We start from the raw sequence: 53,457 nt of genomic DNA, 5'->3' as shown, positions 1-53,457 counted from the left end.
CTTTGTGCGCTCTCTGTAAATCGCTGATTTGACCTTGTGACTGCAGAACTTTGCGATCATTACCTTGCCGTAGTTGAGCTTGTGAGATATCTCAATATCTTTAGGTTTTACGGAGATGTTGAGAGCGTTAGCTACTTTGATTACCACCTCTTCTGTGTTGGAGTAAGCGTCTTGTGGTATACCATGAAATTCTAATGAATTTTTGCGAGTATACTGCTCTAGATTGTCAAGTTCTTCGCTGAGTCTTTCAGATTCCTCGTTCTGTTTTACTAACTCCTGTCTAGCGTTCTTTAGCTGCTTATCTGTGGAAGCTAGGGAATCTTTTAAAGCTTTGTTTTCGTCCTTTGCCTTCTGGATCGAGTCTTTTAAGTCTTTAAGCTCCCTCTCGTTGAAATTAGCACTTGCTTTCAGCTCTTCGATTTCCTTCTTTAACGCTTTATTTTCCTGACTGATGGAAAAAATTGTTCCTTGAATGTCGATAAGAATTTTCTTTATCTCCAGAAGGCTCGGCTCGTCTTCATCTGCGTCAAGGGTTACAGTGGTTCCCTTGCAGGCTTCTTCGAAGTCCTCGTCCGCCATGTTTGGTTTCCTCGAAGTGTTCGGGCTTTTTTCGGTTGAGCCGCGTTCTCCACGTTTGTGCTTCCTGGTGTCGGGCATTTGACTCGAATTAGTCAAAGAAAAAGTGCTTACAATTCAAAATGATTTACTTGGATCGGTTCTTACTGCATGGAGGGCGTCTGTTTATGGCGTTCTACGTTAGCACATGAAAAGTACGTCTTGACGCCATGATTTCCCAGTCCCAGTCCAGGAGTCCGTTTGTCGGTTTCTTTTCCGTCGTGGATAAGTCGTTTGTAAGGTGCCGGCAGTTGTTTGCATCTGTTAAGAGGCGTTAGTTCTAGGTTAGTGTACCAGCTTTCCAGAGTCAGTCGTTGAAAATAGTTTGTACTGTAGGTTAAGCACTGAGCAGAGTCCCAGTCAATGTTGTGGTTTGTCAGTGATGATGTACAGCAATGTGATTGTTGGCATCACCATTTCTCGTGGCTCGTTTGTGTTCAATCAGTCTCGTGTTAAGGCTTCTGCCAGTCTCACCAATGTAAGAAGCCTCGCAGTCGGAGCATTTGATCTTGTAAACTGCTTCCTGTCTGTTTTTGGGTTCGTCCCTGTCTTTAAAGTTGGTCAGTAAGTGTCGTAACGTAATTGTAGGTTTGTAGGCTACAGCGATGTTGTAGGGCTGTAGGATCCGTGAGATGGTCTCGGAGGTTCCAAGTAATCTGTCGGTATGCGACGGATTTCACTGCGAACGACAGTGTACGGAAAACCGACGCATTACTTGACGAATCATCCTACAACCCGACTTCGTAGAGAGCCACGACTGTAAAGACTTTGACGAGACGAGCGCAACTAGTTTGTGAAACACCGGACAGCTTACGTGACGAAAACAGATACCTTGAACGTGTTTTTTACAAAAACGAATACAACGCTGACTTTTTTAGAGGAAACATTTACCAACCTACCGAAGCCGACGTAACGAACAGGAACCCAACACCTGTCCACTACAATGATATACCTTACATTAAAGTGCACCTAACCCCCAAATTTTTTTTTCGCTAAAACAAATCTAGACTTTATTTGAAGCATTTGGGCGAAGAAATTTTTGAATTTGGTTGAATCCTCGATTTTCTATGCCCTTTCAAAGTCGCGATTAAGTGTTTCACGACCGCGTTTTAGGGAGTCTGGGGCGGCGGTACCTGATGACGTCTACCCAGGAACCAAACACAATAGCGCCTCAGTCAACTCACTGTATTTGCTCGAGAAAATAGAATGCAAAACTAGTCGTTCCGATGTATTTTGGGACTAAAACGTCCAAGTTTTGTCTCAGAATCATTTCTTTTTCGTCACTGGAGTCAGAGTTAAGTTTCGATTCGGAAGGCTCCGAAATAAACTTCGATCGAGCACGTTCGACAACTCTGAACTCACTGCCTAGAGCTTTGAGAGCAATTTACAATATTTCAAGCGACGACGGGGAAGACGTCTTTGCGGAAGAGTTGCTTGTATATTAGGAATGGAAAGCTAGATACGAAGTGGAGGAGCAGGCAAACGAACAGCAGGAAAGAAAACTCAAGGACTGCTTTGGATGGTAATTTCGTCAACTAAACATAAGATTCCCACGCGTGTCAAGGTTCTGTTAAATCCAGTTTGTGTTTTACTTTCAGTTGAATGCTTCATGTTTATAAGAGCGACGTACGTGTTGCAGTTTTCGAGACTTGATGACCTCCAAAACATTGGCTTCGATCGATTGAAAATCGTATTGTTTGGACCTGTATTTTTGAAGCTGCGGGAAGCAAGGCGGAAGGAAACATTTCATACAATTACCGATTTCACATTGTCACACGTTTTAAGTCGTAACTCCAAATAACCAATGTAAATTGTTCTCAAAGTTTGCAGTGAAATTCATCGGATAAGCGAAAAGGATGTGTTCCCTGAGCGGTCCGCAGATAATGTTACGCGGTCATATTTTTGACGCTATTGCACAGAATCTTTGTCACACTGCTGATTTCCAAACCTTCGAAAAACTCTGCGAGTCTAACAATTTTGTTATCATGTAATTCTAGAGGATTAATCTTCGACTTTCATCTAAATCGAAAGAGAAATAAGTGTTGGTTAGCGGCGTACAGTTGCGATCTATTTACATATCAGTATAACGCTTCTTGATCATGACCGGATCACACAACTTTGCCGGTTATGTTATAAATACTGCGGGATTGGAAGATATAGGTTGTCGGTGGTATTTCTACAAATTGCTGGTTAGCTTTAAGCAGAAAATTTATGAAAATAGCGTTCGAAAGTCTGCGGAACAAATTCCAGTGAGAGTTCTTCAATGGTTCTCACAGATTCAGTTCGCTTGTTTCGGTTCGACAAAATCAACCATCGTTTACGTCTTTATTGCACCATTAGCCGATCATCGTCAGTAAATTGTACAGTATATCTTTCTTTAAATCTGGAATATTACTGCAACAGCCGATAGCACCTCTGGAAGGCGTTTCTGCGCACTTTTCGAATGTGTATTGCACCATCCTGAAGGAAATGAGAGGAAATGAGATATCCAACCTTCCTGGGTAGACGTCACAAGAGCCGCTGGACCCATTCTCCTCAAACTCGGTCGTGAAACAAAATGGCGGTGTTTTGGAGCTATTTTCGAGATTTCGTCGTGGCACAGAAAATCGAGGATTTAACGGAATCCAAAAATTTTTTCGCAGAACTATTTCAAATAATAAGTAGATTCGTTCTAGCGAAAAAAAATTTTTGGGGTTAGGTGCACTTTAAGGGTACTTCTGAGACCATCTGGCAGTAAGTTTCCTCCTCTTCCTCAAAAAAGCTCAGCTTTCTGCGCTTGTAAAATCTACACTTTTTATCGCAGGCATACAATTAACTATGCTTATAACTTTATTTTCACGTGATAGTTTTTCTCTTGAAGGGAATGTATGTCTGTTGCATTTCTCTAAACATCGCTCTCTTACAGATATGCTGCCTAGGACGTCTCTCGACTAAACCATATGGGTATGCAAAGTGCTGCGGATCACAGGCATACCACCCAGCCTATAAGGTAATGTTTTCGAAGAAAAGCGACTTGTAAGTGAAGGTCAGTTTCTTCATGTTTTCTCCAGACATAGACATAGACATAGACATAGACATAGACATAGACATAGACATAGACATAGACATAGACATAGACATAGACATAGACATAGACATAGACATAGACATAGACATAGACATAGACATAGACATAGACATAGACATAGACATAGACATAGACATAGACATAGACATGGACATGGACATGGACATGGACATAGACATAGACAGACCGCAAGCAAGGAAATTCGATCCTGTCCCAGGCCTATCACAGTTGGAGTGCCCCAAGGCAGCATACTAGGGCTCTGTTGTTTCTGATATACGTTAATGACCTACCACGTTGGCTCAAGTATTGCAAGACTAGCTTATATGCCGATGACCCATTAATACACCTTTCTGCCAAGTCAGCAAAGGATCAAAAAGTTTCTGAAATAGACCTCGGTCCCAATACAGACCTCCCGGCCAGCAAATAAGATATATATATATATAGGTAAGCTCAATATCTTGCCAATTATTTTCTGATTGAAATTCTTGCATGTCTCTTGCAAACAAGACTGTTTTATAGATATGCTGCCAAGGATATCTCTCGCCTAGAGCGTCCAATGTTCAGTGCTGTGGAACATACGCATACAACCCAACCCAGAAGGTAATATTTTCGAAGAAAAACAATTTATCACTGAAGGTCTCCGCGATCGTTGTCCACAGCGATTATAGTTCACCACTAAATTTTCTCCCCATTCTTATTGGTTTAAATTAAAAGTGGCGCACGAGCCGTAGGTGAATGTGTCACTAATGTTTTTACCACATTATGACGTCTTCTGTGATCTATTTCTGGACAGACGCACGGCAACATAGAATCTACTTGTTTTATATAATAATTAATAACCAATCAACGTGTGAGAGTAATTCAAAATATTATATAACGTGTTTAAACATTATTCAGCCTTATATTCAACGAAAATGGTAACGTGTTGAATACAACTTTTATAACCTCGATTTAAGATCATTGCACCTTCTTTTTTACACAAAGTATTGTTTTAAAAATTGTCTTTTTGGTATTGCTGACCAGAAATGTTGCCGCTCTGGAACCCATGGAGTCCTCAGGCTAAAGTTTGGCACCTGTTCCATATACGGCTGAGAGAGGCGCCCTACAGGCTACAGACGCAAAGCAATGAAGCAATGCCAAGAACAAGTTCTTTCTTGTCAATTTTGAATACTGGGAGTTTTAACTTTTTTATAGCTAGCCACTGAGTGTGTTGGGTGGGGTCGGCTGACAAACTGCAAAATACCACAGGGGACCCGGACACTGTATCAGCAATAACATAATCATTAATAATTCACCGTTATTTACCTGTGTTCCTTTGTCTGTTTGAGTCGTTTAGAAGGGATTTGAATTAAGAGAAGGCAGTTTACATTTCAAACATTATCTTGTCTTCCGCTTTGTAAATGTGATGCTCTGAACTCGAGTTTCCATTATGGCCGTTATGAAACCTGAGAGTCTCTCCCACGATGAGAGTTAATAGTTAATGACGATAATGAAAACTCAAGAAGTCATCTGAGCGTCATAATTACAAAGCGGCAGACAAGATAATGTTAGAAATGTAAACTACCTTCACTTCATTCAAATCCCTTCTAAACGACTCTAAAAGACAAAGGAACACAGGTAAATAACGGTGCATTTATTAATGATTATGTTATTGCTGACACAGTGTTCGGATCCCCTGCGAAAATACTATAAGCTGAGAAGCGTCGTTAGCCTAATCATTGTTTGTATTTGGGGGTTAAGTAAAAATTGCTTAGCAGAAAATGAACAGATGTGGTATGTGTATTGTTTTAAGGTGCAGTTTCCATATCGGTCAGTGTACATTGCAGAATACAGACTGGGGACAGCAGACTGACCCTAACCTAGACGAAATACTTACTAAAAAGTAACTGTAACTCTGAAGATTAGTTCTAACCTGAAATCCTAACTGCTAAGCTGGTCATTAAGCTAAAGACCTTTCTCAGCCACTGCACACTGCAGACTGAAATTAGGTTTTAACTTAGCAGTTAGCTTAAGAGCAAACAGAGTTTGTTTTAGAGTTAATATTACACATGGTTAGAGCTAATTTATAGCTTAAAGTTTACTTTTTAATGAGTACTGGGTCAATATTAGGGTAAGCCCGCAGTTCGTAGTCTGCAGTCTGTATTTTATATGTACATCGATCGGTGTCCGTTTGCCAGAGGAAAGCTATTATCGCTACAGGACCTTACGACTATCAGTTTCCATGTGGTCGCCAGGATCACTACGGAATAAATAAAATACTAGAGAGAACTCGGATTAAGCAATAACGCGGTTAATTCTTATATATTTGCCGTTGTAATGATGGCTGAAATCTCTGGAGTATTTTTCCTATGAAACAAGGTCTATTCTCAGCAGTCGTAAAAACGTGTGCTAGATCGCTGGAGAGTTGTTTTCATATGATCAAAGAGATCGCTTAACATTTTTATGAACTACTTTACACGAAGAGGATCGAGAAAGTAATTGCATACAACGTTTTGTGAATGTTAGGGACTAATAACAAGACAGAGTTGAAAGTCGTTAGGAACAGATTGAATAAACAAGTGCACGAACTAACGGACGAATGAACGAACAAACGAAGGACGAACAAACGAACTGACGGACCAAGGAACGAACAAATAAATGGATAAATGAAAGAGTGAATGTATATAATATATAAATATAAATCGGCGTGGAATCAGCAAGGAGTTAGTTAGTGACAGTACCCTAAGTTAGAAAGACTTAACGGCTCCCACTGGTTCTACTTCGAACACAGAAGAGAATATCAGAGCAAGTTTTGCACTGACCACTCGTCGGTTTACTTCGCTGAGATGACCGGAGAACGAGCGTTACTACACGGCATGTAAGTGTTGTTTGAGCAAATGAGCATTTTTAATTGTAAATTTACAAAAATAAAGCTTCTCATCATAAACAGAGACAGTTCAATTGTTTTCTGTCGTTGTTTTACTTCTTAGTATAATTTCTGCCTTCGTAACAAAATTAATGTCTTTATTGAAGCACTGTTTAGGTTTAGAATTTGTGAATTTCGCTACAGCTTTACATGTTTTGTCGGCGGGAATCTAGTAAAACTTCTTATTTTAGTACAGTTTTAACACTACTGTTGCTAACAATGGTCTCTGTGAGCCATATTTACTGCAGAAAAATAGCTCGCTTCCAGTGCGTTTGTCTGAGTCACAGGGGATGTTTAATTTGGGTCAAATTTGTCAAAATTCCGAAGCAAAAATTTGGAAGCCAACTTACCGTCATCAACCCGTGCTCTGTTCTCTGATAAAGCACGCTGTTTCAGCCAATCAGAGCGCGCGTTATATGGAAACTTTATTATAAATTTCACATATGTTGAAGATTAACAGCTTTTCCATTACACAGCAAAAAACTAGCTGGATATATTTAGATATAGCATAGCTTCAGGACTTCACAGCTTCCTAGCTCCTCTTGCCACACGCTTGCGAGGAATTTGTCAGTCTATCGCGACCGAAAAGTAAAACAAAAATAATTGCTAGTTTGAGTTTCGCTTGAATTGTGAGCAACGCTTGATGTTTCATCAAGGCCCAATAACTTTACGTCTGTAGATACTGCTCAGTTTTATTCGTGTAAAAATCCAGTAAATTCTCTGTTGTCGATGAATGAGAGAGCCCGCCGATGCGTGTTTTTGTACAGTCAGTAAACATGACAAATTGTACTTCCGCCGCACTTTCGTGTGAAAGCGTACATCGAACTCAAACAATAACTCTATAGTTTTTAAATATGTTTAAGATTGATAAATGTTTGAGAGCATATTTAAAGCTAAGCTGAAAATATGTGAATAAAGCAGAAATAATCAGCAAATTTACTATGACGCTCTCTTTAATCGACTTGGAATAACGATTTCGATTTTCTTGATCGAGTTATCAAAACTCCTTGTCTATTTTCATTTTCGCAGTGTAAAACTTCACTATGCTTATGTTGAAGAAACACTCATGATGTTAGTAGCCTTTTTCGCGTTCGCGAAATTTGTTGCAGCATCTCAGCACAAAAGATAACGAAAGAAATCTTTGTCAAGATTTGTTGACAATTGAAAACACCGACTCGGACTGAAAGTGCGCGAGCTGCACTATGCAAATGAGCGAATTGTACGCGTCAGACTTTCCTTTCAAAAACTTTTGCAAACTCACCAAACAAGCAGAAACAATGAGAAACCGTCAAAACAGGTTTTGGTTATGATGAACCATTGTCTGAGAAACTCACAAATTAACTCGATACCAGAGTAGAGAGTTTTTCTTGCTATATTGTTAAGTCAGAACAAACGCAAAAACATTCGCGTAAGCTTACAACTAGCGTGAGCAGATCTTATTATTCATTCCCAGCGCGAGATTGAAGTCTTGTTTTCGACCCTGAAAAAGCCACCTCTTCCGTTAGCTCAGAGCATAAAACTACATATAAGCGCCCAGGTTCGTATTCCCTGCCTTATTCCCTACCATCGCTGTGAAAAATACGCAAGAGAATCTCTTAACTCTCACCATTTGATCACGCAACGTGACAACATCCACGCGAGAGCCCCTGACATGTGCGTGAATCTGCGCGGATAAATGACGTCAGGATGGCGCAATTTGTTCTAAAAATAGAAAAATTGTCCCATATCATAGGTGCGCGCGAATCCCGAGACTTACGGTCTCCGTCCCCGATTATGGTTCCTGATATAATATATAAATATAAATCGGCGTGGAATCAGCAAGGAGTTAGTGACAGTACGTTATTTGTTCCTACCGTGTGACACTAAATTTTGCTGGAGTTTACTTTTGCGAATCGGCGATTTTTTTGTAGTTTGCGGAAACTAATTTTTGCAATTGCAAAGGATTGTTTATTTTATTTTATTTTTTGCTGGGCACTAATTTTTTAGCATTTTCGGGAGGTCGCGTTCAATTGAAATTACAACATTTTCGCATTTTGTGATTAAACTAGATGCAATTGACAAGTGAAACAACATGCAGAGAAATAAAACCTCGGGGTACTCCCTTATATGGGCTATATAGGTATGAGCGGCCCCCAAAGTGTAGGGTTTTTCAGCCGTTTTGGTCATAAATAGGGTAACGATTTTGGCCATTTTGGTCATAAATAGGGTATGGTTTTAGCAGTCTAGTCTTGAATTGGGTATATTTCTTTGAAGAAGCTACTTTTTTATCATTATCAATAAGACCGTCAAGAAAAGCCCTTCATAAATTATGATTAGCGCAACTGTGCCAGCCGCAACGGTCATAAATAGGGTATTGAATTTTTGGCCAGGTGATAACTAGGGTGGGGAAAATCGCAGATTTGGGTCATAAATAGGGTAAGAGTTTTGGGAGGTGGGCGCACACCCCCACCCAACTTTTCTGGGAGTACCCCCACCCGGGAGTAAAACACAGCAATCCAGTAATCAGAGTCACTCTAACACGTTTACATGGTGCTCTTATACAGAATTGTAGATGCTCTTCTCGTTGGAGCACCTTCTAACGATCCTTTCCTGTAAACCTTTTTTTTTTATTTCTGATCGTCGTGTTTCTCATTTCATCGTCTTGTTTGTATAGGTAATCAAATGATTTCGAGTGCATTAAAGTACAAGTAAATTTTTCAAAGACCACAAAAAATTGCACGAGTCCTGCTCGATCGTGCAATTTGTAGTCTTGAAAAATTTTGGAGTGCTTATTTATTCCAAACTACACGAGAAAAATCATTTGATTACTTGTTAATAATATACAAGTGACAGTTTCTGTCACGCTTCAGTCTTTACGTGACAAATGGAGGCGTCAAGCTACTTCAACTTTACGGGATAAAAATTTGACATGTTGACTTCATTCATTCTCTCCAAGTCATGTATGAAAACTGAGCAGTTTCTTTTAACCGTGAAAAGTAGTCTTTAATCACAGTTGACTATTGAAGAACGTAACAGGAAAGCAACGAAAAAAAAAAATCCTGCGGTTTTGCTGCGGCTTGCTTGCCAGCTGTTTTTTAAGCGGTTGAAAACAGGCTCTGTGCCGTGTTTTAAGTTATATCTTCGCCGAGAAGAAACTCTTCAACCCAGTAAAAGTTGCCCTAACCAAAGTCGAGAAACGAAGCTTAATGAGACCCTGCTGGTGTGCAATTTAGCATAAATTATTAAAGCCACACCCACACAGGGGGAGGGGCAGATCTAACAGTACCAGCGAGGATATTTATATGGGTAACAACATTGCAACCCGCCCCCCCCCCCCCCTCCTCCCCTTTTGCTGGGAAACAGGAAACAGAAACAAACCATTGATTATGGTGGCAAAACATGGGTGGCAGGGAAGACAGAGCCTATCTCCCCTAGAGTAGCGGCGTCTCTAGGGGAACGTATGTTGCCACCAACCTGGAGAGATCCGGACCTACTTCCTTGGAAGTAACATAGGATTGACCAGAAGAGGGGGTGCCCCTCTGGGAGGACAGTAGGTCAGATGCTACGATGACACCATCCTGGAGAGATCCGGACCTATTTCCAAGGGTGGCCATAGCACTTACTGTGGGGTAAAGTGCAGCCTAGATTGCACTTCCCAGCACCAAAAAAACCTTTATTGACTAAGCAGCTATGGTTTACACACAATATAACAAATAGAACGTGGCAGTGAAGAAACCGAGAAGGTTCAGCAGGCGAAAGCCACCTTCTCACGAAAGGTAATTACAACCACATGGAGGAAAAAGATGGGAAAGGACAAAGCTACCAATACAGGGAGGGAGGGAGGGGAAAGCGGAGAACGGTCTAGCTTAAATACTAGCTCACAACTGGGACAGTATCAGAAAACAATGGGATTTTACTAACTGGGGATTGAGGGTGTTGGGAGGGGTATAGCACGCTGGAATCACATGAGAGCATGGTGGAAAATCACTGGGAACTTTGTCGTATGATTTCCCATATGGTAAGACTATTGGGTTGCAGTGGACATTGACCTAAGGTTATTGCACAACGGCTAATAGGGGGAAGATAACAGAACTGGTGACAACCTTAGATGACAGCTATGATATAGACTACAGCTCATTAACCACAGTTTAAATGCTTAAACTTCTAATAAAATCTACCAATAAAAGGATTTTTTTTAGCCCTGAAGGACATTTATTAACTTCTCCCGGTTGCTGCCTGACTTAAATGTAAGCTTCTCCATTGGACGTTGTACGGGTTAGATTTGCCTCTTTAAGGTTTTGCCGCGTTTTGCTGGTGAACAAAATTACCTAATCATTGCTCTTTCCTTCTTCGCGTTTGCGTTCGCAGTACTGAAGAATTTTAACATATCTTTTCAACTGGGATTTTGTAATGCCGTCGTGATCGGCTCCGACATATTTCACTTCAAGTTCAAGTTCATGTTTCGTCCTGCTTTTGTGTATATTTTTTGTCTGACACACTTCGCGACAACTGGTTTAGTAATTTTTGCTGGGCTTTGTACTTTGCTTCGTTATGAAGTCTTTGTATTAAGATTTAGTTAAAGAATTTCAATCTTCGTCTAATTTTTGTCTGCCATTTTGTCTGTCCGAGGCCAATTTTATCAATCATTTTCAGTTTCACCATTTTGCAATCGATTTCACTTTTCTGCACTGAGGAAATTACACTGATTTGGGATTAATTGATCTGTTCTTAGCCAATCAGAACAGAGTATTGTTGCGTGTATATAGGGGGCGGACCATTAAAAAAGTGATGGGTGGGGGGGGGGGGTGGGTTGGTGAGGGAAAAAAAAATCGAGCAAGGGAAAATGGCAGCGAAAACAAAATTCGTGCATAGGGAAACCCTAAGAAAAATAAAAGTTCATGCATAGGAAGGGTCGCATTTTGGTATTAAATGAGCCTAATTATAACTCAGCAAAATTAACAATTGCTCAAAACGGTGGTGTTTAAAATATTGACAAATTTTCAAGTGTTTGTTTTGGTCTCATACTTGTGTCAACTCTTCGATCTTAACTATTCACAACTTTAATATTTTGATTATTCCTCAAATTTAAAATATGTCGTCAATGACTTGTCAAAGAAGATAAAAGCAACATAATTCACTCAAATTCACTTTCTTTGATTGCCCGGTTTTTATCGTAAAACATTTACAAAAACTGTGCAATAAATAAGTGTGCAAAACCAAGGGATTATTCTCTTGATAAAACTTAATAGTATGTATCAAATACCAAAGTGATTTATCCAATAGGAATTTTTTCTTCAGGTTTTCTAAATTTTACCTACAGTATAACGAATTTTCTTTTATTATCAATTTTAATAATCTCAATGTCAGTTTATAATCTTGGTATTTAAACCTCAACAGCCACATTTTATTGAAAAGTGTGATAAATATTCCAACAATATACTGAGTGTTTGAGTAACACATGGAAAAATAAAGCTACCAAAAAGTAATTACAGCAAGATAACGTTTTGAATACAGTTAAGAATGAGTCATTTTACTTTAGCTCCCAAACTGAGAAAATTGAATTTGGAGATGCTACATGTCAATTATTCAAAACAAAATGGCACCCAATTTTATCCATTTTTAACTTGGAAAATAATATTTTCCAAGCTAAAAGAAAGTAATATTTTCCAAGTTGTAGGTGTGGATGAGACTTACTCCTTCGCACCTTCGCTCCCTCCTTCGCTCCTTCCTACGCTCCTTCCTTCACTTCCTGTTAGACATTTCGAACATCAATCGTGTCAAGTTTAATATTCGAGAGATAGAAGGTGAAACGATTTTTCGATTGTAATGAGGGAAATACTTTATGGTTCTTTCATCGCGATTCGATTGTAAAGGAAAATTCCTTTACGTACCTAAGTAAAACCGTTTGGAAACTTAGTGCGCGACGAAGGCTAGCATTATTTCAGTTCGAAAGCGATCAAAAAATTCGACGAATTATCGAATGATTAAAGGCTCCAGATGATTTTTAAACACAAGAAACGGAAAGCAAAACGCTGCCTTTCGGTAAATGGTTTCCTGACGTAAAAAAATGAATGCCAGACAGTTAACTGCATAAACGGCTGCTGCATAGAGAACTGTGTCAGAGCAAGCGTTCAGTTGCAAGAATCCCTCAAAGACCTAGGCGCAGGCATCAACGTCAACACTTTGGAGTCTCTTTCTCTGGACCGTCCCAACATACGAAGGAAGATCAACGCGCCACTCGCTGGCAAATATTGTAGGAAGCAGATTAAAAAAAGACAAACATCATGCAAAGGGTTGCAGTAGAAAGACAAGACGAATGTCTGCGTGAACTCGGGCTTTTTTAGAACACAACACTTTTTGTTCATGTCGTCACGGCCTCAAGTCCTAATGAACTAGCAAAGTTGTGACCTGGATGCACGAGTTAGTTGTAAGTCCAGGAAGCTGCCTTAAATCCGCCTATTCAAAACTTACTTGAAAACGCTCCGATCGTCATGTTTTCGCGGCGGTTAAAGGTAGAAAAATTCTTCAGCAGAAAGGTTTGAGGATTCTGTACACCTCGATCTTCCATTCTGAGGCCACCTAAACATTTATTTGTGTTTTTTCTTTCTATTTTAAGTTCCAAAGAAGTAAATAAATGAAGATCAGAGTCATTCTCGCATTTCACGCGAGCCAAAAATCCCCCACCCCTCCCTCATCACTTTTCTAATGGCCCTTCCCTAATACTGAACGAAAGAGACGTTTCAAATAAATGACAGCAACAAGATTCTACTTGTGATGTTTGCAGACATAGTTTCGCCACTGAAGGAAATTTTTTCGGGAATTATTATCATTATTATTATTTTTTTTTTTTTTTTTTTTTTTTTTTTTTTGCGGGAACTTTTTTTTGTGAATCGTAGAAAAAAGCGCAAAAATCGCAAAAATTAGAACCCGCAAAAAGTTAGTGCCACACGGTAAGTGCAGCTGTACACAGTTTTCCAAGAGTGAAGCCCGAGGAAAACTGTAAGCTTCGAAAAACAGTTTCAGTAGCATTATCTGTGACAAGACGGGACTAATCACGCCCACGAGTGATTTTAAGTCGCAACATGCTAATTGCGTAATGAACTCTCAAGTGACGTCACAAATGGCACGCTTTATTTAACTTACTTAATCTCGTGCGCCGTTTTAATAATTAACGCTATAAGTTTGAGTTTAACCTGAATAATAGGATTTTTATAAATTGAGAGGACTAGAAATGGCTGTTCGCTTGCTGGATTATGCCTTTAGTGGTAATTTGCGCAAAGTAAAGCGATGTATAAACAGTGGAGTTGACGTGGATGCTTGTGAAAGTTCTGGGAATTCAGCTCTTTATCACGCTGTTAGTAGAAATCAACATAAGTGCGTGAAATATCTTTTGAGTTGTCGAGCAGACCCTAACAGGTAAAGCGGCATAATTTTTAAATAGTATCGATATGTAGATAAGTGATAATAAATACAAAATAATTAGGGATCATTGTTTTATTGTCACAGAGCATTAAACGGCAAAATAGACTGATGAAAAGTATCAAGGGTTAATGATGCAGGGATCTAGAAAAAGTTAACCTTAATTTCTTAAGTTGCTTGGTATATTGGACGTCTGTGTCATTCTTAAGCATGCTGTTTGTTCAATTTTGGGTCGTTATTAGATCTTGGCCTCGTCTTACTTTAAGTTTTTCATTCAGAAAAGTGCCTTATGACTTTTCTTTTTAGAACTCAATTCTTCGTCATATTGTAAGTCAGGCATATAAATTGACTTCTGTCATGCCTTGCAGTCGCTACATGACTTATATATTTGTTGAAAACGAAGTATGAAATATGAACAGCCCCTCAGTCAATCAATATTAAGTCGAGATGAGTCACAAAATTGACTGCTACCGCCGTTCGTAATCTCGTTAAAATTCGCGGATTTGCAGTAAAACGCCTACCAAATACGTACGATGAACTTGAACCCTCGGACGTACAAGGAAAACCCAGGTGACTTCAATGAATGTAAGGTTTTTTCAAATTTTGAAAAGACGATTTACTTTAAGGGCTAAAATTTTCAGTAGCTGTTCCTTCATTCTCTGCAGAAATTTTGATTTGTCAATTGCGTGTCCATCATTTTTTATGTTGCCATGGCAGCCATCACATTTCCAGTTGGTCTGGCCAAAAATCAACTTTTTTTGAAATAATTCTGTATTCCTTCCAGTTTTCTTCATAAAATTACAGAAATTCATGCATTTGTACATTTTATAAGCAATGTGGCTTGATTTTGTGTTGACTTTTTAGGAAAGTAGTAAAATCCAAAATGGCGGATCCAAGATGACGGGTCAAATGACTTCATTTGACATCATATGACGTCATAAGCAACAAAAAATTGGTATCATCTTGTAGAGCAAGCTCAGGGCTATCTAATCAGTGTAAATCTGTTTCGCTTTACCTTAACAGAACACAAACGCAGAGGGGGATTCCATCCACCGCCCGCCCATGGGGGTATGAATTAGCTTGTACATCCGAGGGTTAACCTTCAGTACAAGAACATAATTCATAGCCCTAGCTCCTACAGGAAGAGTCCCTTAAAATGTTTTCTCTCCGCCATAGCTGTTGCCGTATTGTTACTAAGCCGTCCACGCTTTTCCTTGTCTACGCATGTGTTGTTAGTACTGATATAATCCAGCCCTTGCTCGAGGCGTTTTGTCTTGTTTAGTCTTGTAACATTAAACCTGGAGTTCGTCTCAATTTATTCGCTCTCCTACTGTTAGCGGCGTTTCCAAGGAGAGCCAGGAACTAACGGGGGAAGGTTGCATCTTACCCTGATAACCGGCCAAGTTTTTATCGTGTTATTAGGGACCTTTAGCTTGGCTGTAAGTACGAGATTGAGTAAGAATACGATTTGCGAATTTCAAACCAGCGAAATATCCAGATCCCTCGCTCCTCATGTTGGTTTTAGGTAGAGAGGGTAGCTCATGGGATGAGATGGGTGTGTGATGTGGAGCCTGCAAACTGGAATAGAAAAGTTGCACTCGTAGTCGATCTTGCTCTGGTACTGGTCGGTACTCAAATCTTAAGTCCCTTATTTAACTTTGAGACTGCGAAGACCTGCAAACTGAGACAGTGTTCGTTCCGTATCAAATGGGATTAAGGACGGCTAAAGCATACACTATGTCGGGTATTATTAGGCGAAGCCTAAATGTTTGTCTCGAGCGGTTTCAGCACTAAAACACGCAGTTGTCATCGCGCAAGGAGCAAACCCTATTTGCCAAGATCTGGGACAAACACTTAGACATAAGACAACTTTAACCCTCAGTCTGCTGTGGGAGAACTCCATCAAATTATTATAATATTAACTGCCGACAACTATTGACTATGATTGTTATCGGCCAGCAACGAGCTCTCTGGTCTGTAGTTGTCATACTACTGCATTGCACTTAAGTCTACGTCTTTTGGTCCACACAGGATTAACAAAGAGGGTTACTCTCCAGTGAACGAAGCCTGCTTTAAAAACAACGTGAAATGTTTAGCTCTGTTGGTTCAATATGGAGGTTCACTAGATCAGCTTTCCGCTGACCACAAAGAAAGTGCGATTGTGTCTGCTTACAAAAAGCACAGCACAAAAGTTATCAGATTCATAAACCTGTTAAAGGATGAAGCCCTCACCAAAGACGGGCATGACTTACTTGAATTAGAAGCTGAGCACAAACAAAAGGTACCATAATTGTTAATTGGAAACGCCTCGTGAGAAAGCGCGCACTTAAAGTGGTACTTTAGTTAGCCTGTGTAGCTGGCAATTAAGTTGGGGTAGAGCGCGCGATAGGGCAACCGGCGAAGCCGCGAAAACGGGCAGGCAAGCCGCCAGAGGCTTGGTGGTTTTCCCTCCAGGCCACTCGCGGCTTCGCCGCTCGTTTACGCGGATCACGCTCTTTTCGGTCCTCTAACCAACTAACTAAATCGCCAGCTACGCAGGCTATACTTTAGTAAGAAACAGAATTAGCACGAGCTGTTTAAGCGAAAATAATTTAGTGACAAGGGAAGCTGACGATAATGGAGAAAACAATACTAATGATATACAGAAAACCTATGGTTTAAATTTAACTGACAATTACGGAAACAATATATAATTATTAGATGTCTTAAAACTCTTATTATCTTAAGTTATTTTGATCTTTCTTGTCCAGGTAGTGTTTCCATAATTGTCATTTTAATTTGTACCATAACTTTTATTTCTGTTTTCTATATTTTTTTTGTCCGTTTCCCGACTAGGAGGTAGAAATCCAAACTATTCAGTCTGTTGTCCTACCCGGACTAGAGGCTGTTATTCCTCAAATAACCTGTGGAGAGTTAAAAACTCCTTGCATTAAACTGTTCGACGATATGCCGCACATGACCCTACAAAGTGCATTGTGGCACTCCACCCCCGTGACTGTGAAACGTTTCAAGGGACGGGAGGATAGCAGGCAACTTCTACTGAAAGAAGCGGATCTACTCAGGTAAAAGTCTCTTTCTCGATTTAACCATCTGTACCTTTTCAAGCCTGGTTACTTGACAAAATTGTCATCCTGTTTAATTTGAGGAGTTTAATTTGATCTTTGATTTCAATTCTTTAATTGATGAAAATTTGGTAGCATAAATAATCTGCTATTTGCCAATCTTTCAAGTGAGACCGTTTTCAAGTAACTGGTTGTCAGTAGCCCGGGGGGTGCTCCCAGAAAAATTGGCTGGGAGTGTGCGGACCGCTCCCCAAAATCCTTTCCCTATTTATGACCAAATCTGCGACTTTCCCTACCCTATTTATGACCTGACCAATTAGTTACCTGTTCAGGCCGATGTTAAGGCGTTGTGAAGGGCTTTTGTTCATGGTCTTATCGAAAATACTGATGAAAGAGTGGCTTCTTATAAACAAAATAATAACCATTTCAAGACGAGTGCAAAAACCATCCCTACTTATGACCAAAATGCCCAAAATCGATATCCTATTTATGACCAAAACGGCTGAAAAACCATACCCTTTGGGCCGCACATACCTATATAGCTCATATAAGGGAGTACCCCCCCCCCCTCCCGGGTCAGTGGTCGAGGCCGGATTGTCTGATAGAATGCAGAACCTAATAATTATGGCATGTCTGTGCAACTAAGCAAGAACTGAAAATTTACGACTTTTTTTACATCTTCTTCCAGCTGGTTACGTCACCCGCGGGTGTCTCTTCTCATGGCAGTATGCCTGGGCCCTCAGCCACAGCACTTCTGCCTTGTTATGGAACATTTTCAGTTGGCTTCTCTGAACCACCTACTTTACAAGACACGAACAGAGATGAACTTGCCTGAAAGAGTCCATTTACTTCTAGATGTAGCTGAGGGAATGACATATCTTCACTGCCATTCCATAGTGCACGGCTTCCTTAATCCATTCTCAGTTTTTGTGTACGAAAAGTTCAGAGCTAAGATTGGTAACTTGGCGCTCTCACAGGAGGACGGTGAACAGAAACACGAGAACGCATGCTCAGTACACGAAAACTGGATGGCACCCGAGCAGCTTTTACACGAACCACCAAATATGGCTGGTGATGCTTATAGGTTGGTTTTTGTCGCGTTAAGTAAACTTTCTAAACTTTTAATTTGTGGCATGGTTGCCATTTAATTGACTTTTTGTACCTTGGCGATGATGGGCTATATTAGTGGGCTTCATGATTCAGGTTTGACGTACCATACTGCCAATGTAGTCTGCACAAGGGATATTTTTGGCTGGATACCATAGGGTTCAAAGTTATCCTATGCAAACCGTACTAGTACTATACTACTTCTACTATATGAACAGGTAATGTGAAGCCAAAGATTTTCAACTCAAATACAAAACAATAGTAAAAATCATGTTTCAGATTCAAAAATTAACAACTGCAAAAACGTTTGCGATATGCCGCTAATGGAATATTTACTCGTTTGTAAAGACATGAAGCGCAAACTTGCCTTTCTTACGGTGCAACTTTACACCCGTAGTAAACAGTAAAAAGCAAAAAAAAAAAAAATGCTTTATAAAGAACTGGATGCTTGGAAAGTTAAATACACCTTCCTGTTTCATTTGCATTAGTTTTGGTGTCCTGATGTGGGAGACCCTGGCAAGGAAGCTTCCGTGGTCTTGGCTTACATGCTCCATCAAACAAGCCATATGCCATCATCAAATGACACTTCCCATGCTTGAAATTTGGCCAGGCTACATCCAATCCATAATAGCGGAATGCCTTCAGGACCCTGCAGATAGACCATGTTTCCGCACCCTGCACGAATGTCTGTTGGCAATTAAAAATAGCGGAGACGGTCTGACGTCAGAAGTCCTGGACGGAGCCTTTCCTTATTGGTTTGACTTTCAATGTGGCACCGCGCACACAGAGGCCCGTAGAAGCAGGAAAAGGCCGCCAGATTTGCCGCAGCGCTCTAGCACCTGCAGAACTTCAGAGATTTACGTAATGATGAGACGTTCCTCGTCCCAAGGGAATGGAAGGCGCAGAAGTACTTCCGTGAGTGGAGGGCTAATGGATATTTTGAAAGGTTTCTCTAAAAGAACTCAAAATTCTCCACGGGAAAAAGAGATCGAGCGATTCGGATACGAAATTGCGGAGCGATTAGCTGTTGTTCGCAATATTCGTGGAGTTTCGCGAAATTACAAGCGGGACAGATGGGCGAGGGAAGTCGTTTTGACAAGAGTGTTAGAAGGGGACATAGAACGGGTAGCAAGGGATGAGAAAACAGCGCACAGTACAAAGAAAAGTAAAAAATTAAGTAGGCGTGGGCGACGGTATAGTGACTTCGATCAGGAAAGTTTTGAAAGACTACTGGTAACGTCTTCTAAATGCCAGAGGAAAGATTGGTCAAAAGTGGTTCATGGAAAGGAAAAGTTAATAAATTCAATGGAAGGATTTAAGGGCAAGGTAAATGAAGAGCTCAGTGAATGTAGAAGGAAACTGCTGACCGATGATGACAGTATATCCGAGCACAGCATAGGAAACGAGGAAGCAGGCAGAACCAAGTCTGAAGTCTCCCAGGATAGCTTAGCATTGCTGTCATTGTGGGAAAATAACAGGGCGACGCTGAAACCAAACACAAATGTTGCAGTGAAGGGTACCCTACAAGAGATAACACATTCAAAAGTTGACATAGCCAGCCCATCCTCACTATACGATCAACTGGATACGACAAGACGGAAGTCTGTTTTCAGGAAACGGGCTGTCGTAAGAGAAGGATCTGATGTAATATCGGACGCAACTATGCCAGAGAGCGTGGAAAAAATAAACAGAGCAAACGATGGCGAAGACGGGATCTTGCCCGGGAATGAATACGAGCAGCAACGTAGATCTAAGATAAACGCGGTAACACAAGAGTTCACGGGAACTTTTCAGCCACGAAGGAATTCCCGAGAAGATCCAGCAAAGTTAAAGGGAGGGGATCAATCTGCGGAAGCCATCAACGACGCAGACACAAGTCTGTTAAATGAGGCAGATCTAAGCAGCTCTTATGATCTCAGTGCCAAGCAACCAGAAAGACGGACGTTAGGGCCAACATCCAGGGTAAAGCCATTATCAGCGCGGGAATCTTATAATCCGAGAGTAAGGTCTGCAAGACATATACATATAAACACTGCACTTGCCTTGTCTGCACGACGAGGAAAGTCACATGCAAGTGCACTTGTATCTGACACGGAAGGAACCAGCCTAGAGAACACAGCACTGACAGACACAGATGTAAGAAATGGACGCCTCCATCGCTTTAGTATAAGACCTGATATGTCACAAGGAACACATCTCTCGTCGACACCTCTACAAAAGCTAAGTTTTGGCAGTAATGAGGATTGGAGAGATGTGACTAAGAATAACTCTGCTGGCAGTGAAGAAAGAATATCATCTGTTCCGTACATAGACTGGTGCCACTTTAAGGTCTCTAACGAAAACGAGCCAGATATGCCAACTGGACCGAATTCTGCAACAGGCAATCCCTTGAAGGGAGGGGATCAATCTGCAGAGGCCATCAACAACACAGACACAAGTCTGATAAATGGGGCAGATCTAAGCAACTCTTATGAACTCAGTGCCAAGCAATCGGAAAGGTTAAGAACGCGGTCGTTAGGGTCAACATCTAGGGAAAAGCCTTCATCAGCGCGGGAATCTTATGAACTGAGAGCAAGGTCTGCTAGACATATACGTATAAACACTGCACTTGCCTTGTCTGCACGACGAGGAAAGTCACATGCAAGTGCAGTTGTATCTGACACGGAAGGAACCAGCCTAGAGAACACAGCACTGGCAGACACAGATGTAAGAAATGGACGCCTCCATCACTTTAGTATAAGACCTGACATGTCACAAGGAATACATCTCTCGTCGACACCTCTACAAAAGCTAAGTTTTGGCAGTAAGGAGGATTTGAGAGATGTGGCTAGGAGTAACTCTGCTGGCAGCAGAGAAAGAGTATCATCTGTTTCCTACATAGATTGGTGCCATTTCAAGGTCTCCGACGAAAACGAGCCAGATATGCCAACTGGACCGAATTCTGCAACAGGAAATCCCTTGAAGGGAGGGGATCAATCTGCAAAAGCCATCAACGACGCAGACACAAGTCTGATAAATGAGGCAGATCTAAGCAGCTCTTATAATCACAGTGCCAAGCAACCGGAAAGGTTAAGAACGCGGTCGTTAGAGCCAACATCCAGGGAAAAGCCATTACTAGAGCGGGAATCTTATGAACCGAGAGCAAAGTCTGCTAGACATATACGTATAAACACTGCACTTGCCTTGTCTGCACGACGAAAAAAGTCAGATGCAAGTGCAGTTGTATCCGACACGGAAGGAACCAGCTTAGAGAACACAGCACTGACAGACACAGATGTAAGAAATGGACGCCTCCATCGCTTTAGTATAAGACCTGATATGTTACAAGGAATATATCTCTCGTCGACACCTCTACAAAAGCTAAGTTTAGGCAGTAATGAGGATTTGAGAGATGTGGCTAAGAGTAACTCTACTAGCAGTAGAGAAAGAGTATCATCTGTTCCCTACATAGATTGGTGCCATTTTAAGGTCTCCGACGAAAACGAGCCAGATATGCCAACTGGACCGAATTCTGCAATAGGAAATCCCTTGAAGGGAGGGGATCAATCTACAGAAGCCATCAACAACACAGACACAAGTCTGATAAATGAGGCAGATCTACGCAGCTCTTATGATCACAGTGCCAAGCAACCGGAAGGGTTAAGAAGGCGGTCGTTAGAGCCAACATCCAGGGTAAAGCCATTATCAGCGCGGGAATCTTATGAACCGAGAGCAAAGTCTGCTAGACATATACGTATAAACACTGCACTTGCCTTGTCTGCACGACGAGGAAAGTCACATGCAAGTGCAGTTGTATCCGACACGGAAGGAACCAGCCTAGAGAACACAGCACTGACAGATACAGACGTTGGAAATGGACGCCTCCATCGCTTTAGTATAAGACCTGATAGGTCACAAGGAATATATCTCTCGTCGACACCTCTACAAAAGCTAAGTTTTGGCAGTAAGGAGGATTTGAGAGATGTGGCTAAGGGTAACTCTGCTAGCACTGGAGAAAGATATGCGCAATGGGCCGAATATCCACGAGGCTAAAAGAGAAACCCCGCAGTCATGAGCGATGATAATACGACAACCCACGATAACACTACGTAGATCACTCAAGGCAAACGAAAGAATTACCGTGAGACTAGTTTTGACGCACACGGAGTTTGACCTAGAAAGCGAGGTAAGCAAAGCCATGATTCACAGCAGAAAAAAATCGCACTCAAGAGTGTTACTTGAGGTGGACAGCACCTTTTAGTCGCCTTGAAAATGTGTCAAAAAGTAAACACGAAAAAAGAATGTCATTTTGGAACGAAATGTAATTTTAGATTAATATGCAGCTACAGTGATAGGTTTGATACACGAGTACCGAAACATTTGATATTCACCTTTGCTCTTAAACGGTTATTAAGAACAGGAATATACACGGCTAAGCTGATGATTAAAGCAGGGGAAGGGCTAAGGAATTGAACAGGAGCACAATTTGTCCGAATGCGAGTCTTCTCATTCCTACTTTTGTTTTTGATTATTTCTTCCAAGAGCGTATTAGAACAGAATACGAAATAGCTACACAATTAGTCCGTATGCACAGCTACGTACATGTACGTCCCGGACACATTTAGCCTAAGTTTCCGACTCTTGTCGGTTTTCAACAAATCGTCAATGAAGATCTCTGTTGTTTTAAGCTCCAAACCTGATTTCTTATCATTTCCTTCGTACAATTAAAGGTTGACTTTGGAAATACTAGGTACCTTTAGATGGGACTACAAATACGAGATTGAGAACGAATTTCGAATTTCAAACCCGTAACGTTTCCAGAGCCCTCGCTCTTCATGTTCGTTTTCGGTAGAAAGGGTACCTCATTGGCGATTTGAACTTAACCCAAACAAACTTGGTTGAATAAAATAACAGCGGGTTAACTAAATAAGAAGTATTTCGTTTCAATAGTGCTCTTAAATTTTACTTTCATGTCATGTACAACTGGACAAACGTCTGTAGTCTAGAGGTCGGAGTGTTCCGGACTCACACGGTATCTAGGTTGAAAGTCGACAAAACCCTAAGAAAATCTTGTTGATGTACAAAGAACAACTAGGTGGTAGTTAAGTTCTTTTAATCACGTCTATTTACTCTCGTTCTGGTACTTAAAACAACCACTAGTCTTGGTTGGTCTTCAACAACTTTCCGGTAGCTACAGTAAAAACAACTTAAAATTTCTATTTACAGTTCTTCACGCTAACATTAAAAACAATTGGGTACATACGCCTAAAGTTGTAACGAGATTTAAAAAAAATGCAGCTTACAGTGGTGAGCTGAAATAACTTGATACTATGCAAGGTAACATGAGGAAATACTAAATACTAGCTACTGCGTTTCTCCTCATAAGTATACTAATATAAATAATGTCTAGAATGAAACAATCATTTCCTAAGGCGATATCTAAATTTAAATTAAGAAATGACATTTATAGTGTTTATAGGGGACATTTATAGGGAAATACGGATTCAGATTCAAGGTTCTAGAATTGATCAGCTGCACCTTTGTTCAATTCCACTATTTAACCGTGAGATACGTTACCAATATCATAAGAACAACAAAAAACAAAACCAAACCAACATACACAAACAAAAAAACAAAATAAAACAAAACAAAATTAATAATAATAAAAAAAAAACTGGTGATTATTGAAAGAAACGCATCTCGTTTCTAACGAGAAACCAAAGTCTTGTTCTTTTTTCCCTACTCTCAGGGGATTTCTCTTGAATAACGAACATGGCGTCTAAACACCTCCAGCCTCCGTGCATTTAGGGGGTAAACTGCATGACAATCCAAAGTTAAGCATCTCGACGACTGGGCAAACTACATGTATGAAATTTCATCTACAGAAAGTCAGTAGAACTCTATCAAACAAGTTCTTTCCAAAGCACGCTATGTCACCCACCAAGGGAAAAAAAATCGTTTTTGTTGTCATATTTATCATACCGATCATCTAACATCGTTTATAACATTCCTTTCGGTGTATAAATGTACATATTATAGCGATAACTTTCTACGTTACACAGAGATTCCACGATTATCCATCATATTGTCTCGTCGATTATCACCTAGAGTTTGTATCTAATTGAGAGTAAAGGTGAATAGAAGTGCAGTAATATTGCCAAATCCATGTCTGATGACTAATTATTCATGAATAATAAATTATTGTTATTATCATTGAAACCCTTTCATGGACACTGAAACCTGAAGAGCAAGAGCAATGGAAGCTGCCGCGAGTTACAGAGTTGAACTCATTGCAGGGTTGTCATCCACCAGAACAAAAAAAATCCCTGACTTTTCACTGACTGTAAAGCAATTTTCACTGACTGTGCAGGATGATTATTCTGACCATAAATCAACAAAAATAAGGATGGCTCAGATAATTTTTAAAACAAACTTGCTTTGCATGTACGAAAACATCTAATAATATAATTTGCAGTAACATTAAGATAAAATTCCCTGACTTTTCACGGACTTTGAACAGGGAGTTAGAACTTCCCTGACCTGATACAAAACTCGCTGACTTTTCCCTGACCTTGAATAAAATTTAATTTTCCCGGACTTTTCCCTGACCGTGGCAACCCTGCATTGGGTGTCATTCGAGCAGAGCCCCAACAGAAGATGTGAGCGTACAAGAGTCATACAGAGGAACTTATGGCGAGTTAGTGTATCTTTTCCTCAAGCACATAAATGTACCCATGTCCTTTGTCTTGACAATATCAATACAAATTTCAACAACAAGGGAATGAAGCCTTGATCCTGATGCGCGGCCAAATTATCAGAGCAGAACGAAGAACTACATGTAAGCGAAAAGCTGATTAGAAAGGATACAAATCTAGATCTAGCTGCTGTTTCAAAACTCCGGACAGGATGAGTTCAGCATTGTGTACATCTGAAAGATTAACAGCAACAATAAACAAGTTGTACAATCGAAGAAAATATGAATTACACTCATAATTTGTTCAAAAAGTGAAAAAATGGTAAGCCTAAATGGTCAGTATTTCCTACGAACAATCTATTGCTTTACCAGTTTCACAGAGTTTCCTGAGTTGGTTCTAATAACAGCTGTAATTTTTAGAGGGATCTGCCTCGTAAAAGACCAATCGAATACATTATACACCACCCATAAACAACGGTCACATTGTGGGTTATGTTACGTTCTCCTTGGAACTTTTTCAAAACAATACAACGTAGATGAACTACAATTCCTTCTTACCAAATCCTTTCCTGATAAATTCAGAACATAGCTGGAAATCCTTTTCACAGCTAATTATCAATAAGACAGGAGATCCCTACAGCGAGGAACAGAGAAAACACAAACCATCAAGGATTCAGAAAAAAAGGAAGTATACAATGGGTGTTTATCGTTCAGCAAAAAGATCGGAAATTTCGGTTCAAAGTCAAATGGAACAGTAATTTTCCGGAAAATCCGTTCGGAAAATTGTAGACTACCTCCAGAGGTGGTCCTCTTTTTCGGTTCGGAACGGGACAACAGAAATTTCCTTACCATTTACTAAATTTTCCAGTTTCCAGTCTCTCATAAGCCGAAAACAATTACGAGAAATGGAATTGCAAATGGTAAGCGCCATCTCGTTCGGTTGGTTTGCTGATTTTGCAAAATCCTTTACCATTATTCAACGGTCATCCCGACATGTTCACTCTAACAAATGGTAACCAGCCACTGACACCCTATTGCCCACTCAGCAACTAACATAGTTGAGATATACAGTGTATGAGTGATATTTGGAAAAAGGATACCGTCGGACTTGTTATTTCCATAATCTTTTATTCTCTTTAACTATAGGAGAATCTTTATTTACAATATTTGCCTCATTACCATAAGCGATACAGTTTCTGATGGAGCTGCAAAGAGATTACTACTGAACATTGAAAGGGCACACCACGATTAACTGTCCCAAGGAATTTGAGCGCGATGTATTGAATACTTTTTGTGCGACGAGGGTTTAAAAGCTCAAAATTTTACAAAGAATGTATGAGCTCATTAGCGGTTTTGCCACACAGAAATTTTGATGTTTTTGACAGCCAATTTCTCCTCGAATATTACACCCAAAGAGCCAAAAATTTCACCACTTACTAGGTTTCACAAGCTCTTTACGTTTTTCTAGTAAAATCGTGTCTAGCATGACGCCTTCTATGCGCAAAGTCGTATGTTAATGAGGAAAAATGTAAACAATGACGTCAGCAAAGATTCGCCTATTGCATTATACAGTGTATACCTGTTCCACAGCCTTGCGCTTATACTCTGCCAGGTGCTGTTGTGAGGGAACACTTGTTAACACCTGTTATGCACAAACATTCTACATTAATCATTTGCAGAGGAGCGAGGCAAGGATGTGAGTTAAGTCTCCCATTAATGTTTTATTCTTGCGCAAGATTTTACCATGGTAGATTTGTTTTTCTTTGTGAAAACAGTTAAGACTGTCTTTCTCTACCCTTCAAGGTCGCTGAAGAAGCTGACTGCATTATTAATAATTATTAACTCAAGACATGACCACTACTTTTTTTTCAGACTATTCTTGTTTACTCCTAAATGTCTCAATGAACTAATTTACCTCCATAATTTGTTTTCTGCATGCATTTGGCACGTGAGTTATTAACTTACCTGACCCCCCGCACACTGGATTATTTCCTTCATGGACGCGGGACTTGGTTCAACACTTTGGGTCACATACACCACGATATCCTGTACAAAAGAAAAACAGAACTGTCCAATTTCGAGTCCAACAAAAATCTAGATACATTGATGTAAGTTAATCTGCACTCAAAACAAAGAATTTGTACCACCATGTTGTGTTCATAAAGATCGAGGATAACTACAACAACTGAGGACTTTTTCATGTTAGGATGCTCTTAGCTTTGCATGTAGTATTAGCGAATTGTAATTAATGAGTAATATTAGCACAATAATTAAAACCCGCGTGTAAGAACCTACACTTCTTTAAACCTGGCAATATAGGTTCTTGTGTTTCGGGGTACTTATTGGTAATTTAGGCTAAGTAGGTTCTTATTCGTAATTTCAATGAGGGAGATGTTAGTTGTTGATTACCAGAAAAATAAATGAACTTGAGCTTGGTCCTTAAATACACAGTATTTATTCACAACTGTATTATGATAAGCCTAGCACCACTGATTACAAAATGTATATGCAGTGCTGCCTGTAACCCACATACAAGAATCTGCTTGATCTTGCTTGGCTAAACAGGTTCTTGTATTTTGAAGTTTTAAAATGGCAAATTTCTGGCAGCGGGTTCTTAAACCACTAGGTTCTCACACGCACTACCACTTGCTAATCCAAGACAGTAGACGTCCTAGAAGAAAAGGGGACAAACTAACGAATCACAGCTCAATGATGGACTCAACACAGTAATAGGGAATATTCACAGGCAGACGAATGATCTACACGTCGTTATCCGAGCAAACACACCTGCAGGAGTGGACGAGATCTTGCTCTTTGTAGCGACGTTACCAATTCCATGTCGTAAATGTCTTCAGAAAATGAATCCTTCACAGTAAATTCACTAGGATCTGAATGTATTAAACAGCCCATGTCACTTGACTAGAATTTACAGTTTGCCAGTCCAATATGAACGTAATACGGAGTTTCAAAATTAGGAGTTTCAAACCAAAACTTGTTCTCCGTGCTTCTATCGAGTCACAGAAAGACTCGTGAAAGTTTAGGAGAACTTGAAAAAGCTGTAGATACACCCCCCCCCCCCCCCCTGCAGCTCCTGTTCCCACAACATTTCTCGTTCTTCCAAACTTCCATTCCTTGTCTATAAAAATACGGAAACTGCTTTCTATTTCTCACTGTAATTGATGCTGAAAAGAGTAATTGCCAGAGTGCTGTCAGATCACAGAACCTGTACATTGTATATTATAAATATATTATAAACGAAAACTAGAAAGAAAAGAAAATTACCGAGAAAAGCACTGGACTGTTGACTCTTCTCTATCCAATCAGGTGTCACGACATATTTTGCAACAGAGATTCCACAAAGGAATTTCACTGTACGAATTATCTGCAAACAAAGACAACCATTTAACAATAATCCAATAAAACCAAGAATATTACCTAGCATCAGCGAAATTATGAATAATTTTGGTGAGCTTCGACCATGGTTGGTTCAACCATGGCTCAAGTCGGTAACTTGTTACGCAAAAAAATCAAAACAGTAGAAAGGGCAACTAAGATTACGGTAATTAAGACGGTAACAAAGAGTCTGTATGCGAGCCAAGTGGCCCATCAGGCCGGATCTTATCCTGGTTTCCGTATCGTGAAGCGACTAGGAGTATTTCTACTCCCCCCCCCCCCCCCCTGAATGGGATGCTAGTTCATCACAGGGTTACCCCCAGCAGCAACAATTCTACATTGTGTGCAGTAAAAATTACTAATCGTCCAAGCAATTCAAAATAATGTACCTTTCTTGTTACAAGGTGAGTACAATCCTTTACAGAAGTCACTACGACTCCTCCAAGATTAACAATGATCTAAAAAAAATAGTAATAACAATAATAAGACAAATTTTACACCATCATTTTCTTCATAAACAGTCTTTACGGCAAAGTTACAGTCATAAAGAGGGATATTTCTAATAAAATGACAGCTTTAGTTTCTAACCTCACTTAATCTTGATACTTCTGATGGAACTATTGCAGTAAAAAGAATTCTTGGCCCTTCGGGGTTTTCCGCTTTGACAGGACTTGATGTTCTCCTGTTTAATGTAATTAATACATCTTACAGGTTAATGTCCATTTGCATGTTGATTATTAACTAGAAGTACATGCATTGTTCAAACAAGTCTTTCAGATGATACCAAGCACGCACGTTAACGAGGTTTAATTTCATACGATGAAGTTCAAATATTAATTACATGTATGTATTCGATTATAACGATAGCATCTCAATTAAGTTCCAATAACACTCTTGATGATAGAGCGGTTTACAATTGAGTGTCGTAAAACCAAAACCAAACCAATTACTTACCAATTAGACTACTTTGCCAATCTCAAACCGTAGTAAGACCAAAACCAAAGTAACTGCCTGATTACTCTCGACACTCAATTGAAAACCACTCTATAACATCACAATAAAGCTCAAATAACATTGAAATGAACATGTTGCAGCTTAAATTTGATCTTGGTTCAATCTCTCTTCAAAGTTTGATTTTATTTTCCTTTGTTCCAGGTACATTCAATGATAGTGAATACGATGCAAATCAAAATCAAAATCAAAATCCACCTGGTATGAACAACTTTAAACCAAGAACAAATCTGAACCCCATACATTGTTGAAGGACAAACTCATATTGCATACCTTGCTTTTCTTAGCTGGCCATTTTCAGGTGTGCTCTAATGTAAAAATACAAAAACAATTTAATGTGAATATAGTTCTACAAAGCCTGGAATACAGCACAGTAAGTAACTGTATTCAAATTTAAAATAATGAAAGGTTTCTATTCTCACCTGCTCTCCGAATTTCCGCTTTCCATTGTTAGCAGCCATCTGCTGATTACAAAAGAAACAGCAGCTAATTAACGATTGCCAGAAAGGAACACTTGGATCTATCCCTTTGGTGTGGTACTGCATGAGTATACCTGGAGCTAACTCGGACCATTAAATACCTCAGTTCAGTCAATTCAAGAGTTTAAAGCTAACACAATGTTACTAAGAGATTTCAGAAGTCACGATGTTGGACCTTTTTATTCCATGGTGTTAATAGGCATTTTTGTTGCTTGATTCTCGCTTGGTTGTAAATTATATGATTCAATCTTTCATTCAATAAACAGCTTAGAATTATTTTCAAATGTTGTGAATTATTTTTACTCATGGTATCAGCGTTTCTTGTCACTTTGTTTTAACAAACTCGTATCCTTTTCAGAATTATTTCTGTTTGTGGCAGATCAACAACATGAGCAGCCAATGGAATCTACATATCCCCACTGCTCACTTTATTTTTTAATTAACAGAAAAAATTATTGCTCTGAATATCAACAAACTTGGTTTCTTTTCTGGGAAGGTCACCCCAGATGAAATAAATTAATGCACAGTAACACCGTATAGCTGTGACAAAAAGCAAAAACAAAAGGAAACAAATACCTCATTACTTGAACCATCTGCAGAAGTCTGCCAGGGAACTAAGTAAAAGTAAAAATTATAAGTTTAAGAAAAATAAAATGCTATTATTAATAAATGATTCTACCTATAATACATTAATTACAAGAATACCTTGGTGTATCCTCAATTTTCTGAATGATGAAATTGTGTAGTCCAGCAAGAAATTACAAACATGAGTACAAATTTATCTTTTGTCTTTCAACTTTAGATACATGCATGTTTCTCATGTAGTCTTGGTAACTCTCTCCCTGTATCAACTACTATATTCTAGCCTGAATATGTGCCACAGATATGAACCATGCATAACAATATGCTTATTCACTTACGTATTAGCTCTCTGACCAGAAGATCTTGAGATATATCCAGCTCATTTGGCTCACCTAGTGTTGAGTACCTCACAAGATTACATGGCGATGGATAACCAGCTAGGCAATAAATCACACAACATAGAAATTACTCCTTGAAATAAACATTCAATTTCCAAGAGTGATGAACATCAAATTTCTCCACAGAATTTCAGCACATACTGTAATCAAGCTGACTTGTTATGAGAACACAAAAAAATCATAAGGGAGCGAGAAGTCTGCAAAGATTCACCAGCATGAGATGTGTAAATGATCTGCAACAATCAGCTAATTGAACTGCACATGTAGTGCTGTGAAATGCAATCTTGAGTCCTGCAAATCCCCTGAGGGGCATCCCACAAGTCACTTACCATCGAGGGAAAGACCACTGGCTAAATCGGTTGGACTCTAAATTTTCCTAAATGATATTTAGCCACATGCAAAATCAGTAAATATTAAATATACTTACTGGTAACAATGTCACCAAGCCACTTGGCATTTACACAGAATATTCCCCATTCCCTTGCCTTGGTATACTTGTCACCTGTCGGACTGTTAGTGATAAGGATATCTAATTAGCCTCCTGGTGTACAAAACAATAGTCTTTTCTGATAATGTAAAGCTGAGATAAAAGCTGTAGAGAATTTCTTCCAGAATTCTTTAAATATATGTATAAAACAATGGTCAATAAGGAATATTTTCTCAAGCTTTCATTTTGCTTGGATAAATTAATTAATGAATGATCATAATTCAGTGCATGTGACATCATGTGTGCTTGTGTACAGTAAACTGATCTTAAAAGCTTCAGCAACCAATCAAAGTCACATCACTCAACAATCGTTTACAGGGACCATTGACTAGAATTGGCTTCCATTCTTCTGTTTTCATAGAGGAAAACATGCCATTATCAAAGCCTTTCTGTGGAAACAAAAACACTGCATTACCTTTTACAAATTATATGAGTGTTAGAACGAGTTAAATATCCAGTGTATTTTGCGCCGATGATGAAAATCATGTTCTTAAGAAGTGTACGCTCTGCACCTGTGTACCCTGTTACTGTAATGACCTGCAATCAACAAAAACCATTCAGTCAGTGATAATAGATTTATGTTGTGAGTCTGCAGGACATTGCACAAAATAGAACACATGATACACGTACATGTATGTACATTTACATACTGTCAGTAGTAGTTTATATATGCTCCCATATGTTCATGTCTTGGCTATCTTAAACTGAAGTGGAGTCAAGCAATGTACATGTATCGACTAAATACTCAAACTATTACTACGCATTACTCTTGTCAAACATTAATGAAGAAAGTCACAATATTAAAGAAAACAAATAATGACTTACCATACTCTTGCACTGGTTCACCTTATCCTTAAATGGGACAGGCAGGTGGAGTGGGTTAGATGGTGGAAATAAAACCTTCGCTATTAACACGTCATTTAGCCAATGTGCTGTTACAATCCGCTTCCCATCTGAAATTGCCTGAAAAATTAATTACAGGTATAAATATCATATAGTTATAGGAACTTTTATAACCATTTTTACTGCTGTTATAATGAGAAAATCACGCAGAAAATATCTATTTTGATGCAAATTATTTGATGGCATTATCATTTTACAATACAATACAATACAATACAATACAATACAATACATGAATTTATAACGTTTAAATTGATACAAGTATTTATAACGTTTTTTAGATCTGTTTCAAACTCCTTTTTTAGGACATTAATTAACATCATTATTATAATGATTGTCTTGATACTGTTGCACAATGATACTGTTGCACAAGGATAATTAATACTGATGTGTTAACAGCAAAGGTCTTGTTTCCACCATCTTGGTCTACATGGATACATTTCTTAGTAAACAAGCCAGGTGATACATTACAGCAAATCACAAACTATTGTACATGTACTTGTACTTGATATTACAATATCTACAGCTGTAGACATAAAGTATTTCTCAGTAAACTGTCAGGTGATAAGATGATAAACATTGTAGAGTGTCTTTGAGCTCTGGAAATGAGCACTATATAGATTCATGTACTGTACTGTACTGGACTGCACTGCACTGCACTGCACTGCACTGCACTGCACTGCACTGCACCGCAAGTGCTGCACTGCACTGCACTGCACTGCACTGTATTGTATTGTATTGCATTGTAAGCAACCGACTAGGAATATACAGTACATGTATACAAATGTACAGTATGCTACCCTCATGAGCCACCACAAAATTGATATTAATTTAATTGTTAACAAAGAGATAACAAAGAAATAATTATTCAATCATGTATCAATAAATGGAATATTTGATTGCAATTAGAATTCAGTGGCCCTCACTTTTGCTGGACAAAAATAGTTCTTACAGATTGTAATATTTTATATGAATTACAAAATGGTTATTTTTAATAAAGTGGCTTAGGGATTTCCCTCAGCCATTTCACTCCAGACCTTGGTGTGAGAGTAGATTTTGTTTGCCCAGTAAACATGTTCAGTCAATGTACAGCACTTTTCAATAACTATAAATTATTTGAGAGCTCAGTGGGAAAAAAATAAAATAAATAGTAATGTATTAATATATAATCATTAATAAATCAATGTATATGTATTAAGTACATGACTGTATAGTCTGATTTGTCCTGTTGCAAACAACTAACATTGCTATTAAACTGAATGTCTCTGTAATCTCACCTTTTGATAAAGGTCTCCATGTTGATTAAGGCATAGTAGATGGGTACATTGTTTTGAGTAGAATGGGCTAACTTTACCACCATGCTGTTCTACTACCTAAAAACAAGAAATTGTTCCTTACGTATGTTTTCCTGGACAATTTTCCTCCAAGGAAACCATCATAAAAATCCCCAGTCTTTACATGAGCCAGTTATGAATTTTGACATTCAAGAACATGTACTAAATGTATTTATTTTTTAATTAGTGGTTTGGAGCATTTGTACTTAGTTTAGAGAGAGTTAACATTATTATGACGATTCCACTGTACATGTACATTAACATTGGTGTATAGAAAGAGATCACACAGAAACAAGGTACAGTGGACATACATGTATGCATGTGATCAAACTTTTTATAACATCTTATAATCATATAAATACAGATCATATGTACCTCAGTCCATGTATTGAGGATAGAAGGATCCATACGATCTGGATAATCTGATATGACAAAAACACAGCTGGCCAAACAATTGGACCCTAAACAAGGTATAGATTAAGACAATGTTGTTAAAAACATTTAACAGGGTGCAAGCACATGTACATGCAAAACACTTGTGGGTCATTCCATAGAATGTTAATGTACATACTTTTTTACAAGTAAAAAACTGCAAAATAATTTATACAAAGTAATTTATACAATAATAATAACTACTTAATAACCGAGAGTGAGGTCGTTACGGGAAAATCTCAAATTGAGGCCTTGCCGTATTGACCTCGCTATCGCTTGGTCAATACGGTAGGGCGAGGTTTCAGATTTTCCCATAACGACCGAACGGTCAAGGTTATTAAGTTGTTTATTATATGGCTCATGAATTAAAGAAAAGAAAAAATTACCGGCTGGTAAGTCAAAAACGACTTCTATATAAATTTTATTAAGGAAAAATCCCTAAACTTCTAGCTATTCGGAATTAAATTTACATCTCTTACTGTTTTTAATCGGCTTTCATCATTTCAATGTGCTTGAATTTTCCGAACCGGGCTCTTCCTAATTTGCATAATCCGTAATCGGCCCGTGGGCATTACGGCTGCATAATGACCGCTCAGATTTTGCTCTTAGCCAATCAGAGCGCACGTTATATCGGCCACAAGCCAAAGCCATATAATAAATATTAATAATAATAGTAACAATAATAATGAGGTGTAAAACACACAGACTTCAAGTACATGTATGTGCATGTACAGATTCTCTACAGTCAAATTGAGGCATGCTCCACCATTGCCATTTCACAAAATGACTGGGAACAAGACAGTCGCTACAAATGCAATCAACATTGCTGAAGTGGAGTCATGAAGAGGCAGGCCTTTACCAGAATACTGCCACATTGTCAGTCATAGAAAAATCTTGAAGACTGATGATGAAGTGAGTAAGACAGCCAATTTTTAGACCAGCAATGTCTCATTGTGGTGAAGTGCTCTAGATTTGTAAATTTATGAAGGTTTAAAGGTTTTCAAAATTGAATGGCACTTAGAAGAGTTTACTGGATTACATAATTATTCCAACTTTTAACCTGGCACAAGGGCATACATGTACTGTAAATCTAACCCTTAGGTTTCTTGAACACATCAGTCACACAATTGGCAGCCTTACAAATTTCAGGAAGCTCTGCCCATTACTGGCATGCATTTTGTTCCAAAACCTTTTATTACCATTGTCAAGGCCTAACATGTCAGAGTTAAGCAAAGTTCGTATTAGAATGCATTGACCTCCCATAGGCTTCCCCTGCCAAGTTCAAAACTTATTAGCATTTTAAACTAACTAAGATATTGTTAGTAATGTAAGTAGCCCATATTGCTAGTAATTGCATTTTCTGTACATAACTGTATTCAGTATTGTATTGCCAACATACATGTAAGTAACCCGTATTGTAAGTAAGGTAAGTATTAATTGTTCTGTAAGTAGAGTAGCGTAATGAGACCTGCATTGTAAGTACATGTAATGTTAACTTTGTAGAATTGTGTTTTGTAAACTAAAATTATTACTATTATTAAAAAAAAAATACTGTAGATGCATTCTTAGTTTCCAACCTTGATCCTCCGCAGATTTTCCTGGATCTCGTTCATTTGTTTCCTTGTTTTCTTTCTCATTTTCAGGGTCAACAATTGCTTCATTGTTATTTTCAACTATTTTAACACCACTTAGTACATCTGCAGCTACAACATCTCGCCCTGCTTCTGTTTTTTCTGCCTTTTCAGAGGTGTTGTTATCTTTCACAGCACTCTTCTCCCCTGTCAAAGCAGCAGTGGTGTTTGCTCTGCTTTGTACAGTTGTTACAGACAAGTTGCTATCTCTCACAGCACTCTTCTCTTCTGCTGAAGCAGCAGCTGTGTTTGATCGACTTTGTACAGTTGTTGCAGACAAGTTGCCTTCCGAGGCAGTGGTAACTGCTGGAGACACAGGGCTCAGGAGTGCAGATGGCATGGTAATGACTACCCTTGAACCTGTCTCCATGGGGGTAGAGACAGATGTGTCTTGAGGGACACTAGCAGGAAGAGGTGTCGCTGTCGTTCTGTCATTTTCATCAGGTGTCAAAAGGGAGCTTGTTGTTTCAGTCTCTGTTTTTGTCTGTGTTTTGGAGGGCACATAGCTTCTTTCATCAAGCCTCTTCTTTTCCTTTATACTGTCGACAATCCAGCTTGGCGTGACTATCTTGATACTGTCAGTGTGCTTCAAAGCACATTCATATTTTGCCTACAGTTTATAAAACAAACTACAATTAAGGAAAGACTCAACATCTTCAGATTTGAACATTGTACTGTATGCATAACAAACAAGCAGACAACTGAACTACAGTGTATCTATCCAAGGAACTCTGCCTGCTTGGCAGGGTTACATCCCGGGAGGAAAATCAAAGGGAAAAATACATGTAACAATAATGATCAAGAAAATAATTCTTAAAAACTCATCAATCTGTGGTTTTGATACTTTCTTTTCTCGTCCTCATAAAAGAGCTATGCACAGGCACTTTTCCAGCAACGATTCTTGTAAGTTATAGGCCTACTACATACATGAACTTACCCCAGAAGGCTGGGGAATCACAAGATGACTACAGTTAGCATCAAGGTTTAGTTGACATTGCCCTCCGTAATATGTTACCATGGCCCATAATGCATCTCGGTCATCAACTGGAATCTGTTGAACAGTACAAGTTTACTTACTTCAATTTCCAATAACAATTTTCCATGTTTCTGCAATGTAATATTTAGTGCTTTCACAGTAGACAATATTGGGAGGGTTGCCTAAAGATACAGGCTACATGATCCATAGACCATTTGAACTACAGTATAACAATGTTTGGAATTTGGGTCTAATTAGAGATACATGTGCATGTACAATGTTTGGAATTTGCCATCCAACAATCCAGCATTTATGTGATCCTTGTCAATATAAAAAAGTTGCAGGGTAGGGAGACCAGTTTTATGCCTAGCTAATAAATTCAAACTAGCATTTATGTGCAGGCAATCTTTGAAAAAGCGATGGCCTTGTCTCAAATTTAGTATTAATAATAAGTATCATTTTACAGCTGTATTGTCTTTATAAACTGAGATTTGGAAACCCTTCAAACCTGGCACAAACTGAGAAATGTGAAGTCTTTTATTCATATTGTTTTAAAGAAGTCTCCACAAACAGATTGCAGGAATGAAGCTGTTAGAAAAAAAAAAACTAAACAAAACTAAATCAGCTGATACACAAACTGAGCCACTTTTCTGAAATGCACAAAAGCTGTCCCAAGGTTTTTTTTTTTTTTAAGTGTAATTTACGTTGGTAATATATGTGTGCTCTTTTTTGCTGGTGAAATTAGCTGGCAACTCTGATCTTCAAACAGATCTTTTGCCCATCCTTGATTTGGAACCATTTTCATACATGTATGTCTTGTTTCACGTGCAACATCTCATATTGAACTCACAAAAAGTTGACAGACACAGGGTGGTGAAATAATAATGTAACTGGACACATGTAAATCATAAACTGACCTGTGAAGGACAAACCACGACTCCTTTGAAGAGCAGCTGTTCTGATTCAGGTCTAAAGGCTCCACATCTGTTTAAAGTTAAGTGATGAGGTGCTCTTTGATCCAGATCACAAGATCTGCAGTATGTTCACTTCACGTGCAATTTTTCAGCTACAGCGGTTTGTTAGCATATACTTGCTTCATTTAAACTTTCCTTATGTCAAATGCATTTGCTATAAATCTTAGCGCTGGACAATAGTAAGCGTCATTATTACGACAAGATAGTCTTAGGCATATCTGAGTATTCTGATTGGCTCTTTCTTGGTAAGAATTTTGCCCTATGGACTGTTTCCATAGAAACAGTTATAAGTCGGGTATCTTTTCGCCATACAATAAGTTACCTAGTACACGTACTTAACCTCATTACAACTACTTACTAACCTAGCTTGCTCCAGTCGTACTGAAGACTATTGGCCATCAAACGTTTTTGTGTTCTGTAGTGCCACAACCTTGGGCCAATATTCCCCAGTATGGCCCTTGTGCTTGGATAGTAAGAGGCTATAGACCATATTCAACCTCGTTTCTGACTTGATAATTCAAGAGAATTTTTATTCTCAAATGAGGTTAGTCGGGCTAATTTAAATGCATACAAAAGAATTTTAAATCAGCAGCCATTTGCAGTATGAATAGGGTCTATTATACAAGGGATTTGGAGGATTCAGAGTTATTAATAAATGTAAAAGTGAATTCAAGAAAAAAAATATAAATGTAAATGCAGGCTGATGTGTTATACATATAGGGCTGGACAAAAAGTCAGTCTAGAAAATAGTTCAGAACATTTATGATTGTGATTGTTATTAGCCAGAGTGATTACTTTGGTTTTGGTTTTATAACACTCAATTCAAAATTGCTTCAATTCATTACTAGACAAAAAGTGAACTACAAGTAACATGCAGATAATTTGTCATTAATATTGCTATGAACATCACATTGATGCTTGATTTCTATTGCTAACATTACCCTTTTTCTTGTTTTCTCAAAGGATACGGTAGAAGCATTTTACAGGCTGCACTTAAAAAGACCCACTTTGGCTACAATTGTAAAGAAATACAGTTTACTGAAAAACACTGATTGATAGTATACATGTGTACAACATAGTGCATGGTTTATATATATCTATTATACACTTAATTGCTGGTCATTTTGTTTTCCCAAGAATCTTGAGGGAAACATCAAGATTCAAGGGAAGAAAAACTAACTGCCAGTGATTAACTGTTTTTGTTATATAGCAGGAGTTAAGTGTAAAGTATTAAGGGAAGGAGAAGTCAAAGTAATCTCTGGTTGGTGGAAGAGTAGGCAACAATTATGCAACTGTTGCCCACCAGGGCGACATTTAGATTTAGCTACAGGGAGCACACAATGCTTATTTGACACGACAAATTTCTACTAACCACCCCTCCGGTTCGCAGTTTTTCTTGCACATCCAAAGTCGCCTACATATAGTCTCCGCACAGAAACAAAATGTCGCAAGCTGGTACCTGAAGCATTTTAGAGAGATTCCGCGATAACAACTGGGAGCAGGGGAGGGATTTGTAAAGATTTGTTGTGTCAAAAACCATGTGTGGGAGATGGAGGGGAGCTCAAGCACTTGCTGGATGACGTGTTTGGTATTAGGGTAATGGTACGATCATGTTGCGCAAAGCGATTTGAGGAAAAACATTGCAAACATTACAATTCTCTGACTGTGCAGAAACTATTGAAAAATAAATTTGGCCAAGTTATAAAAATATCTTTCGACTTTGTTTTGTGTTTGGTAGTTTCGTGGAAGCTGCAAATTTAGAGACTCACACAAATTTTTCGGACTGCGTTCAAAATGTTTGGGCAAAGAGTTCCCTTGTCAATAATATATGTAAACCAAAAAATTTTTTGCACAGCATGAAAAGGCCTAGGTACAAGTTTAGCGCTACAGTGTTACACAGGATATGTAGGTACATTGTAGCAGTTTCACATAAGGGACGACAAAAGAAGATAAAGGTTTACTACAGTGTATTCATTCTTTTCATTCCTCTATTTACTCTCTTCCTAGTCAACAAGATTGTGTTCCCTGTGATTTAGCCATTGCCATGTGACCATAAATCAAACAATAAGTATGTGTTAGATTGAACTAAACTCCAGCTATATAACAAATTATTGAATTTACTTTTCCCTTGTTTCAAATCATGCTAGAACTGTTCCAAACGTCATGCTACTGCAGTGCCGAACTCAAACGAATTTGGCCCAGCAATGGCATGACAAAAGAATGGCAGTGGTTTCAAATGTCAAATTTAATTCAGTCACGCCGAGGATCAGAAGAAATTTGCTTTGCTGAAGACTATTTTAAATACTAGAAAGCAATGGCAGCTGATGCAGAAGGCTATGAACTCAGTTTGAAACAGCATGAGTACGCCGTTTGAAGCCAAGTTGTTCTACTGCCGTATGGCACAGCAAGGCCTGCTGTGCTAACTAGTCGTGCCAAACTTAATTCAGCCTGCTGAACTGAGTGGTTTCAAATGTTGTGCTACTGCCATGCTTAAGTCAAATTGAATTCTTGAATTTAGTTCATCACAGCAGTAGCACGACATTTGGAATAGGCCTAAGAATGCGAAATGTTGAGCCAAAAAGAAAGAAAAATAGTTGTGTGCCTCCTAGCCTTATTAAGGGCAAGTAAAGCTCCTCAGATGTTTTAAAAACCAACAAACAGAAAAAGAGTACCTGAACAATTGTCAAGTTACATTCCTTGGCTTCACCAAACTGAGGGAAACTGGTATCTGTGGCAATGACGTGAGTCACAAGGTCACTGATGTAAAACTCACGTGCCGCACCACCAGATTTCAAGACTTGCTTCACCTAATTTTTCAGATTACACAAGATAGAGAATGAGTGATAATCAACCCATCTTATTACTGTGATTTGAGTAGAGCATATGCATATGTATGTACACTGTACCAAAACAGGGCAAGAGATGAGCTGAAAATTATTTATACTTGGTTAATCTGTAACATATGAATGTTAGAAATACATTCCTCCAGGAGTTGAAAATTATTTCTTAGACAGCAGTGTCATGCTAGCACTGAGACCAAATTCTTTTATAATCAAATCAAATTCTGTTTTCTTTCAGCCACAGACTACACTGTAAAAAATGGCTTTCCAAAACGAAAGACCCCCACCCTTACTGGAGGGTTTTCTTTTTTCTTTCTCGTAGGTTTACTTGCAAACATTGCTCAGTAGAATCTGCTAGATGTCAATTAATGACTTTGATGATTGCACTAGAATGAATTCCATCCCTTACCCTGCGAAAGAAACAGAATACAACTACCCATGTGAATACGATCGTGAAAGATTACCGTTGGCACTATGAATTATACTCTGTATGATCCTCTGTTTTCCAGAAAATGTCAAGCGAATCTTAAGATCATAACAAACATAACAAATAGAGTCTGTTTACACAAACCTTGCATCATCCGAAATGGACACAAATCTGAATTTTTGGGAGGTACCTTTATCTGCGATTGCACATTTTACAATTGAAATCATACCTCTTCATTGTTTTCTTCAGCTAGAAAGAATCTGACGTCCTTAAAAATGTCTTTTTTCTCCTGGTTTGAGGTCGATTCGAGAGCCATGTTCAAATTTCTCGTTTCGCCGCCATCTTGAAAACTAATTTGGCATCTGGCACAAACTACTGGACTCGACTGGCGGGAAAGAAACTTGTTACCAGTCACCCCCTCGGTTTGAGACAGAAAATTCCTGGGGCGACGCATTACCTTGGAGGAATAGAGAGTTTAAGGTGGCCGAACACAGTTTTCGCGTGCGCTTGTGCTGATACAATTCAGCGCGCGCAAGTATTGCAAAGAAACAAACATGCCGTCAATAGAGCGATCATTTAATTTACTCAATACTCGCCTTATTTGTGCTATTTTTCTCCATAATTGAACGCAGTGTATTGATGGCTTTAGTCTTTTATTACAAAGATATGTTAGAAAAGGTAGCGATGCAAAGAACCCAGCAATTCTCAGCTTTTTCTTTGTTACCGAAAGAGCCCAGTTAAATGCAGCGCATGCGTAGTAAATCAAAAAATTGCGATTGAATGAAAAATTGCACTCTCGGAAATGCGCCTATTTCTCGAGAACCGCTCATTAGAATTTTACGAAATTTTGCACGAAAATACTTTAGGAAATAAGTAACTGGAGTATTGAAGATAATTGAACTTTAACAAAGGAAATTTGAGATATTCCAATGAACCTTCAACAAGGGATAATTAAAGATCTCTCTGTTAAATTATTAGCAAAATGGTGTCAACTTGTGAGAATCGTTACACGCTTATTGCATGCAAATTATAAAGAAAATCTAATGACTAGTTTTTCTACAAATAAACAAAACCGATTTTATATTTATTCACGTTGCCATGGCAACGGCACATACGTCAGCTTAACCATCAAAAAACCAGTTTGTGTTGTTAACTTGCTTGCTGCCATTTTTGGCGACCGAGGGATCAAGGGTTTTGGAGAAAAAGGTGAATGAAACACAGGTATCAAAACTGTGTTCAGCCACCTTAAGCATGACGTTTACGGCAGACGGCAAACGGCAAAGATAGCCTCTGATTTTTTATTCTTTTCTTCTAATCTTTAAATAAATCGCACAAAAATAGAAAAGTGTCTCCTACTATTTACCGCAAATACAAATATTTTAACTCTACTGTACAGACAGCTGAAGACAGACGGCAAAAGTTCCATTTTTGCCGTTTGCCGTTTGCCGTAAACGTCATGCTTAACCTCTCGAAGTATCTTGCAATTTTTTCGCGACCCCGGTATATCCGGAGACATGTGGCTCTCCAGACGAGATGTTGATGCATCGTGGCATCGAATACAGCAGTACCCGGTTAACTACTGGTTTTCACTGTCATGCCATCACAGCCATGCGCCAGGTAGTCCAAGCAAGGAAATAGTCCAAAATGAATTGGTTCGAATATTGAATAAAAATAAACCGACCTCGTTTTAGGTGTGTGTGTGTTTCTCGTGACATTTCTGTGCCGATTTATGAATTTTGGCCTTTTACGTTTTTCTGCCACTGCTTGAACAGTGGAGCTAAAACCACCTAATAGAGGGTCTTCTATATATCTAACGAAACTAAAACCTCAGAAGGATAGGTTATTTAAAAAACACGTACAAACATGTATGTGGGAGGCGCGGTGGCCTCATGGTTAGTGCGCTCGTCTCCGGATCGAGCGGTCCGGGTTCAAGCCCTGGCCGGGGACATTGTATTGTGTTCTTGTGCAAGAAACAAGAACACGGCCGTCTGCCGTAAACGTCATGCTTAAGGTGGCTGAACACAGTTTTGATACCTGTGTTTCATTCACCTTTTTCTCCAAAACCCTTGGGGGTAACCCTGCGATGGAGTAGCATCCCATCCAGGGGGAAGTAGAAATACTCCTAGTCGCTTCATGCTACAGAAACCGGGATAAGCTCCGGCCTGATGGGCCACTTGGCTCGCATGCAGACTTCACCTTTTTTTTTTTTACATACATGTATATAAGACTGACAAATGTTCACATTCACAGGTCAAATTAAACGCCAGGAAGAAGATTGCCAAACCTTGTATGGGTAATCGGATGAGACCAAGTAAATTTAAGGATTGCCATCACTTGTGTTTTCGGAGTTTGCAGAGATTGCCCGTTTCACAGGACGAGAGCAATTTCTGCGACTTCCGAAAACACAAGTGAAACAATGTAATTCAATCCTTAATTTTACGAGGAATCGTGTGATTTTTTTTTTTTTTTTTTTTTTTTTTTTTTATTACACTGTATAGACGGCAATTTGTTTTTCTTTTATCGCGCCGGCTTTGTTGGCTAATTTCGTAGGAAATCATTTCAGTGTTCGCTAGAATGAACTGTAAAACACACAAATCAGCTGAAACGTTTTCGCCACTGATGAAAAAAAAACCAACTTGTTTTTCCATTAATCATTGGACAGGAATGGTTACAGGAACGTTTCCGTTGTCGCCTGATGACAGCTGAAAAACAATGGCGAATATATGGCCCTACAAGGTCAGGAAATTTTACTGACGTTAGTGTGCATGCTGGAGTCGGGTGACCGTGAGAATGCAGAGGAGAGCCCATAGACCATTCTTCTGGGCATTGTGTTGTAGGTCACGTGATGAGCTCTCAGCCAATGAAAAGGACAGAAAATTGCATCCAATTATACGCTGTTTTGGTGATGCTAAGGTTGACCGATATATCAGATAAGACAGATCAAGACATAATTTATACTAAGCCAAGTTTTATTAGTTTTTGTTAAGATTACTTAACTGTTACCCGTTAACTGATACGTCATCACAGTTGTCGCCTTTATCGTATGGGTGTGGCGCTGGGACCCTGAAAGGCTGAAACCTTACCCTATACTAGACAACGATCTGCTTGATTTTGCAACCCTATTCTAGACTAGGCACCAAAATCCCCTACCCTATCCCAGATTAGCTAATTTCAATGCAAAAACTTGTTAATCAGTATCATAAAGTGCAGTCCAACATAAGCTAACAAATGCTGGCTAAAACAATATCTTACAAAGTCATTTTCTCTACCATAGAACCCCGGGTAAAGAACTCTGTTCCAGAGTAAATTATTTATACACTGACCACTTTTCCGGTAAATCATACTCTATTCTGGACCAAAACTGTCTGGTTTCTATATCCTATCCCAGACTAAACTGCTTGGAAACCATACCCTTCACAGCAGCATCTACTCACATAGCTTAACTTATATATGGAAGTACATTACCCCCACCCCCCGGAGTCTAAGTGTCAACCGCTAAACTGAACACTCGATGCGCGATGGTGGCTTTAGTTTAGTTTATAGATAACTTTTTCACGGACTCGGAGTAAGTAGTTTTTCTTTCAAAAGGAAAACTGTTAACGTGGCAATAACTAGTTTTTAACAGTTTGTTCTCGATGACTTGCTTTACACTCTGGCTTTTTCGTTATTCATGCATAGCTTGTTGGTATCGACACTAAGTAGTTGTCACTATTTAATTATCTAATCTGCTGAGCGCCTACGTCTACTGATCTAAGCTCTGATAATGGAAAGTCAAACTTTTCCTAAAACTAATCACACATCTTACCTAAAGCGGTTTTCAATCAAGAGACGTAAAACCAAAGCCCCATTAACCACTCTGGCCAATCACAAAGGACGCAGGCAATCCAGTGAACCAATCAAAACTCTATGCAAATGACTGTAACTGACCTGAAACGCGGGAAAATTAACGTGTGCGGGCTTGTCACTGCTCGATTGGTTTTGATTTTACTTCTGATTGGATGACGCGAGCGGCGTGAGTTTGTTAAACCAACTCGCGTAGCGTAGTAACGCAAAACTAAATTACAATCGACACTTAAATGAAAAACGCTCTATGACCTAAACTGACGGTGACTATTACGAAACATTTCAGCACCCTGTAATCTTCCGCACCATCACTGTTCCTCTGTTTTCCGTTTTTTTATTGTTTGCTTTTTTTAAGGGAAACTTTCAATCAAGATTGGATCTGCTCCAAATGGTTGTGTTGTTTGGGTCGAGAACGTTAAGCGATCCCGGATTCTGGCCAGTTTTCTCTGAAGATACACAACTCCTCGACGACAAAAATGGAAGCATTTCTTTGGGCATGAACAAATTTTCTTCCAGAAGAACTTCACATGGAGAAATCCCTTCCCTAGAAAATAAAAACAAGTAATATAACCCTTTGATACGGTGATATTAGAGAGAATTAACCTAATCACAGATGATCTGCTTGGTTTAACAACTTTGCCTGACTACTTTATGACTGGATATTAATGATTCAGCTCAGTGCATCAGCATCTGATCCGGACGAAAGTAGTTATTTCGAGGGATAGGAACCTCTGTAGCTTTTAGTGTCGCTCAATCACCAATGATGCTGTTACCCTCTGTGAACCTATGTGTATCCGGTATTACGTTTAGCTGAGGTAATGAGCATATAGGACCAATTTTAAGTATTCTGGCTACACCGAGTTTCGAAAACAGAACTCTGAAGTTAAAATTGGCTAAGTGCTGTAGAATGGTCGGCGTTCTTGCATAGAGAACGCAATACCAGTCACAACTGTTTCTTCGTCTATAAAGAGTGTAAGTGGCATAACTGATGGGTAAATTGTGAGGGAATTGAGGGCAAATTTTGAGGGATAACCTTGCTAGGACTAGCCGTAGCAGAATGCCTGAGTGGAAATGGCGGAAAAATCAGTTGTTGATGGCTAAACTAGCCTCCCATCAGATAGGGTCAGTACGAAAATACTGCCGGGTGGTCACTTAATGCATGAGCTATCAACCTCGCTTTTGATTGGAACGGACATGTTTCATAGTTACATTTTCGGTATGGCTTACCCAAAGCAACTAACAACACGGAGCTGTTAAGGAGCACAAACAGGACGTTGATAGTGATGGACTCGCTTCCTTTGTGACCTTCACTGGCATCACGACTTGTATACATTGTACCCAGACAGACATTAAAGAAGATGATCCAAAGCACCAACGTTTGAAGTCTATCTTCAAACTTGCCTTTCATTGGCCGGAGGAAAGTGTAGGCCACTCCAAATGTGCTTACCATCACCACGGTAAAACCATTCTGCGAAAGGTTGTCAGATCCAAAGAAGAGTACTAACGAGGTCAATATCAGCTTACGGTACATCTCTATTATCTCCCAGAACCAAAACTTTTCCTTGTAACTTTCAAAGAACACTCTCAATCCAAACGAAATGTTTTCTCCAGCACTTGGATCACGAAATTTGTAGATGAGCCATAACATCACGAGAGGAAATCCCACAGGATATATGGCACAGACGACAGCGATGGACCGGTACATTCTGTGGCGGGGAGTGAAGCACTTGATGGAGTAGTCAGCCATTAGGAGGTAAGTGCAATCATTCTTGTCATCTGTGAAACATATCTCCACGCATGAGCCAGGTAGGGGTAGAATGCGAGTAATTGTGTTACTTGTTATTGGGTATAAAGCCAGTAGAAACAGGAAAATGTTTCGAAAGCATGACTTCTTTAAAGCAGACATTGCTTGTGATTTTTCACTGTGTGGGCAATCTTGTCGTCCTTTGATGTAACGTAGTTTCAGGAGGAGGTACAGAAGAATTAAGAGAACAACTAAAACGTTCACAGAAAGGACCGCGGAGAATTTTTGAAATTGGTCTAGGCGTAATCCAGGAAGGATGCAACTTAATGGAGCAAACTGGAAAACGTTTCCTTGAAATACGTTGAGAAATCTTTCCACGGAAATCAAAGCTGCCGGCCAGTGAGCTCTCACCAATGCAGAGAAAATGCCTGAAACAACTTGATAAAATCCAATCACAATCTTAAAGCACGACATAATGACGTCTGCGATAGTACGACTGTTTTCTGTGGCCTGTGAGTCTCCCCACAGAACCATCATAAAGACCACGACAAAAAGGGCAATCACTCCAAGGGAAGAGAGTAGAGTGATAGACATCCTTGGACATTTCAAACAGGCATTGAATCGAAGATAATGGTCATTAGTGCAAGTGGCACATAGAGTCCCTTGGTACCCTTCATTACATCGAGAGTCAATTCCTCCCATGCAAGAGGCAACACGTGGACATTTTAAGGGCTTCGGCAGTGAATCTGTAAATTTAGAGAAGGTTTTGTTGTATTCAGGGTCCAAAGTGTAGATGTTGTCCACAAAACGCTTGTACAACAGTTTCGTAGCAGGTTCGGTCCAGTTCCAAAAATAATTCGGCGCCAGTATTGCCACATCTTTAGCACAGTTTATACCATATGATGGACACGCTAAACAGGGTCCAAAACGATCCAGCCGGTAATACCCGCGGAGGCATCTGCAAGCTCGATAACCAGCGGTTTCATTGGATAAAGTGCCTGATTGGATGATAAAAATATACTTCATCAAAACAACAATAAATAGTTGATAGTCTGTAATCTGCATGTTCGTAGAACTAAAATAATGCTTGTAACGAAGAGCAATAATTTTACGTATCCGTTTACATTAATTGGTCCAATAAAGGATTTATTATTTGGCTTAAAGAACACATTTTCCTGCGGAAAACATCGGGCATGCAACTCCGAGCGGTCAAGAGCCATCTTGCCTGCTCGGGTAGCCAATCACAGCAAAGAATTTAGTTCATCTTACTCGCTAGCGGAGTTAGCCATGTAATAAATCTTTGTCAATCGAACTCTTCGGGTCAAACTGTTAACAATTTATTTGAAGATCTGTCAGGCCGCAAACGATCCCGGTCCGTAAATGATCCCGGGACCGCAAATGATCCCCAAATTGTATCGCAAATGATCCCCGAATTGTACCGTAAATGATCCCTCGACCGGAAATGGTCGCCTCGCAATAAAAGGGACAAATGCATGTACCCAGGAATTTGGACAGTGGGTTAAAAGAATTAAACTGTGAAACTCGGAAAACCGTGAACACTGACTTTGATTTGTTTCTGAAAGGTTAGGAGGCGGCGTGGCCGAGTGGTTTACGGCGCTGGATTTGAAATCTGGAGGTCCCTGGTTCAAATCCTCCACCCTACCGCTATCTAGATTTGTTTCTCGGTAGCGGCCCCGAGTTCAACTCCTCGACCGCGTTGCGTAAATAGCCAACTGGTCAGTCCCCCAACCAGTTGGGATCCTTAATAGTTATGTCATTTAATAGTGCTAAATACATTTGACACTTAAATAAAGTTATCATTATTATTATTATTATTATTATTATTATTACTATTATTATTATCATTATTAATTGTGTACTAAACCAATCACAATAAAGTTCAGGACAAGCGAGAACTCAAAACCACAACTAATTACCTCTTCTGTTTGAGATTTAGTTTTCTCACGGATAATTGGCTTTTTCCTTGCTAGCTACCCAACAATATTCCACAAATATTCCTGGTTTTCCCGTTTTTCTGAGTTTCACAGTTATAGTACAAATTTAGAATCCCCAAGTGAATTGAGTACATTTCCGCCTAGCTTTCGGCACAGAGGAGATTATTGACAGTCAAAAAAAAAAAGGAAATTGGAAGAACAAAAGCGACAGCTCTACTTGTACGGCATTCAAGATAGGTAAATCGTTTATAAATCTATTTAAAAAAAAAAAGCGGTAACCCGCACGAAGAACTCTTGTGCACTTTAATGGAAGCCCATGTCTATCAAGGACGCAGATATAAGAAGTGTAGAGGGAAAAGTTCTGATCGCTTAATTAGATAGCAGAGGCATCTTTGAAGATTCATGTTTATTTTTGCGGTGCGTTGCCCAAAGGAAAAAATTATACAGCCGACACATGTCAATTTGATATTTTGCGCAGCGTGTTTAACGTTTTGTATTGCTGCTTTTTTTATGCCTAAGGTACTTATCTTTCCTTCACCTATGATAATTAAAAAACAAAAATATATTTCCATCCATAGACTTTTCAAAGATTCCACGCCATTCCTAACCTTTTGCGGTGGAACCGGGGGATCATTTCCCGTCCTGGGATCATTTGCAGTCCAGGAATCATTTGCGGGTCGGGATCATTTGCGGGTCGGGATCATTTGCGTGCCTGTACAGATCTCCGCGACTTCGGCCCAAATGGTCAGGGAACCTTTTCTCTGACGGTCCGGGGGAAGAGGGGGGGGAGGGGGGGGGGGGAAAGGCGTTCCTCGATGGTCCCATAAAGTTTTCGCACTCGGAAAGCCATAGCAAAATCTCAAACCTTAATTATGAGTAAAGAGTTGTTTTATTTCACATATTATTAATATGAACAGAGGTTTCCTCCATACCAGAAGTATCAGGCGTATACACCTCTCTATTTTTAGATACAGGTTAACTAAGTTTCCGGGACTTTTGATAAATTGGCCCCAGGAAGTTTGCTCGTGGATGCATGACTCTAGCAGCCATATTGCACAGTACCTACCGTATGGGCATGCCCAACAGTCGGTTGCTCTTTTCCCAGGATGCCGTTTCTCTGAGACGTAAGTACCGTTGCTGCAAATTTTTTTTGCTGTTCCTCCCATTTCGTCCTGGTAAAAGCCGCCTGTACGCATATAATGATAGACTAGTTGAAGTTCAAAATGGAATTTAGGTCAAATTGATTTCAAACTAGTTTGATTTGTATTTTGCTTTATTAATCCGGGCCTCTATTTTAAAGTCAGTCCCAAATCAGTGAAAATTTACGAAGAGATTCCATGTTGCCGTGCGTCTGTTCAGTAATAGATCACAGAAGCTGTCAAAATCTAGTAAGGACACCAGTGACACACTCGTCTAACAGCTCGTGTGCCACTTTTTTTTTTGTTCAGTACCACATTTCAACGTCATCTGTAATCTGTTACTGAACAGTCGCGCGGCAACATGGAATATGTGTTGATTTCATCATGCACGCCCCACAGCATCTGCACGATTTGGGTATTTTTATCTACAAACTGGTTGACGTGATTTAGTACACGAAAAGTATATCTTTCCTTTATCATTTTTTTCTATTTCTGTAAAGCTATTGAATGCTAGATACTTGCTCCAGTGCAACATAATCTTGCTGACTTTTTTCAGGTTTCATTTGTATTACGTACCAATAATTTTATACCTATAGGTTACAATGTACCTGCTGGGCATTTCACACAAGTTCCCTTTTTGTCACTGTAGGACCCAGGCGAACAAAAGCTGCAGTTATAGCGCTCGACGCCAGAAGAACACGGAACACAAGATAGACCGCTCAGAAGCAGCAGGTCATGCAGTGCTACAAACTCTACTGTTATATAAGATGACCCGGACGGGGCACAGTCACTAGTGGATAGAAAAACACTGAAGTTACGCCACTTATACGAGGATCTGGAGGGGATTAAATGCAAGCTGAGAACTACGGGTCAAAATTTTAACTGTTATCTGAGTTGTCAACTGCTAGCTGGAACCTGAGATCTCCAAAATATACTAGTAGCTAAGAACTGGGCTGAAAATTTAACGCATGGCTAGAAAATGGCCGATAAATGATCATAATTTAGCCTAAAAAAGATAGTTAATCAAAGTTTAAAGGCAAAACGCAAAAGCGATTAAGGCCGCGTCCTATGTATAGTAAAAGAAGGTGGTGAAAGGGTTTATGCGTGACACATGACGAGGACAAAAATTAGTGTTTGACGTGTGAATTGCGAATAAATCAGTGCGTAAAACGGCATGACATCCCCCCGCCTCACTTGCTACCCTCCTATAATGTTCTACACCTTCGCCATTAATTTAGGGTTAGTGTTTCGGAGTCTGAACATGGACGTGGTCGAGATCGTCGTTTTGTGTTATTGATGAGACGTGATTAATTTCACAGTGCCTTTCTCCAAGTACATGTGCCTCAGGAAATTGTTGGAGCAGCCTGACAAGACTCTGGGTGATAAACTGATGGAATAGCTTTAATATTGAACATATTCAAATATCATTGCATCGGTATATACATCTGTTACATATACTTACATATTGACACTATATGTTCCTGCGGGAATCTGCTGAAAGTTTTTACATGTTGCAAACCTAAAAGAAAATGCGTTTTAACTCTTGCGAATTTATTCAAAGACTACTAAAAAGTATTGTTATTGTGTTAGTAATTAATAGTTTAAAGTCAGTCTGCCTCCGCAGTGAAGAATATATTCAAAGTAACTGATTCAAAATTTTTCGTCAAGGAGTTGAATTGCCTTTTAGATACGAAATATTTCATGTTATTTGCGTTCGCAATGTCGTTGTGATTCCCTTGAGAAGATTCCCATGTGAAAAGGCTGGGGATACTCATCGGAAAATTTGAATTAAACCCGTAAAGGAGACCAAACTGGGTGTGGTTCGAGCTTTTTTTGACCCCTTAAAGATATCACTTTTCAATTGACATGACAGCACTTTCTATTGTTTCTTCGAATGCAGCCCTAAAAGGCACTTTGACGCCTAAAAAAAGTATTTTCGTTTCTTCCGAAATGCACTAAGTGAGGCCAAAATCTGTGAAATACACCACCCAAGCATCTCTGACCTTTTCACTGAGAGACCCCCCGGGCAGGGGGGCTTGAATTACGTGACTAAAAAAGTCCACCGCAAGAAGCCACTCCATGGCAATTGTCAGTGAGCTTACATAATAAACAGTCTAGTTAAAATGCTAGAATATATCTGTCACTAGCCACCTCCACTAGCTACGGGGAATAATGTTAAATAAACGCAGCTTATTAACGCGCATACGCGGGGACTCCGATCCTACCTCGCCAGACTTTGGGAAAAAACCATGCGGTCTCAAGCAGTCAATCAAATTAAGTGTCATTGTCAGAGAAAACCGGGCAGTACAAAAAGATCGAGGTCGGCCGTTTACCTTCATCTTTTCACAGTACAAAAGCTATCCGAAAAGATTAACAACCATGACATTTGCCGAGGTAAGCGTTCGTTTTTCTTCGAGATATCACCACATCATGATTTTGGGCTCTGAAGCGGTCGAAAATGGCCGAAATTTCGGGCAACTTTAGGTAAGCCTGAAAGATACTTCGTACAAATTCCAGAAACTCTTATTTTCGTGCGATAATATTTGTCCCTTTATTAGTTGACTGAGATGTATTTGAGGTCTTTCGCTTTAATTCGACGGTTTTTACGAGGTGCCAAATATCGCCGCCGAATCAGTTATGAGAGTGACTCAAATTTTAGCCATTTTCAGCGAGTCGTTTTTCAAAAGTGCGGGAGTTTATTTCCACAGAAAAACAATTTTGTGATAGTCTCTTGCACTGTTATCAATATCCAGTTTAGTTAAAATTGGTATCTACAGGCAAATCGGAGTAATTGGTCTCGCAAAGTCCAAAAAAAATTATTGGTCAGAACTATTTCCCGCCAAATATTTAGCAAAGAAAACACCTTATTCCGACTTTCTGCGATTTTTATCCATGATTTACTGAAAGATCTGCAAAAAAATAGTTAGCTGGACTGCCGAAGAGAATTTTGTATTGTAATTATTTTATAAATTGTGAGTACAAATAAATGGTTGTTGTTGTTGTTGTTGTTGTTTAAGCTGTGAAATCGTTGTTAACCTAAGCAAACATTTCAAACTCGCCAAATCCTTACCATGTCCACTGCGCGCCTGGGCTAAATTTTCCCGCGAAAATCTATTTTTAACGTCACGCTGCATGGAAAAACAAAGTGGATCCTCAGTTCGATGGTCTTTTTTTTGCTGTTCTGTAGAACAAACTGCAAGTTAATAGTGAGCGAACCTTTACCCTAAATTTAATTTTGGGACTTCTGCAAACCCTCTTGTTTACATTTATTTCTCGTTTTCGAAAGGCGTGACGCGTTACAGATTCAAAGGTCAGACGATTGGACTTCGAAATGTCGATCTTACTTAAAGGCTTCTCCTTGTTTTTGAAAACATTAACTGTTCTTTCGGATCAGAAAAATCGCTTGGCAAGACGTCAGAGGTGGTGTCTATTTGGCGCAGCCAAATGTAAACAATGAGGAAATACAGGTTATGCTACAACAAAACTTCGCTGCCATCCGGCCTACGAAATGATTATATAGGACAGACGTCTGGAATAAACGTCTCAATACGTGTAATCGTTGCTCGGCCAGGATTCCCAGCGGAAATCTTCCTTGCCTTCATTGTTGTCGTTTGTATTGTCGCAAGTTTGCACGCCGTCTTGTTTTCAGCCTCATTTCCTTCCTCTATTACCTCGTGCACGCAATTGGCGCCGCAGGTTACTAGTATACTGTGTTGGTTTCCGCTCTGAAAAGTTTACTTTCAACAAAAGTAATTTAATGTTGCTCTTGTCAATATCACCACAAAACCTCCTCAATGCAACGAAATTACATCCAAATTAGTATTGATAATTTCTTGTTAATTTTACTGCTGTTAAAGACAACCAGGAGACAACTATTTAAAGTTCGTAGAGAACGAGATTGCATGTTTGTACTCCATGAACGTAACTTGAATTACATTTTGCACGCAACTGAGTTGCTCTGAAGATTAATTGAGATAGTTTTGAGGTGGTTTATAAAAATATATATATATATTGCGGAGGCAAATTAATTTTCATTAACCCGGCCAAAATGTAGTTGTATCCGTGTTAAGAGAAATGGGATG

At 39.3% G+C, this 53,457-nt stretch overlaps 3 protein-coding genes across 4 annotated transcripts; 1 reads left to right on the top strand and 2 right to left on the bottom strand.

The window, feature by feature from the left end:
* Positions 1-13,797: 13,797 nt before the first annotated feature.
* LOC145501730 (uncharacterized) lies at positions 13,798-23,099 on the top strand. The gene is made up of 5 exons (XM_081481134.1): positions 13,798-13,982; positions 16,017-16,266; positions 16,821-17,047; positions 17,736-18,178; positions 18,552-23,099. The coding sequence occupies exons 1-5, from the start codon at positions 13,798-13,800 to the stop codon at positions 22,184-22,186; spliced, it is 4,740 nt and encodes a 1,579-aa protein (XP_081337260.1). The 3' UTR covers positions 22,187-23,099.
* A 130-nt stretch (positions 23,100-23,229) lies between these two features.
* Positions 23,230-41,132, bottom strand: LOC145500765 (PAX-interacting protein 1-like). 2 transcript variants are annotated; one of them, XM_081480298.1, is made up of 24 exons: positions 40,924-41,132; positions 40,100-40,234; positions 38,396-38,439; positions 37,371-37,437; positions 36,415-36,528; positions 35,424-36,087; positions 33,790-33,875; positions 33,358-33,453; positions 32,003-32,140; positions 31,593-31,714; positions 31,118-31,200; positions 30,631-30,729; positions 30,287-30,324; positions 29,654-29,692; positions 29,505-29,539; positions 28,809-28,902; positions 28,610-28,678; positions 28,110-28,209; positions 27,615-27,715; positions 26,793-26,873; positions 26,407-26,469; positions 25,386-25,461; positions 25,001-25,061; positions 23,230-24,250 (listed from the first exon to the last, which is right to left on the bottom strand). In XM_081480298.1, exons 1-24 carry the CDS (start codon positions 41,008-41,010, stop codon positions 24,238-24,240), a joined length of 2,505 nt encoding a protein of 834 aa, XP_081336424.1. In that variant the 5' UTR covers positions 41,011-41,132; the 3' UTR covers positions 23,230-24,237. The 2 variants fall into 2 exon arrangements, with proteins under 2 accessions (XP_081336424.1, XP_081336422.1); XM_081480296.1 differs by having other exon boundaries at positions 29,654-29,695; positions 40,924-41,131.
* Positions 41,133-44,616: 3,484 nt separating this feature from the next.
* Positions 44,617-49,716, bottom strand: LOC145500836 (uncharacterized). The gene is made up of 3 exons (XM_081480372.1): positions 49,303-49,716; positions 45,765-47,279; positions 44,617-45,081 (listed from the first exon to the last, which is right to left on the bottom strand). Exons 1-3 carry the CDS (start codon positions 49,430-49,432, stop codon positions 44,888-44,890), a joined length of 1,839 nt encoding a protein of 612 aa, XP_081336498.1. The 5' UTR covers positions 49,433-49,716; the 3' UTR covers positions 44,617-44,887.
* Positions 49,717-53,457: the final 3,741 nt, after the last annotated feature.

The sequence above is a fragment of the Orbicella franksi genome, chromosome 10 (genome assembly GCF_964199315.1).
Source record: "Orbicella franksi chromosome 10, jaOrbFran1.1, whole genome shotgun sequence".
NCBI lineage: Eukaryota > Metazoa > Cnidaria > Anthozoa > Scleractinia > Merulinidae > Orbicella > Orbicella franksi.
The sequence above is the reverse complement of the archived record's forward strand: the minus strand, read 5'-3'. Positions and strand labels throughout refer to the sequence as shown.

Coding starts and splice junctions, on each gene's coding strand:
- LOC145500765 (XM_081480296.1), bottom strand. CDS start 41,010: ATGGCTCTCGAATCGACCTCAAACCAGGAGAAAAAAGACATTTTTAAG. Junction 32,141..33,357: donor ATGGAGACCTTTATCAAAAG/GTGAGATTACAG, acceptor TTAATTTTTCAG/GCAATTTCAGATGGGAAGCG. Junction 28,210..28,609: donor CTCACCTTGTAACAAGAAAG/GTACATTATTTT, acceptor CTTTGTTTGCAG/ATAATTCGTACAGTGAAATT.
- LOC145501730 (XM_081481134.1), top strand. CDS start 13,798: ATGGCTGTTCGCTTGCTGGATTATGCCTTTAGTGGTAATTTGCGCAAA. Junction 13,983..16,016: donor TGTCGAGCAGACCCTAACAG/GTAAAGCGGCAT, acceptor TGGTCCACACAG/GATTAACAAAGAGGGTTACT. Junction 16,267..16,820: donor AAGCTGAGCACAAACAAAAG/GTACCATAATTG, acceptor TTTCCCGACTAG/GAGGTAGAAATCCAAACTAT.
- LOC145500836 (XM_081480372.1), bottom strand. CDS start 49,432: ATGCGTACAGGCGGCTTTTACCAGGACGAAATGGGAGGAACAGCAAAA. Junction 47,280..49,302: donor CTGTTGGGCATGCCCATACG/GTAGGTACTGTG, acceptor TCATCCAATCAG/GCACTTTATCCAATGAAACC. Junction 45,082..45,764: donor CGTGTTGTTAGTTGCTTTGG/GTAAGCCATACC, acceptor TTTATTTTCTAG/GGAAGGGATTTCTCCATGTG.